The sequence below is a fragment of the Oreochromis aureus genome, linkage group 22, assembly GCF_013358895.1.
Source record: "Oreochromis aureus strain Israel breed Guangdong linkage group 22, ZZ_aureus, whole genome shotgun sequence".
Lineage (NCBI taxonomy): Eukaryota > Metazoa > Chordata > Actinopteri > Cichliformes > Cichlidae > Oreochromis > Oreochromis aureus.
Window position 1 is genome coordinate 38,764,328 of NC_052962.1, and position 59,588 is coordinate 38,823,915.

General features: G+C 39.0%; 2 protein-coding genes and 1 long non-coding RNA gene across 4 annotated transcripts; 2 read left to right on the plus strand and 1 right to left on the minus strand.

Annotated features, from left to right (window-relative positions):
- Positions 1–7,740: 7,740 nt before the first annotated feature.
- LOC120435787 lies at positions 7,741–11,405 on the minus strand. The gene is made up of 3 exons (XR_005609910.1): positions 11,276–11,405; positions 7,954–8,060; positions 7,741–7,766 (listed from the first exon to the last, which is right to left on the minus strand). It is a non-coding gene; the product is annotated as an uncharacterized LOC120435787 (long non-coding RNA).
- Positions 11,406–21,452: 10,047 nt separating this feature from the next.
- On the plus strand, positions 21,453–51,324 carry LOC116321231 (collagen alpha-1(XIV) chain-like). Its single transcript, XM_039605358.1, has 7 exons — positions 21,453–21,518; positions 22,253–22,288; positions 22,888–22,954; positions 23,043–23,231; positions 23,505–23,582; positions 24,227–24,382; positions 50,955–51,324. Exons 1-7 carry the CDS (start codon positions 21,453–21,455, stop codon positions 51,233–51,235), a joined length of 873 nt encoding a protein of 290 aa, XP_039461292.1. The 3' UTR covers positions 51,236–51,324.
- On the plus strand, positions 30,949–35,442 carry LOC120435772 (mucin-5AC-like). 2 transcript variants are annotated; one of them, XM_039605894.1, is made up of 7 exons: positions 30,949–31,609; positions 32,986–33,104; positions 33,193–33,315; positions 33,981–34,046; positions 34,168–34,256; positions 34,919–35,027; positions 35,225–35,442. In XM_039605894.1, the coding sequence occupies exons 1-7, from the start codon at positions 31,111–31,113 to the stop codon at positions 35,414–35,416; spliced, it is 1,197 nt and encodes a 398-aa protein (XP_039461828.1). In that variant the 5' UTR covers positions 30,949–31,110; the 3' UTR covers positions 35,417–35,442. The 2 variants fall into 2 exon arrangements, with proteins under 2 accessions (XP_039461828.1, XP_039461829.1); XM_039605895.1 differs by lacking the exons at positions 34,919–35,027; positions 35,225–35,442 and having other exon boundaries at positions 34,168–34,307.
- Positions 51,325–59,588: the final 8,264 nt, after the last annotated feature.

Below are 59,588 nucleotides of genomic sequence, written 5' to 3' on the forward strand. Positions count from 1 at the left end.
TCAACAGATCTTTTACTTGCTCACTTTTACTCATCTTCCTTCTGTGATTCTCTAATGTTATTTTTCATTGAGAAAATTCACAGAATACACCAAGACCTGGTTTCCAATGTTCCCTGTAGCTCTTCCTTTGTGATTCCTCTCCCATCACACTGTTTTCTGCTTTCCAGCTCCCCTCAGTTACTGATATTTCAGATCTCATCTGTAAGTCAAAACCTTCTACTTGTCAGTGAGACCCCATTCCTACAGTTTTGGTTAAGGCCTGTCTGCCCTCTTTGCTTCCCCTCATATCTGCTATCATCTATTCTTCATTTACCACTGGAACTGTTCTTGATACCCTCAAAATTGCTGCCATCACCCCAATATTGAAAAAAAAAATGGTCTAGATCCCAATAATTTTGATCAGTTCCATCCTATTTCCAATCTACCATTCCTTTCAAATATTCTTGAGAAGATAGTTGCCACACAACTCCACTCACATTTAACTAATAATAATCTGTATGAACAGTTCCAGTCTGGTTTTCGTCCCTCCCACAGCACTGAAACAGCACTTATAAAAATAACCAATGATCTTCTTATGGCAGCTGACTGCGGTTTACTTTCCATTCTTATTCTCCTCGATCTGAGCGCTGCTTTCGACACTATTTCTCACTCTGTTCTCCTCAGTAGGCTAGCCTCCATCAGTCTCTCCCATACTCCACTAGCCTGGTTTAAATCATACTTGTCTGATCACACTCAGTTTATTCAACTCAAATCCTTCCTCTGGTCACTGGCGTGCCCCATGGATCTGTCCTCGGGCCCCTTCTTTTCATTATCTACCTTGTTCTGCTTGGACACATTTTACATAAATATAATATTCAGTTTCACTGTTATGCTGATGACACCCAGCTTTATCTGTCCACTAAACCTGATTCTGCTCTCCCCCCATCCTCCCTCACCCTCTGCTTAGCTGAACTAAATTCATGGTTCTCTTCTACTTTTCTTAAACTCAACAATAACAAATCTGAGCTTCTCTTGGTCGGCACTAAATCAACATCATCCAGAACCAACAGTTTCTCTATTACGATCAATAACTTGCCGGTCTCCGTTTCTTCCTGTGTGAAAAGTTTGGGTGTCATCTTTGACAGTACTCTGTCTTTCATTTCACACATTAATAACGTCACTCGGTCTGCTTAATTTCAATTGTGCAACATTAATCGTCTCCGTCCTTTTCTCACCCCACATGCCACTGCCATTCTTGTTCACAGCCTTGTTACTTCTCGGATCGATTACTGTAATTCACTTCTTTTTGGTCTTACTCAAAAATCCATCAATAAGCTTCAACGTGTCCAGAACTCTGCTGCTCGTATTATCATCAGGACCCCTTCTATCCATCACATCATTCCTGTCCTGCAGCAGCTTCATTGGCTCCCGGTCAGATATCGCATCAGTGTCAAAATACTTTTGTACACATTTAAGGCTATTCATCATCTCTCTCTGAGGTGGTTCAGATCATCATCCCATCTCTGTGTCTTAGATCTTCTTCTTCTCTTTCTCTCTCTGTCTCCTCCCCCCCCGTCTTGCCACCATGGGGAGCAGGGCTTTCAGCTGCTCTGCTCCTCGACTCTGGACTTCCCGACCTCCTGATTTAAGAAATATCTCTTCCTTCTCTCTCTTTAAGTCTCACTTGTTCAAAATAGTTTATCCCACATAACCTCTCCACTCTGCTATGTTAAATTTGTTTTATGCCTTATGACTTTATGATTGTGTAAACTGCCTGCTTTTCTGCTGCTTTTATTATTCTGCTGTGTACAGTGTCCTTGAGTGTTCTTCAAATAAAATGTGGTAAATTTAAACTGATGATGGTGGTACTCTAATGTTTCCATTACTGCCACCATCAGGCCAAACTTCACTATGATTATAATTATTTAAAGTTGTAGTTATTCTGGGACCACTAATTTTTGTACATTTTGTTTGTACATTTACATATTTTACACTATTTAACCGTTTTTGTCTTTTAAAGAAAAGCAGAACGATGTGCAGCCAGAGTTTATTTCAATATTTAAATCAACACACTGAAGTTACAGGTTGCAGAGATGGTACAGAGAGAGTGGAGCTGCCTGTAGCTGTCTGTGGTGCTGAAGCTTTCAAACATTTCATACCAACACTGTGACCACAGGGGGGCAGCATGGAGCCAGAGAGTGTTAGTGTAGCTCAGGGGTCCCCAATCTCAGTCCATGAGGGCCGGTGTCCCTGCAGGTTTTAGATGTGTCCTTGATCCATCACAGCTGATTTAAATGGATAAATTACCTTCTCAACATGTCTTGAAGTTCTCCAGAGGCCTGGTAATGAGCTAATCATGTGATTCAGGTGTGTTGACCCAGGGTGAGATCTAAAACCTGCAGGGACACCGGCCCTCGTGGACTGAGATTGGGGACCCCTGGTGTACCTGTTCACCCCTATAGTAAGAAACAAGAAGACTGATGAGTAGTGATGGGATTTCCGGCTCTTTTTAGAGAACTGGCTCTTTCGGCTCGGCTCACTAAAAAGAGCCGGCTCTTTCAGCTCCCAACCGGCTCTTCAGGTTGTTTTGTTGCTTTAATTAATTTAGTGTTAACAACAATATAAAATTATGCGCAAAAAGGAATTACTAATGTAAAAACAAACAAACGTGGTTTTACTTATATATGTTTATATAAATGTATACGGTGGCCCCAAGAGACAAAGCACGTACAAACTCCAAAACACATTTCTAGCGTTAACTGACCTTCCAAAGCAGAGCTACCTAGATCACTTAAATTACACAATTGAAAGCATATGTGTATTGTTTGTCTATTTATACACAAGCACTCATATATATTCAAATAATTTAAAAAAAATGTTCATTTACCTGTTACTACCACACACCAAATCCGGTCGTTGATACTTCCTGGCTTGTGTAGCCACTAGGTAACAAAAGCCTAGCATCCTGGAGCACTTCTGTTGTGTATTGTACGAGTTTTGGATTTTTTACGTGCTTCAGGGTTTGTACGTGCTTTGTCTCTAGCAGTTACCGTAAATATACTTTTATTTATTCACTCCACATAAAATGTAATAAATAAATCATATAATACAAAAAACAACTATTCACAGTTCAACTTTTAAGTATTTAAATTTCCAGCTTTTTCCTTTTAAACAAATTTAAAGTGAAACAACACAAAACACTGCAAACCACAACACAATTAAATATAAATTAAAATATGAAAACAAAAAGATGCACATTCTCTGTCATGTTTGTACAGAAAGTACAATTATTTACAATGAACTGTACATGCAACACAGCAGTTTTATGAATATTCAACAAGAACAAGTTTCATTTGGCCCTGGTTTGACAACCACACTGAGGCACATATTCACCAAAACACAGCACACTTTAACAGTCTTATCAAGCAGTGTTGTGTCTTCACCCTCACATGATATGAGTAACTCCTGTCCACAGCCTCCATGACATGGTGATTTTATTGTTGGTCTTCTGTCAGATCTTCATCTATTAGTTTGTTGGGACTAACGCGTTATTAAGTAACGCGTTACAGTAACTACGTTATTATTGTGGTAACGAGCACGGTAACTAGTTATTATGCCAAAATCAGGAACGCGTTACTCGTTACTGGGATTTAGATAGGCTCGTTATTCGTTACTTCGTGTGGTGGATATCGCGGAGCTTCCACAGATTCAGTAACATTAGCAAGTGGTGGAGGCCAGCAGGTGGATGAAGGAAAGGGAGGCAAGAGGAGAGACCCGAAGCAGCCGCCGGTCCGCGTGTCAGGTGAACTGAACTTCAGGTAAGAAGTTATGACCTGCAGTCTATCTGGGTCAGATATAAACCAAGTTTAGGTGGAGTTTATTTTCGTTATGCTGACTTTTTCGTACTGCGTGCTAGCTAGCATGACGGAGTTTCTATACAGCTGGGTGGGTGCTATGTTACTGATGTTGAACTTTATTTTGTTCATACGGTTAATTATTAGAGTTGCCAACCGTCCCCTAAAAAACAGAATCGTCTCCAGAGAAAATATTACGCGTTTCGTACTGAGGTGAAAAGGAACACAGTTTTTCCCGGACTTCAGCTACAATGAAAAAGACACAAAGCTGAAGCTGCACAGCTGCCTCTTCTTCTCTCATTCTCTCCTCTCCTGTTTCTACTTCAATCATGAAACTGATCAATGATCAGCTGATCAGCTTTTCTCTCTTGTTTATTTATCGCCCACTTTGCGCCAGAAAGATGAAACCAGCGGATGTCACGTTAAACAACAGCAGCACGTTTAAGCTTGATCAGCTGTTGTTAGAATTTATTTAATATTAATTTCTAGTATCAGCTGAGGTTTGCTGGAGCCACAGCTGTAAAACCTGCTGGTCATGATGTCGGTTTGGTTATCTGGTGAGAGGGAAACATGCAGATGAAACCAGGAGATGTCCTTACTGAATCATCAGAGCTGAACAGGTGATGGAGAAACAGGTTTACCTTTTAGGTGACATGAATGAGTTGAAGGGAAGTTATGAACTGTTTCTGAGAGACAAATAACACCAGGATCCTTTTCTAAGTAGCTGACAGCTGGTAACTGTGCAGGGGCGGGTCTAGCAAAGTGTTGCCAGGGGGCCAGGTAGGGCATTAACAGGGAAAGGGGGGGACAAGGAAATACTTTTCTTTATTATTCTCATTTAAAATGTCTCGCTTTAAAAAAATAATTATCTGAGTCTTACAACAAACAGTTGATAGATTGATACATATATACCATCAGAACAGTGTACATCACTGTCACAACAGTGTTTGTTTTCATTCAAAGGCTTTATGATTTTTCCTATAATGGTGGGCCGGTCTCTAGTCAAAATCCCCGGGACGATTTTTTTGTCCCAGTCCAGCTCTGTATGCAGCTCATCTGCAGTCTGGTGTTACCTACATCTTCCTATTCAGAAGGCAGAATTTCTGAGTTCTGAGTACAATCAAAAGCACCACGACTGCAGTTTTTGTGTTGGATGTAAAAAGCAGGCTAGAATCATGGCGGCGGTCAACGATGGTCCAGGCGTGGGATTTCTCTCGTGGAAATGTGCACATTATTTTTTCCTTTCTATTGGTAGGTGGCACAGTGCACTTGTGGCAAGTAAGCTGTGTTGGGGAGTAACGGAATACATGTACCGCCGTTACGTATTCAGAATACAAAATATGAGTAACTGTATTCCGTTACAGTTACCGTTTAAAAAGGTGGTATTCAGAATACAGTTACTTGGTTGAAATAAATGGATTACACGGCGGTACTTTCCTGTTTCATATTGTCGCGGGTCAGAACTGTTTGGGTTTGTTTGACAGCTACGTAATGTTGTTCCAGGCGGCAGCGTTACGGTTGCCATGGTTACAGGGTGACGCGCTCTCTCTGCGTGTTTCCTGGGTGAGAGCGCTTTTTGTTGTTGTTGTTGTGCTAAGCTAAAAGGCAGAATGCTACAGGCATAGCTCTAAAGAATGTAGCCTGATGGGCAGTGTAGTCCGTGCCGCAGCGAGAATGGACTACCATACACGTTATGTGTCTGTGAGCGAGGGAGAGAGAGAAAGGAAAAGTCCGAGCTGTCACGGAGCAAAAACGGGAGCTGGAAGCATGTAAATATAATAATAACCACTGCAGCCAAGAAGAGTGCCTGACGAGCCCATTTGTAAGTAAGCTATTAAGACTCAACTGTACACTGTGTTCGTGTTTTCCTCCGGAAAAAATAAGTTCCGTTGGAGCAGCCTTTCAACGCCTCTCTCTGTCTCTGGCAAGCAAAGTTGACCCAGACAACAAAGTAAAGCTAGTTTTCGGCTACCAGCCCAACACGGAACCCGACGTATTAGCCAGAGGTCCCTTTACTACGGTTCGGAGCCGCGGACCTTCAGTAACAGTAATAAATCACAGCAATAGTACATTCAGGCAGTTGTAAACAGCACGATAATATATTAAGTAATCCAAAGTATTCAGAATACGTTACTCTCATTGAGTAACGTAACGGAATACGTTACAGAATACATTTTGGGGCATGTATTCAGTATTCTGTAATGGAATACATTTTAAAAGTAACCTTCCCAACACTGCAAGTAAGCAAGCTAGAAGACTGGCAAACTTGCTGGGTATCCAGTTACAGAAGCAACACATTAACAAGAGAATTCTGAGTAAAACCAAAGTTACTTTCCCTAGTAACTAGTTACTTTGAAAGTAACGAGTAACTTGAAGTAACTGAGTTACTTTTGATAGAAGTAACTAGTAATGTAACTAAGTTACTAATTTAAAGTAACTTACCCAACACTGTACGGGGCACACCTTCATAATGAAATGCATAATGAAAGCATGTAAGATAAAATTAGTGCATACACATAAGGCGTGGCCCCCCTCCCGTGACATCACGCTCCAAAGCCCTATACCTTTCTAATGTGAAGTTGTTGTCCCTGCCTCTCTTTCTCTCTCTCAGAGGGTGAGAGAAAGAAAAAAAAACCCACGGCTCGTGTCGTTCACTTCAAAGATGCGGCTCTAAGAGCCGTTTCGTTCGCGAACGACACATCACTACTGATGAAGGAAAAAAGCTTCTTCCACTGGTGTAACACACAGGTTTGTATGAAGTCACACTAACTAACCAGCAGTAACCCACATTTGATCAAAGCAGGGGCAGAACTTTAATAACAGGTTATAATGTGTCATCACAGTTGTTGTCAATCCAAACACACTTTCTGATTTTTGCTGTTTATTGTAAAAGAACAACACACTTGTGGTCTGACCTGATGCTGTAGTGCAAAAACAACTATACAAATGTGAGCTCAGTGCAGACTAGATGCTGACTCACTGTACCATCTTGTGGTACAAAGTGGTATTACATGAGGTTACAGGCTGACATTAGCTGCTTAGAGGATGCTAACTTCAGTTCATATATAAATGTGTTGAACATGACGTCAGAGATATTTTCTTCATATTCTGTTGATGTTTTTAGTTTTGAAATATTTTAAAGTGTTTCCAAGTTAAGTGATGAACCTTTAATAAAGCGACACTTAGAGCTCTGAAACTGTTTTCTTTCTTTTACAATTTAAACAATAAGTTACTGAAAAAGTTATTTTATGTGTAATTAAAGTCATCAACACTTAAAGCCTTATATGAAATATTTGTTTTTCAAATCAAAATACAACTTCCATATAAAATGCAAAACTAAATATATACATGACTCACATAACACAATTAACATTTAATGTCTTTCTGTCACTTTCACATATACAGAAGGTATAAAAATGTCCTTTTGATATTCCAGCTGATCAGAATCTTTAAAATTCTTATTAATCAAACATATTTTTTGCTGCACTTTTAGAAACAAGACATTTACTGTAGTTTTAGGACCAACAGACTGATGAAGAAACCAAGTAAACCAAAGTAAAGACAAGCTGCACTTTGACTTTTATTAGAACAATTTGCTGGAACTACAGAGTAATGAAGTACTTCAAGTTTTTGTGTGGATGACTTCCAACCTTACTGTACAGCACAGAGCACAGAGGGACAATATATGTAATCAATATATGATGCAGAATGAACAAGTAACAACTGTGAGCTGAGTCTGAGGCTCATGCAGGACATTTCATAGTGAGGTGTCTTTGGTTGGATTATTCAAACATTTACATCAAAGCACCAAACTCATTTCTCACAGATGAAGGTTTTTGATTCAGGATCATATGACTGTGTCCATCTCCCATCACTGTCACAACAAGCTCCATAGTGTTTAAACTGTCATTCTGCTGTCCAGGTGCCCAGAACCTGTCAGAGAGATCAAATATGATATTAAACTGGACTAAACTCATAAATATTTCTGCTTTTCTTTACATTCAGTTTGTGGGGCTGTTAAAAAACATCTCAACTCATGTATTGCTGATCTAACTTCTAAAGTATGGTTCTGATAACTTTAAGTAATAACTCTGACAGCATTGTAATATAAAAAGCTCACGTTTCTGTCAGCAGTGATCCATCCACCCATTTCCATTCATGTTTCTGAGAATAGCGTTCCAGACCAATCCAGGACTCTCCTCTCATGTTCAGTTCATTGATAAATTCCTGTTTGAGAAGAGACACAAATATTGTCTCCAGTCATAATTCAGCACTTCTGTTGTCGTAACATCATCGTGTGAATCTGTCTGAAGGAAGAATAAATGTGATGAAACTTTTCTTCCATTGTGCAGAAATCAGAAAGAGCCAAAGAATCAATGAAAACATAAACTCTCAATATGGAAACAAAGAATAAATAACCCAACAGAGAAATCCATCAGAGTGGAGACAGGAAGCAGGTCACAGACTGACAGCAGGTCAAAAACACAAGTAACAGATGACTGTCAGCTCCATCAAAGATCACACAGCAGGCCCGGCCCTAACCAATCTGGCGCCCTAGGCAAGATTTTAGGTGGCGCCCCCCTACATCGGCAGTGTAGTGTATGTACTCACAAGAAACCGAATAGCTTTGTCTTTGACCTTTTTTTTTTAAAGAAAGCAAATTCACAATCAGAATAATTAACGAGATAAAAAATATATGAATGAATAAATAAATGAATACAAAAATAAAAATGAATATATGAAATACAATAAATTTTACATACATAAACACAATAAAACGTGTCAACAAGTTGGATAAAATAAATTAAAAATACAATATAAATAAGGCACTGCACAAAACAAGATATTAAATAAACCAGTATGACTTTAACAACTATATTACAAAAAAGGGGATCCTACAGAGTTCTCTAGTTGTGCTTTTTAATACTGCATTAACTAGAATGACTTACAAATTACTGTACACCACCCCTCATCAACCTCACATCACCTGCTACAGCCTTACTCTCCTAGTCTTTCTTGCAGCAAAGTCATCTACAACATCATCATATGACAACTGATTTGAGACCACATGATTTATGCTTATGATGGAAAGTCCACTGAGACGTTCTTGCATCATAGTAGATCTCAGGTAGGTTTTAATGAGTTTGAGCTTAGAGAAGCTTCTTTCAGCAGCAGCCACTGTAACAGGAAGAGTGGCAAAGATTCTCAGAGCAACCCACATGTTGGGGTAAATTTCTGCCAGCTTCTTCTCATGCAGGAAGGTCAAGAGTTCCATGTTTGTCATGTTCTTTGATGGCAATGGTGGGAAATTCTGCATTTCCATTGCAAGTTCTGTGCCATTAATGTCCGGCTGGCTGTCATGGGTCAGAGTAGTACTCAGTGTTTGGCACTGCTGTAGCAGCTCTTCTTTTGTAAGTTGTGGAAATTGAGGAGTACTCCAAACTTGTTGTGCTGCTGAGGTGGAGGCAACAGGAACACCGCTTGATGCTGCTGCAAAACTGGTGGGTTGTGCTGCTGAAGTGGAGGCAACAGGAAGACCGCTTGATGCTGCTGCATCATGGCTGGGTTGTGCTGCTGATGCTGCATCACTGGTGGGTTGTGCTGCTGAAGTGGAGGCAGCAGCGGTAGATGTGGTAGATGGCCCAGGGTGGGATTTAGAAACTTCAACAGTGCATCTGAAGAGAGGAGTATGTGACACCACTGAGTATTAAAGTCTAATAATAAAACATATGATTCCAGGAATAAAATGAAATGATATAATATAAATGAAAACCAAAGAGATATATGTATGATGTTAACTGATATGCAAATTAGATTAGATTCAATTTATTGTCATCATTACAGTGAAATGCTGAATAGCAGAATGCAAAGTAACAGTATAATATCATATGAGGATGTTATGTTATGATTATCTTTGACCGAATCACAGCAGTGCTCATATTAAAAACAGCATTCCTCTCATGTGATATTGCTTAATTAACATTAATGATGTGCACTTTAACAACTAGGGTTACAACTATAATATATACAGGGGTGGAAAAGTGACTATTACCTGCAGGGTAAACGTTAGCTAACCAGAAGGCAATAACAATGTAAACAAAAACACCTGCTTAAAAGATGAATACAAATGAGGAATGGTGGGAAAGGTGGGAGTACTGTAATTACCTAACGTTACATTATTATTTTCCATAACAATTTAGCCCCTCCACAATATTAACTGACGTTAAAACAGTTAACTAGCTATTTATTGATTAGCAATTAGCGAATCATGTAACATTAGCTTAATGCTAAATATTTAGGTTACTATCACATTCAGACAAATAATTTCATGTAGGCTAACGTTACCTACCTCTGTCTTTTTTTCTCGTTTCTCCTCCTCTTCTTTTCTCTTTTTCTTCCCTGGGCAGCTGACAGTTTTGGCCGTTTTGACATCTTGTGTTGATTTTTTGATGTGGTGACGTCCAAAAGGAACCATGATACGGGAAGGAGGGGCGCACCGTGCGGGGAGGGGGGGCGTAATGTTGTAACAAATAATATTTCTATTAAATAAGCTTTACTTTGCATTTTAATTAACGTGGGATTATTTTTGTATTTACAAATAATTGTACCAACTTTTTTTTTTTTTTTTTTTTTCAACATTTGTGGCACTGGCGTGGCGCCCCTGATGGACGGCGCCCTTAGCATTTGCCTATACGGCCTATGCCACGGGCCGGCCCTGATATATGTAATCAATATATGATGCAGAATGAACAAGTAAAACTGTGAGCTGAGTCTGAGGCTCATGCAGGACATTTCATTTCATACTTGTTGTAACTGAACGTCATCACAGACTGCAGATGAAGAGAGTTCAAGCACAGCTGTTCATTCAAAGAAGGATTTCTGCTTTTCTTTACATTCAGTTTTGGGGCTGTTGGAAAATAGCTCAGCTCATGTATTGCTGATCTATCTTCCAAAACATCAATGTTTCACTTCTAAATAATAACTCTGGAATAGAAACAAACTAATGTCTCACGTTTCTGTCAGCGCTGATCCGTCCACCCATTCCCATTTATATCCTCCTGATGTCTGTTTGGCTCTCAGACCAATCCAAGACTCTCCTCTCATGTTCAGTTCATTGATAAATTCCTTTTGAGTAGAGATAAAATATTTGCTCCAGTCATAATTCAGCACTTCTGTTGTTGTAACATCATCTTGTGAATCTGTCTGAAGGAAGAATAAATGTGATGAAACTTTTCTTCCATTGTGCAGAAATCAGAAAGAGCCAAAGAATCAATGAAAACATAAACTCTCAATATGGAAACAAAGAATAAATAACCCAACAGAGAAATCCATCAGAGTGGAGACAGGAAGCAGGTCACAGACTGACAGCAGGTCAAAAACACAAGTAACAGATGACTGTCAGCTCCATCAAAGATCACACAGACATGAACAAACACACCCACCTGTTCCTCTTTGCTGTTTATCATCACCAGATCAGCTCCTTTATCCTGACAGTCTCTCCTGCTCTCAGACCAAGTTTTCCTCTCAGTGGATTTAAAGTAACAGCTGCTTCCAAATCTCCTCCATCGATCAGGACACTTCTCTTAAAGTCAAACACATGTTTTAAAGTCAGATGTAATTTCACTGAGTATCAAACTGAAAAGATCTGTAATGTCCATGTATTATTAATTATAGTTATATTCTCCTTTTCCCCCAATATTATTTAAATTCATTTGAACTCAGCACAAAACATTAATAATTAAAAATGATTCAGTCAGGTGATCAGTTTGTAAATCTGATGTTTATAACATTTGTTTAACATTTCTAACCTACTACTGTGTCCTTCAGATAACTTTCTTCATTATGTAGCTGTTTATATTTTTAGATAATAATCACATCATAACTGATCTGTAGCTGCTGCAACTGACTGTTGTCGGCCTCATACTGACAAACAATTGATGAAACAGTCAAAGAACTATGAAGATGGAATTTTGGTAAACATGTTTTTACTTATTTGTTTTTAAATATTTCTTACCTGAACAGTTGTTGTTTTGGTTCTGCAGCTGCTGTTTTATCGAAGTGACTAAAATATGTGTTTAGAAATTTAACAAGAAACAGAGTGAAAACATCAAATCTACAACCGTAAAACACAACATCATCACAACAATGACTGAAAATCACAATCACACTTTTGTATTCACTGTCTTTGTAATTTACATGTGGATGTTTCTCCTCTGGTGGAAACAGCTAAAAATAATAAACTCTTAAATGTCACTCAGGCAGGAAGTTTTAGTGCGATATCACATATTCATCAGCCAGTCGTTTAAACTCATCTGAAAATTCAAACATGCGATATTAGTTACATATATGCATCTGAGAACACAGCAGGAAACGAAAAAAGAAGACATAAAACTGTTTTCAGCATGAAATGATGTTGGTCTGACTGAAAACAGCTGAAATATTTAAACAGGAATCACAGCAACATCAGAAAATTAAGAAAAGCTCAGTAAGAGATGAAAACAGAAATAATCTTCTTCCTCTGCCTTGTCAAATATATCAATAAGAGTCAGAAACTTGTGCAGCCATTGTTCTTTAACATGTCCTGTGGGTGGAGCTGTTAGAACTACAGGAAGTCTGATGAGCTAAATACGTATCAACTGTGAACAAAAACCACTGACAAGATTCAGAATAATTGTTCTCAGTGTGGAGGAAGAAGGTGTTAGAAATGCAGTCAGAGATGTTATCTTTAGGTTTTTGAAAGAACAGACAAGCTGCCGTGGGAACCAACACTTCCTCATATCAAAGGTGTTTCCATGTGATCAGGTACTTCCTGTATTTGCTGTGGCAGAAGGACACGTTCTGGTTGTGAAGCTGCATGTTTGTTGGCTGCTGGGATTCAGTATCAGTCATACATTCATTTGCAGCCAAGATCCCATCTTTGTACCTCAGACTGCTGCAGACTCACACTGACTGACTGCAGCATCTCATACAGCACACACAGCATAAGTGTCTATGATACAGTAACAGACTGAACTTTGACCTGTTGTTATGACTGTCATCATATTTGTGTCATTTTGTGTAACTGCTGTGTTTTTCTGTCCTTCATGAAAAGCTCTGCATGCTGTGCCTCAGGTGTGACTGAATGAGAGGATGATAACGGGCATGTGCAGGTACTCTGCTGTGATTGGTGCACCAACATGCAGCCTAATGATTACATAAAGAGCCAAGATGGCCGCCGTCTGCAGAGGACTCATTCAGCTTTTCCTTGTTCTTACCTGCCACACCTGTGCAGCTCTCACTGTGTGTTTCCTATGAGGGGCCGTACAAGCCAAAATTCATTCTTTCACTCTCACACACATACATTCTTCTTTCACACACATATATTTTCACTCTCACATACATACATTTTCATTTATGCATTCCTACATTTTGCTCTCATTTACATGCATTCAATATGCATTTAATCTCACAAATAATATATGTATGTAAGCAGAGAATGCATACATGTCAGAAGAAAATATATGTATGTGAATGAAAGAGTATAGTGGAAACGGAAGGAGTTTAATGGAAACGGAAGGCTGGGTGTCTGTACCGCTGTGATTGGCTGAGAAGCACGCGTGGGTCACTTTCAAGTGTCTGACAGCATGGAGGGGGGAGAAGAAACTCGAGTTCTTCAGCAAGCTATCGGGGTGTTAAGAAATATTTTATCATCTCCTGAAACGGTCACATCGTTGTCCTCGTCACTTGATCGAGATGGGACGGGCTCAACTTTTTTTTTTACGTGCGCTCAAATTTTTTTTACGTGCGCTCAGAATAGTGGGACAAAAATAAGGCCATAGGTAACAGGCATCTCCGAAAATGTTAGAGCACTTATGGAAATATGTGATGTCTTGATGAATCAAGCAGATATTTGAAGTTTACACAGCACCATTCTCGCATGAAAATATCTTAAAAGTTTATTTTGTGACCTATGGCGTTATTTTTGTGCCACAAAACCAGCCAATCACAGACTTGGATGCAAAAATATCTGATTGGCTGTTCTGGTCTCCAATCAGCTCGAAATGACGAAATGCAATATCTCAAAATCCATTTCGTCCAAAACTCAAACGAGGCAGTGGCAGAGAAGCACAGAGTGGCGGAGTTTGAAATATTACTCTTTCTGGGTTACTGTGGCGTTATTTTTGTGCCACTATTCTGAGCGCACGTAAAAAAAAAGTTGAGCCCGTCCCATCTCGATCAAGTGACGAGGACAACGATGTGACCGTTTCAGGAGATGATAAAATATTTCTTAACACCCGATAGCTTGCTGAAGAACTCGAGTTTCTTCTCCCCCTCCATGCTGTCAGACACTTGAAAGTGACCCGCGTGCTTCTCAGCCAATCACAGCGGTACAGACACCCAGCCTTCCGTTTCCATTAAACTCCTTCCGTTTCCACTATACTCTTTCATTCACATACATATTTTTTTCTGACATGTATGCATTCTCTGCTTACATACATATATTATTGTGAGATTAAATGCATATTGAATGCATGTAAATGAGAGCAAAATGTAGGAATGCATAAATGAAAATGTATGTATGTGAGAGTGAAAATATATGTGTGAAAGAAGAATGTATGTGTGTGAGAGTGAAAATATATGTATGTGAGAGTGAAAATATATGTATGTGAGAGTGAAAATATATGTATGTGAGAGTGAAAATATATGTATGTGAGAGTGAAAATATATATGTGTGTGAAAGAAGAATGTATGTATGTGAGAGTGAAAATGTATGTGTGTGAGAGTGAAAATATATGTGTGTGAGAGTGAAAATATATGTATGTGAGAGTGAAAATATATGTATGTGAGAGTGAAAATATATGTATGTGAGAGTGAAAATATATGTGTGTGAGAGTGAAAATATATGTGTGTGAGAGTGAAAATGTATGTGTGTGAGAGTGAAAATATATGTGTGTGAGAGTGAAAATATATGTATGTGAGAGTGAAAATATATGTATGTGAGAGTGAAAATATATGTATGTGAGAGTGAAAATATATGTGTGTGAAAGAATAATGTATGTGTGTGAGAGTGAAAGAATGAAAATATATGTATGTGAGAGTGAAAATATATGTGTGTGAAAGAATAATGTATGTGTGTGAGAGTGAAAGAATGAAAATATATGTATGTGAGAGTGAAAATATATGTATGTGAGAGTGAAAATATATGTGTGTGAGAGTGAAAATATATGTATGTGAGAGTGAAAATATATGTGTGTGAGAGTGAAAATATATGTATGTGAGAGTGAAAATATATGTGTGTGAGAGTGAAAATATATGTATGTGAGAGTGAAAATATATGTGTGAGAGTGAAAATATATGTATGTGAGAGTGAAAATATATGTGTGAGAGTGAAAATATATGTATGTGAGAGTGAAAATATATGTGTGAGAGTGAAAATATATGTATGTGAGAGTGAAAAATATGTGTGTGAGAGTGAAAATATATGTATGTGAGAGTGAAAATATATGTGTGTGAGAGTGAAAATATATGTGTGTGAGAGTGAAAATATATGTATGTGAGAGTGAAAATATATGTGTGTGAGAGTGAAAATATATGTGTGTGAGAGAAGAATGTATGTGTGTGAGAGTGAAAGAATGAATTTTGGCTTGTACGGCCCCTCATAGTTTCCTGTTTCACTCTGAAGGAGTTTGTAGGGCTGAGCTGCCTTTGACTGTGAACAGTTTCTCCTGTTTATGTCAGTTTGGGAGGTCAGCTGCTGTCATTTGGTTTGTTTCTTTACTTTCAATTCATTTAAATAATATGTGAGTTGTTTCTTGACTCACTTAAATGTAACACCTGCATTTGAGCTGATCAATAAATACAACACATATTAACAACAACACCCAGCCAAGGGTGTCCCTCACACCAGTGTTATCCTAATGCCAGCAGCAAACAAGGATAGATGGGGAGGGTTGTGTCAGGAAGGGCATCTGGGGTAAAATGTCAAATCAAACATGTAGAAAATCAATAAGATTCCTACACTGATGCTGTTGGTCTGCAGTTTGTGGGTTTAAACTGTGATAGTGAAAGAGGGTGGAGGTGTTTTTGGAGTAAAGGCTAGAATGTGGAGGTGAGTGTAGGTACTTTATAGGGGTGTGGCTGATGTATCCAAGGATGAACAAGGCGGTGGTGAAAATATATTTCAAGGGGAGGATAAGATAAAGGTGACTTATAAGAGTGGATGAAGGTGCAGATATCTTATCTTACAGCATATGGAGAGGATGATGATGATGATCCCAGCTAACATCAGGAGGCACAGCACTCCTAGACCCAGTGTAGCACATCTGAAAGAGCCCTTCTGGACTGGAGGAGGACTCTTAGTCTGTGGTCCTGTTAGAAAACAGTGCAGATGTTGGTTTGTGGTCATTTCCTGTCACTCTGCCTTTAATAGACCTGTGGTTGTGGTTGGATGAGCTCAACTTCACAAAATACTAAAATATATCTGCATTGTGATTAACCCTCAATCAACCAAACTATTTATCCAAAACTTTAACTGACTACAGTGACAGTGGGGTTATTTATGACTTCATATTTTATAGAGGAATACATTTTAATGGTTTTGTGTTTATCATATACACACTGTTTTCTATGAAAGATGTTTTACATTTCATTACTTAATGCATAACATTAGTTTTTTCTTTGAAAAAAGAGCAATAAAGAAGAAACTGTGGCTTGTTAAAGAAGGTCTTGATGCATTCTCAATCATCCAGGTAAGTAAATCTCCAAAAGTTGATTCTGTTCATCTGGACGTAGCGTTTTCAGTGGGAGAAACGTTTCGTCGCTCATCCAAGTGACTTCTTCAGTCTTGAGACTGACTTAGATGAGCTACGTCCAGATGAACCAACTGAATCAACCTTTGGAGATTTGTTAAAGAAGACTTTTTTGTTTTGAAACCACGTTTGCCTGAGGACACAGCGCTCAGAAACAGGCAGATTTGAGTAACAGATCCAAACATTGTCCAAACATCCCTTAAAGCAGCAGTGTTGTCCAAAACCTTCCTCCCTTTGCTGGATTCTCATTAATTGAGCTGAATGTCCTTCAGAATATATTTTAATCTTCCTCTGAGTCTGTTAGCAGATCTTACGACATCAACACTCTGCTAAAGAAGGCCCAGCAGTGGCTGCACTGGGAGTTCTTAACCAGGACCAGAAGCTGCTGCTGGCCTTCCACCGCTCCTCAGTGGAGAGTGTGCTCGCCTCCTCCTGAGTTTTTGCCATCCAGGGTCCACAGCGGAGAACAGGAAGGCTGCTCAGAGGGTGATTGCCCTGCCCACAGGTGACCCCTTGCATGCTGCCCACCACCTGTTTGACCTGCTGCCATCTTGTCAGCACCTCAGGTCAGTCAGGTCCCACACCTCCAGACTCACTAACAGCTTCGTCCCCTGGGCCATTCGGATTGTTAACAATCACTACCCACCCCTGTCGACCAATCTGAGCCATGGTCTGAGTAACTGTGGACTCTATACTCCTCTGCAACCTATTCTCTATTGTACCTGTACAATGACAATGAAGAGCTATTTTATTCTATTTTATATTCTAAAGTGTCCAAATGTGTTTTCTATTCACTGCTATTGGTATAAAAAGTCAATATAAAGAAATTATGTTAAAAAAAGAAAATAAATCAGGTAAAAAGTTTGATTAGAAAAAAAAAACACTTGGAGATGTTTGATGGGCTGCAGTTCATTGGGATTAAAAGCTGACTGTAACAAACTGGAAGTAAACATGTTATTACAGATGACTTACCTCCTCCTTGTGTTTGAATTCCGGTGTAATCAAAGTCTGCACTCTCATAGATACACGTAGTATAGATATCCATCTCCTGACTGAGACGCTGAGCAGGAGTTTAAACTGTACTCTGACCGTTGTGCACTGCTAACTCTGGCAGATACAATGATATCCTGTCCTGACACTGATGTCACTTTTGGCCGGCCTTCTTCCTGCTTTCAGAACGGAAGAAACTTTTCAGAAGTAACAAAGAAACACAAACTCACAAACCCTCTGCTGTGCTGAGAGGAGCATTTCTTTTTCTTTATATTTGTAAAGCCTGAGAAAAACTATAAAAACACTTAAGAATAAATGCATTTTTCTCTTTTCAACAAAAAATGAGTTCTTGGAGATAAAAGTCTTCACAAACACATTCACACTTATTTATTTTGCATTTTAGAGAAACTGTTAAACTGTCATTGAGTGTCATAGAGATGATGATGTGATAATGTTTTCATTGCTGCCCCCATCAGGTCAAATATTTTAAAAAAAATGTTTTCTTCCTCTTTTGGTCATTCTGTGACCTTTGTTGAAAATAACATGCAGGAAAAAATCTATGGTTTAAGTTCAGTGCTCTGAAGGTTTTGAGAAAACAAAAACAGAAAACCAGAAATAAACACTGACTATATAAAAAAACGGATGTCCCACTGTGAAAAATAGAGCCAATGTGGAAGTGCCCCAGACCTGCAGCTTTTCTAATAGCCAGCAGGGGGCGATGCCTCAGGTTGCAAAAAGCTTCCCAGTTGTACAGCAGTCAACGAGGAAAACATTCATCTGACCTTTCTTTGTGGTTTTATGGACTCAATAATTAGTTTTACTACTTTTGTTAATTTTGAAGTTAATGTTGTCATGGTTACTCTGTGTGGCAGGCGGGATGTAGGACCCAAATGTAGGACTCGTACACAGAATGAAACTCAAAGCAGTAGCTTTTATTGCTGGGAAGACTTTCCATAAAAAATAAATGTCACAAAAAATAAACCAAAACCACAAACATGAAAACTAGAAACTCGACACTAGAAAATAAGAAACATAAAACAGGTACTGAATACTAGAATTTCATCAGGAACACAAAGGGAGAAACAGCACGGTGAGGGTATGACGCGACAACGCACAGAGGAAAACATCGGACTTAAATACACCAGGGAGTAACGAGGGAATGGGAAACAGGAAGCAGAGCTGAGACTAATCTGACATAATCATAATCTGACATATCTGACAAAGGAAATAAAGTGGAATACACTGAAATAGGACACAGACTGTCAAAGTAAAACAGGACGCAGAACATAGAGACGCGCACTTGACAAGGGGATACAACAGGGAAAAAAGAGCAAACATGGAACACAGAGACGAGCGACAAACTGTGACATGGAGGCACGACTGACTGGGAAGACACAAATGTAGAAAAGACAGCATAAGTGACTCAACGTGACTTGTGGAACTGTGGAGAAAGGAGATGTTATTTTTCCTGCCATTTTTTATCAGTTCATTTGACTATTTTCAGTTTTATTATTTGGTTATTGTTATCGCATCATAATCATATAACAAGCATTTGCATTGATGCATTTATTGATATTACCTTAAAGTTTGCATTCAGTTTAAGTTCACTTTTATTTACTTTATTTACTTTATGTACAGGTGCCAGTATAATCATATGATAATTTGTCATTGCAGGAGCACCTATGATTATTTTACACATTGCATTTGTGCCTTAAAGGAGTTGTGACTCAAGAAGTCGTCTCTTGAGGGTTATAAACTTTTGGTTAGCGTTAGGATTAGCCAATCTACTGTGAGGATGACCTGAGTTATTGAAGGATTGCACATGCTTACAATACATTTGTATTCTGTTCTTTTTATTATTTTTATTCATGTATACCTTTTTATTAAGTTTTAAGTAGTGGTATCAGATTGAGACATTTGTTTAATACCTTTTTATACATTTTACATATAAGCCAAGATCATCACACATAGGATGGCCTCAGCCTGGTTGCATAAGCAGAGAGGTCACATAGGGTGCAAGGCAAGGGTAACACATGCACAGACATACACACACCCACACGCACACAGATATACAAGTGAGTTTATTTAGGTGAAAGTTAAGCATGCTTGCTAGGGTTGCAGTTTTTCTGTGGGTGTATGTGATGGTTTGATAAGAGTACAGGATGTCTAACTGTCTTGTGGGGACTGTGGGTGCGGGGACTGCACCTAGAGGAGGATGGAAGCCGATGTTCTTTTAAAGGGGGTCAAAAGTTAACTGGGGTTTTGTGGGTTTGATTTGACGTATGCAAATATTGTATCTGCTTAAGACATGAAGGGGCGTTGTATTAACCTGCCCATATAAAACCTTTGTGTTGTTTATTGTTTGAGGGATCCACCTTTGATGTTCTGCAGGGTGTGTCTCCCACACGTGTGATTTTCATTAAAGTCATCGCTTGAATTCATCTTTTGGACCATTGTGGTTACTTGCATTCCTCCTGCGTTTTCTTCCCAATATTTTGAACCCAACAGAACACACAGGAGGCACAGTGCAAAACCTCCATCCATCCATCCATCCATCCATCCATCCATCCATCCATCCATCCATCCATCCATCTTCTTCTGCTTCTCCGGGGCGTGGGGGCAGGAGCCTAAGCAGACCTCCCTCCCTAGCCACCTCCTCCAGCTTATCCAGGGGAACACCAAGGCGTTCCCAGGCCAGCCGAGAGGTATAATCTCTCCAGTGTGTCCTGGGTCTGCCCCGGGACCTCCTCCCAGAACCCGGAACACCTCACCCAGTAGGTGCCCACGGGGCATCCTTGTCAGATGCCCGAACCACCTCAGCTGGCTACTTTCAATGTGGAGGAGCAGCGGCTCTACTCTGAGCCCCTCCCGAATGGCCAAACTTCTCACCCTATCTCTAAGGGAGAGGCCAGCCACCCTTTGGAGGAAGCTCATTTCTGCCGCTTGTATCCGAGATCTCGTTATTTCGTTTACTACCCACAGCTCGTGGCCATAGGTGAGGGTAGGGACGTAGATCAACCAGTAAATTGAGAGCTTTGCTTTTACACTCAGCTCTCTCTTCACCACAACAGACCGGTACAGCGTCCGCATCACTGCAGCCGCAGCACCAATCCGTCTGTCGATCTCTTACTTCCTTCTCCCATCACTCGTGAACAAGACCCCGAGATACTTAAATGCCTCCACTTGGGGCAGAGACTCGTCCCTGACCCGGAGTGGGCACTCCACCCTTTTCCGGCTGAGAACCATAGCCTCAGCCAGAAAAGGGTGACAAGGTGGGGCCAGGTTTCACAATGAGCTCACCCGAAACCCTGGCTGAATGGGACCCACACCCACTTTCACACCTTGGCTCAGGTGATTAGAGGATCATCAGGGGGTCCTTTTGTCCCTCTTTGGGGGGGAAACTCCCACTGGGTTTAAATCTGGGACTCTCGGCCATTTGACCTTAGAACTGAAGAGGTGAAACGTCTTCAAGCAACTTAAAGAAGTCCAGACGCTTTTCTTTGCAAACTCCTTTGACGGTTATTTCCATAAATACTACATTCTGGGTTGCATTTCTTAACGTTTTGTATACTTTCTAATCTCGATAAACATCATTCAGTGAATATTTTATATTAGAAAGAAGCACCGAGGTCACAGCAGCCTACGCTCCATCGATGTTGGTTTATTATGTGTTTATTCCTCTGTTCTACATTCTTACTGGATGTTTGTCTGTATCAGTATTATTATAAACACGACTTTAAGTGACAGTGCTGCACAGATATTCATATTCTCTGTTTTGTGTCGACACATTTGAAGCTTTTAACGATGTTTTATGTAGATTTGCCCCAGACTCTGAGAGTGAATGTTAAAGTCCCATCACGACAAACGTATCACCATCACAGTCCTGAAGGCCAGAGACCTCTCGCTGGTCTCGACACGTTCCTGAAATCAAATCCCCTCGATTTAAGATGTGTCTGTTTCCCTCTGAGAAATGTCAACACTGAAAAGTATAAACATTTGAAATTATGTTTTTAGTTATTATACATATAGATAATGGTTTCTAATGTTTTAAATTAATGACACAAACCAGCAGGCTGGAGTTTAATGAGGACAGCAAGATGACCAACCTGCTGTCCTGACGAGAGAATCACCTGCTTCTATCAGGGTTTCTGGGTCGTTGACCCAGTATTTTTAGTTCATGTTCACAGTTTATCTTCTGCCTGCTTCACTTCCTGTTTTATTGTGTTAGCCTTGGTCTGTGTGCATTATGTTCAGTCCTCTTCCCATGTACCATTAGTTCATTATGTTCAGCTGTGTACTCATCGGTTTCTAATCACTCATCTCTCAGCCTGTGTATTTATGTTCCTCAGTTCAACCAGTCCAGGGTCGTGTCATTGACGTTCTCGTGGTGTTATGTTGTCATTTCCGCCTGTGTTCAGTTCAGCCAGCCATTCAGTCTTTCAGTCAGTCAGTCCTTTCGTTCCTGCCCTGTTCATCCACGCTTCATAATAAACCATCTTCAGTTCTCCACTATCCACGAGTCCTGCGTTTGGGTCACTTCCTCGACTCCACACGACACAAAACCTGACAGCTTCATCTTGTGTTCGATGCTTCACAAGTTTGTTTTTTTCCTCGTTTTTCATGAATTCGTTTCTCTTGCAGGGACCTCCTGGAACTAAGGGAGAGAAAGGTGAACGGGTGAGCTCTCTGTCTTCATGTTGTTACTTTCACTCAGTCACAAACGTCCTGTCTGCTAACCTGCACATTGAGATATATTGTTGTGTTGCATCAGCAATGGGAAACTTCCTGAATTTAATAAACAGCAGACATCCATCAAAGTGTTAATGTATTTTTTTTATTAATATGCAGTGAACATTAGTCACTGTTTCCTTCTTTGATTACAATAATGAAATATCAGCATCATCCAATAAGTAAATATAATATGTGTAAAGCATAGAAATGTAAATTTTGCATATTGACTTTGAATTAATCTAAAAAAAAGCCCAAAATCTCATCGTTTTCATTCTTCATGCTGAAAGCTCATCACAGGCTTCATGTATTTGAGTTTCATAAAATAAATTTACTTTAAATTTGCTGTAACTTAATATTTGACACAAGCAGCTGCTGTAAAACTGCTGAAAAAGAAATGAAACAAATCTGCAGATTTATGTGTAAATTTCAGTGCTAATAATTATATTTGAGTCTGTAGCGCCTTCATAAAACACAGAATATGAATCATTTAAAAACACTCCCACATAACTGAATGTATTTTATATGAACATCGTGCGGTTTCTCAGGGAGATCTCCAGTCGACAGCATCAGTTCAGGCCATTGCCAGACAGGTCTGTGAGCAGCTGATCCAAAGTGAGTTTAAAAAAACCTTTGTTATTTGTTAATAATAATAATAATAATAATAATAATAATAATAATGTTTGAACTGAACTGGTTTCAGGCCACATGGCGCGCTACAACAGCATCCTGAACCACGTGCCGAGTCCTCCGGTGTCAATCCGCACAGTTCCCGGACCACCAGGAGAGCCTGGTCGAGAAGGACCCCCAGGACCACAGGGAGAACAGGGACCCCCAGGCAGACCAGCCTTCCCAGGACAGAATGGACAGAATGGGCAACCAGGAGAAAGAGGTAAGTTTAACCAAATAGTAAAACTCTGTTACTGTTTAAAACAGAGTGTGAGCTGAGGGGCTGCCACACGGCCCAGTGTAAAATAAATACAAAATGATTTTGAACTGCAAACGATGCAAAGCTGCAGTGGTTCAGTCTAACAGCAAATAAATACAAAGTCAGAAATGTGCAGGAAAGGTCGACCTTACAGACTTTCTCCATGTTACAGTGTATCTGTCAGAAATGACACTAAATAAAGAATGAAAACAGTTTTTCTTTCTGTTGTGTTTCCAGGACAACCAGGAGAGAAGGGTGATAAGGGATCTCCAGGTGTTGGTGTTCAAGGACCCAGAGGACCTCCAGGACCACCTGGTAATTTATTTTCCTACTAAGCCTTTCTGAACCATCCCAGTGATGCGGTGAAGAAAGTCCTGAACATGATCACCTGATTAGTAAAAGAAAAAAAGTTTCACATGTTTCACATGGATCATTAAGATGTTGTAAAATCCACAGAATTCAACAGAAAATATGAAATTTTTATTTAATGTCTTAAGATAAGTGACATGGTGAGCTAGATTATTATTTTTATTATTAGTAGTTGTTGTTGTTGTTGTTGTTTTTCTGAACTGAACCAAAAAAGTAAACAAATTGTGTCTCTAACTTTGAATAGTTGATATAATTTTTTTCTATAGTTTTAGTTGTTGAGATGTTATTAAGTTATTTCTGAGTGTCATTTAAAAATGTCTTAAACATTTATTACCTGGAAAAGTCTAGAAGTACTTTGGCTACATGACTCTGACCATAAAACCATTAAAAACATCACTTTGATAGTTGGCAAAGTATTTTTCTGTCCTCTGACAAAACGCAGGAGAAAAGTAAACACAAACACATGTTGTGATAACCTTGGGCTCACAGTCGGGTTCTTATGGCTGATGATGAGTTTGACCTCACAGAGTGAATCTGTAATTCTAACATTTGTGTTTTGTTTTCTAAACTCTTCATCCTCTTCCTCCCAGGTCCCCAGGGACAGGGCAGACCAGGTAGCTCTGGACCCTCAGGACGACCTGGAAATCCCGGAGTACCCGGTCGGCCCGGAGCCCCCGGTCCCATCGGCCCCCAGGGGCCTCCGGGTTACTGTGATCAGAACTCCTGTGTGGGCTACAATGTTGGAGGTACGTAGTCTCAGAAATATGAGGAAACTATGATCCACCAGTGTTATCAAGACTCTAATTGTTGAGGTTTTTAATTGTTATTATTATTAATTATTATTATTGTCAGCCACATGATTAAAGCAGCAGCCTCCACCGTGACTGTTGTGTAATTACAGCCACAGACTGAAGAGGCTGTAATGAGACTTACAGAAAACCTGCATGTTTGTTCAAATATATGAACAGAAGAAACTTTTTAACTGAGCATGAAAACATTTCACAGCTGATTGTATTTGGACTGAAGTCATGAAGAGAGATGTTCAGTTCTTGTGGTTCATTTTCACACTGAAAAGCTGCCACTGAGTTACACAGAGTGCATGTCACAGAAGTGGGCATGAAACACTACATGTATAAAGGTTCATTTACACTCTGGAGCCCTGCTTTCAAAAACTGACAGAAATTTAAAACCTCGTGAAGCTGAATTTAAGAAAAAAGTGACGTCCGGCCACAAGGTGGCGCTAAACATGTTCTAACAACTTTAGACACTTATTTCTTAATTCCACCTTAACAAACAGCGTTAAGTCTGTGCCAGTCTTTGAGAGCAGCCTTCATGGTGTAAATGAGCCTTTATACATTTAGTGCTTCATGTTCACATAAAGTCATCCACCCACACTCAGTGTGTCTGAAGGTGAAACACGTTCAGACACACTCACAGCTAAGATGCAGGATTCAGTTTCACAAACAGCAGTCGGTGTGTTGAAGTTAAAAACACAGAAATTCATCTTCAGTGTGTGATTTTTACATTCTGTACAATTTCAAATATCATGCAGCGCACTGGGATTTCTTTTGGACGTGATTTTAAACATCCAAAGACTCGATGGAACGACAGAGACAGAGATGATGTCTTTAACAATTTAGCCTCAAAGTGGCCTTTAAAGGCTCATTTCACCCAAAATAATCAACTCTAAGCAGAATTTGTTGAGACAGTTTCTTTCTGAACATTTGAGACAAAACAGCTGAGTTTTTAAAGGTTATTTATTCTGCTGCTTCTTATTTTTAAAATCATACACAGACTTTTACAGTGGTAGATTTTTCAGTTGATATAAAGATGATCAAAATGAGGTTCATGTATGTAAAAGCAATCACTGAGTAAATAACTGTGACCTGAGATTTTAGACTTTTTTTCTTATGAGCAGTGTTGGGACTAACGCGTTATTAAGTAACGCGTTACAGTAACTACGTTATTATTGTGGTAACGAGCACGGTAACTAGTTATTATGCCAAAATCAGGAACGCGTTACTCGTTACTGGGATTTAGATAGGCTCGTTATTCGTTACTTCGTGTGGTGGATATCGCGGAGCTTCCACAGATTCAATAACATTAGCAAGTGGTGGAGGCCAGCAGGTGGATGAAGGAAAAGGGAGGCAAGAGGAGAGACCCGAAGCGGCCGCCGGTGTTGTGCCAAAGTAGTTACCCCCGTCAAAAATTGTTTCCCCATCCACGAGAGCGCGCAAAGTAGGAGGAGCCACTTGCCCAGCTCCGTTCTGTACGCTACTTGTCACTGATCTGCAGTCGACGCAATAAAGAGTAAAAGCTGGAAAACGGCAGGCTCGATTAATTTAATATTAGTTTCGTGACATTGTAATGTGCCGTGTGGAAGACAATTTACATTAAACTGTACACTGAAATAACCTGCTGGGAATACTTTGTCTAGAAAAATACTTTGATACTATAATACTGTAAAACCAGACGCGATCATGGAAACACGTCGCTCTCCGGTGAATTTACACTCGGTTTACATTTTGTAGCGAAGCTATCACGAAGGAGTTTATTTGCGAAATCAATCACAGTATAACCAATAACTACAGTAACGTTGGAGAGGATTTCTCCTTCACAGCAAAAGTTATGGAGGGATACAGATTTTATCAGGCTGTGTGGCATCGGCTGCCAAAATGTGTGCCCCCCCCATCTGTAATCCATATTGGCTTTGCTATCACAAAGGGTATATTTGCAAAATAAGTCACAGTATAACCAATAAGTACAGTAACTTTGGAGAGGATTTCTCCTTCACAGCAAAAGTTATAGAGGGATACAAAATTTATCAGGCTGTGTGGCATCGGCTGCCAAAATGTGTGCCCCCCCTATCTTTAATCCATATTGGCTTTGCTATCACAAAGGGTATATTTGCAAAATAAGTCACAGTATAACCAATAAGTACAGTAACTTTGGAGAGGATTTCTTCTTCACAGCAAAAGTTATGGAGGGGTACAAAATTTATCAGGCTGTGTGGCCTCGGCTGCCAAAATGTGTGCCCCCCCTATCTTTAATCCATATTGGCTTTGCTATCACAAAGGGTATATTTGCAAAATAAGTCACAGTATAACCAATAAGTACAGTAACTTTGGAGAGGATTTCTCCTTCACAGCAAAAGTTATAGAGGGATACAAAATTTATCAGGCTGCGTGGCATCGGCTGCCAAAATGTGTGCCCCCTATCTTTAATCCATATTGGCTTTGCTATCACAAAGGGTATATTTGCAAAATAAGTCACAGTATAACCAATAAGTACAGTAACTTTGGAGAGGATTTCTTCTTCACAGCAAAAGTTATGGAGGGTACAAAATTTATCAGGCTGTGTGGCCTCGGCTGCCAAAATGTGTGCCCCCTATCTTAAATCCATATTTGCTTTGCTATCACAAAGGGTATATTTGCAAAATAAGTCACAGTATAACCAATAAGTACAGTAACTTTGGAGAGGATTTCTCCTTCACAGCAAAAGTTATAGAGGGATACAAAATTTATCAGGCTGCGTGGCATCGGCTGCCAAAATGTGTGCCCCCCCTATCTTTAATCCATATTGGCTTTGCTATCACAAAGGGTATATTTGCAAAATAAGTCACAGTATAACCAATAAGTACAGTAACTTTGGAGAGGATTTCTTCTTCACAGCAAAAGTTATGGAGGGGTACAAAATTTATCAGGCTGTGTGGCCTCGGCTGCCAAAATGTGTGCCCCCCCTATCTTAAATCCATATTTGCTTTGCTATCACAAAGGGTATATTTGCAAAATAAGTCACAGTATAACCAATAAGTACAGTAACTTTGGAGAGGATTTCTTCTTCACAGCAAAAGTTATGGAGGGGTACAAAATTTATCAGGCTGTGTGGCCTCGGCTGCCAAAATGTGTGCCCCCCCTATCTTTAATCCATATTGGCTTTGCTATCACAAAGGGTATATTTGCAAAATAAGTCACAGTATAACCAATAAGTACAGTAACTTTGGAGAGGATTTCTTCTTCACAGCAAAAGTTATGGAGGGATACAAAATTTATCAGGCTGTGTGGCCTCGGCTGCCAAAATGTGTGCCCCCCCCATCAATAATGCACATTGGCAGAGTTTTTCTTTGTAAATAAATAAAATTTAAAACAACATTTAAATATATATATATCGTCTTTGTAAGTCACAGGGCTTTTCAAAATTTTGCAAGTTAGTTTTGGCCAACCTTTCGTAGGCCTACTTGACTCCGACATTGTCAAATTTTTCCAAAATCTCTGGTCACGTGGGTTTTCCTCATCAATTATGCAAATTAGCTCACGTTGTGCGCACGAACCGAAAAACAGAGTGGCTCTGAACTAACTAGAAGATTACTTTACAATTTGTTTTCGAAAATAACAAACACCACAAGAGAATGGAACCAGGCAGTACAAGATTTTGGTTGCATATAAACTGAAAGGCGAGTATCCAGCGCTTTTCACGAAGAAAGAGAAGTTTCTTCTCCGAAGAAAAGCTGCTATTTACGACATTGAAGGTAATAACAGCAACTTCGTAGCGTTTATAAATGTCATCAATACATATATATTAACACATATACAAAGGCATAATGTGTAGTCTTAATTTGCACTAACCGATTTAATTAGCTTGACCTTTCTTTGACCTAGTTAACCCCGGTTAATAGGCACATGGGCGTTTATTAAAGTAAAAGTTTTAAGGTTTGCTATTAAGAAGACAGCGTTAACTAAGAACTGTTTTTGTCCTTTTATAGCTTAACTACAATATATTACGTCGTAATTACTTTTGGAGTGGTATGTGCCACACCCCCTTTACGCAGGTGTACCCACTGTTATGTCTTTATGTCTTTAAATTACATATGTGGAAAATTACGGACAGCAGGAAATTTGGAATTAAACTACTTTGAATTGATATTTGTACAAAAGATAACTCCATGATATCTGAAGGCCATTAGTTATAATGACTTTACACATCCATCACTTTGTTTAGTATCACTAATACAGTCTTGTGAGTGGCATAATCTTTTGGCTTCTGAAGTAGTCATACTGTCATAACTATAGAGAACCAGTCCAATAGTCACCCCAAATTATATCACATACATAATTGATTCATTACATTGAAGATGTATTGTCATGACTTTTACCACATATAGACCTGTGGTTTAAACAGCTATAATAAACTTTTCTATTTTCTTGTTTATGTTTAGGGGAGCAGCTGTTTTACTGGCGCTACAAAGGCACAGACAAAACCATAAAGACAACGGTAGTCTGTGGGGCTGATGAGGCAAACACAATTTTTTCAGATTTTCATGCCAGTCCTACTGGGGCCCATTTGGGCAAACAAAACAAGAGAAGCCATTTCAAAGCGGTTCTACTGGCCAGGGATGTCAGTGGACATCAATAATTGGGTGGGTACTCCAAAACAAACTCTATGTAATTCGACTACAGCTAATTTATTTTAAGAGGAACACAGCAATGTTTCTGTATCTCTCATAATAAGTTATGTAAACCTTGATCATCAACTCTTGTGTTTCTTATTGAATTGCTTTTATTTTTGATTAGGTTTCCCAATGTGCACTTTGCCAGGCAAGTGCTGCAACAATTAAAAACCAGCGGAATACATTCCGATAAAGGTTAGTCATCGACCACAGCAAATAATCACATTTAATCACACAATGTTTTCATTGCTTAGAAACCTACTGATTATATACTTGAAAAATTATAACAGTAGACTAGCATTCTGTGTAATTTCAGTATTATTAACTTAACTATGATTTTGTTTTTAAGGTCTCTCAGCCATTTGAACTGGTTGGGATGGACCTTATTGGAAAACTTACTGAAACCAACAATGGACATCAATACATATGTGTTTTTATTGATTATTTTACAAAATGGCCACAAGCATACCCTTTAAAGTCAAAATCAGCCGGGAAGTGACAAACTGTCTCATAAAATTTGTCCACCAGTTCGAAGCCCCAAAAGGATTCTTACTGACCAAGGCAAAGAATTTGTCAATTCTGTAAGTACTTTAGTCTTTGGCAAAATATGTGAACTCATATTTGAATAATTTTTTGAAAATGGTTAATTTTCTGGTCTTTATAAATCTGTTTTTGAGATATTAGTATGACAGCTGTTTATTTAAATTCTTATTGTAATGTGCTTATAGTCAGTGTATATAACTTTCTTTTGCAGCTCAACAAAAGGGTTTGCGGATTGTTAAAATTAAAAGAAGCCTCTGCTCCCCTATCACCCACAAACAAATGGGCTGGTGGAGAAAATGAATGGCACCATCCAGAGGTAAATTCTTGGAGTACATGTTATACATTTATGGGGTTCCTTCAACCAAAACATGAATGCATGACATTAAACTATTAAAAATGTAAATGATCTTTCATATGAATGTCTTCTATGTGCTTTCATTGTCAGAGCCCTGTGTAAAGTCGTTGGCGACCAACCAGAAATGTGGGATGAGTATCTGGATGCTGTAATGTTTGGACTCAGAACTAAAAAACAAGTGACCACCAAATACTCACCTTATTACCTAATGTTTGGCAGAGAGGCTCGCTATCCTTCCGAAATCCCAGAAGAGTTCATGGTATGTCTTTCTGTCTGTGACAAACTACACGGAAATCCCACACAACGAAACTTTTTTAGTTTTTGAGGCACAGGCAGATCAGTTTCAATGGATGCTATGTCACCGCCATAAAAGCACTACACCACTGAATATTTTTATGGATTGTTCAAACCCTCAATAACAGTTTTCTTCATGTCCAATCAATCCCAAGATACACTGAAGCTTTGCCAGAAATACATTGTGTCTTAAAACCTTACCAAAGACACTTAATGTAAATTTTCACTGTATTTCTCAGTTCTTTTATGTATTATCTGTGTATCTTACACAAATTATAGTAATGATAGACATGTCTTTTGATTCAAAGGTTGATGAGAGTGTGGAAGACATTGTGGGGCAGGAGGAGCTGTCGGAAGACATTCAAAAGCATCAAAAGCTGTTGGAACTGGTGAAGGACAATGTGGTCAAAGCTCAGGAAAAAACAAAGGGCAAAATAAAAATGATGACGAGAGATGTCGTCTTCAAAGTTGGTGACAAAGTTTTAAGAGCTAACATAAGAAGTCAGCAGAGGAAAGGGGAAAACTTGAAGCAAACTTTTAGGCCCTTACATTATTACAGCAATCCAAGGTAAAAGTGCAGATCTTCAGGATTCCAATGGGACAATCATTCCAAAAGTAAATATTGACCAACTAAAGTTAAGCAAAGACAGCATGCCAAGAGTGCCACACGGGGTTCAAAGAAAACAGCAGCCACATTACCAACAGCACAACCAGGTCCAGCAGCACCACAAGCTGCAGCAGCACCAGCATCTGCTCTAGCTTCACAGGCTACAGCAGCACCAGTGGCGGTAGCACCACCACCACCTCCTCCTAGAGCTACACAGCCTACAGCACCAATGGCATCACTTACATCACTATCGGTTCAAACACAACATCCATCTCCAGTTCCACAAGGTATAGCAATAACGGTATCAGATCCAGAGTCAGGAGCAACAGCACAGAAAGAGAACGAACCAGCCACAAGTGCTACAGCACCAGAATATGCTACAGCTGTACAAACCGAATCCCAAACAGCAGCAGACCCAGCCTCAAAGACCATAACAGCAGACCAGGCCTCACAAACCACAACAGCAGACCCAGCCTCACAAACCACAACAGCAGACCAGGCCTCACAAACCACAACGGCAGCAGACCCATCCTCACAGACCACAGCTCCAAATGCTACAACCACACAAGCCTCAGCTCCACAGATTACAGCCCAGCAATCTACAGCACAAACCATGGAAGCAACAGTTCCACTTGTGACACCAGCCCCAGCAACAGCCACACAAGCTAGCCCTGCACCACCTCCAGCATCACCCTCTCAGAGATACACTGAACCTGTTGCAGAGAAATGTAAATAAATATAATATTTTTTATTTTTTAAAAAGGACTTTTGTTCCTATGACAGTGTTTGTTTCAGTACTCTGTAGATCATGGCATAGCAAATTTTACACCTTTAAAAAGATTTTTTAGGTATATTTCCTAACAGAATATTTAAATTTAACAATATGTTAATGCTTTAAAAAAAAAAAAACCTTCATGGGGCAAAACATTATAGAAAACTTGTAAAGGATGTAAGCCACATGTGTAAAATTACACAAATGAAAAAGTGAGTCCTTCAAAACTGTGAATCTTTCTTTTGTTGTTGTGGAACCCAGAATGTTAATGATTGATATTGTACATCTGATGTACACTAAGAGTGAAAAGTTTGGACACACCTTCATTTTAATGTTGCTTCTTAATTTCCTTGTCTATTTTGTAGATTCATTGTTGATTAGAACTCGAGGCATCAAAACTATGAATGGACACATATGGAGCACTAACCCTAACACAAATGATGTAGTAAACCAAAAAATATGAAAGAACCAAAAATATTTTTTATATCTTAGATTCTTCAAATTAGCCACCCTTTGCTTTGATCACTGCTTTGCACACTCTAGGCCTTCTGTCAGTGAGCTTCATGGGGTAGTCACATAAGATGATTGTCACTGCATGAAAAGCATGAACACACAGAAAAACACTGAATGGGAAGGTGTGTCCCTAATTTTGACTAGTAGTGTATGTTCTTCATTTTCTTCTTTTCTGAAATTGCTGTCATATATGCTGTTAGTGACATAGAATGCCCACTACAAGCAGTATATTAATGTTGTGATGATGACTGCCTGCCAGCAATAGTTCGAAAGATCAAATACTCTTTAAGAAGCTGCTTTTAACAGCCCAGAAATTGACACTCTATTTTAAAGACAATAAAACTAGTTTTGGAGGAGAAAAATAACATTTTTCCAGAAATGGTTATGTAATAGTAAAGGCCACAGGTGCAAGCCTTGAGCCTGAGTATTTTAAAACATATTCATGTAGCTTCAACTAAACATAATTTTAAAAATTGTTGTAATAGGTGTTTCTGCTGGAAAAAAAAAAAATTTGATAGGGGCAAGAGCATTTCTATTGCTATGTATTTAAATTCCTTTTCTTTTATTAATATGAATTTATTTAAATTTCTTTAGAGGACATTGTAAGTGTAACTTTACCCCCAAATAAAAGCAAATTTAAGTGCTCTTTTTTTTCTACAAAATACAATGTTAAACCATGTGCCCATTTTATCAGCGTCTTAAAAGTATTTACCCTGAAACACGCCTTTTGTCAGAAAACTACATAAGAAATTATGCATTTTAAATTTTGATTTACATTTAGTCCTGATGACTTGTCTCTTTTCTCATTACTTTTTGTAGATATAATGGATGCCTGGGCTGGAAAGAGTCCTCACGTTCTACTCTCCAAAATTGGTGCTTACAAATTATTCTACTGGGATATCCAACAAATTGGTCCGGACATGGAGTTGGAAAGTGAGGTACAGTGATCTTTACTGACAACAATGCAACTATCAGTGTTTTATTGCTTGACAACAGTTAAAAAATGTTTACATTTTGTATTCGCAGTCTATTAATGCATATCTTGCGATCATGGTGAGACAATGCAATCGCCATAATTCAGCCAAAGCAGCATTCATTGATTCATTTTCAATGACTGCCATTTGGAAGAGAAAAGCTCCAAGACTCAAGGTAGGTATCTCTAGAAAGAATCTTGTGTGTATTGTTTAAGTACCTCAGATCATATCCACATCCAGATTTAGATTGGATAACAGCTTATGGAGAAAGAACGAATTGAGACTGGGGTTAGTAGATGTGGATAGTTTATTAGACTTGCCAGTTCTCTTTTGTTCTCTGTTTGTCTGGTTTCCTCCTTTTTTGTACACACTCCAATCAATGCTTGATTTGAGATTTGCAAACATTTGGGCTAATATCTCTTTTGAAATCATCAACACTGCTTCATCTCTTTAATAGGTACCTTTTTATTCTCAAGTGATTCATACGTCACTGTTAAAGAGGCTTAATAAAGCATTACACATTATTTTGCAGATGGCACAATGATCGCATTGAAAATGAGTGAAAATGAACTCCATGTCCAAAGAAAATCCTTAGAAAGAGCTTTATTAGTCTTGGAGGAAGTAATGTGCAAAACCACTTATAAAAAATATAAGATAGTCCAGCTTCTTGCACAGTTTAAAGAAATGAGGATGAATCATGGCTGTCACAGAGTACTTTATAAGTGGATGATATATAATATATCATAAATTGCTTTAATAAAAAGGACTCTAAACAACATGTTATTGCATTTCTTTTTTATGTCTGAAGTTAATATTTTTATTCTTTTGTTTCAATTTAAGATCAAACCCATGGAGCATGAAGTGATTCTGGGAATTGTAAATGAACATCATCACTGGACATTAGTGGTAAACAAAATAATTGCATTTACAATATTCATCAAATCAGTTTTATAAGAAAATGCATGGCATGCAGATAATCTTAAGTCTTGAATTATTACATGTAATTCTCCACATAATTTTACTGTAGGTCATTTACCCACAAGAAAAGAAGTCGCTGTATCTTGATCCACTCGGAGAAACTAAACAAGGTATCCAAAATTGTTTGGAATCAACAAGGTAAGGATAACTGCTCAAATTTATTTCGACCCTTTATTAAACTCTTTGTTGCTTTTGTTGTTTTTTGTGTTTATTATGACAATTACAAGTATGATGTCAATCAAAAATAAATGGTACTCAGAATTAAAAACTAGCAGCAACAGGTTTAAATTTTTGTGTTCGTCTTCTGATATTGTGGTGTTATGGGTTAATTTTGCCTTTAAAGAGAAGTCTCCCATGTTTCAATGTTTATTTGAGGACCTGATGTCTGTATGAGATGATGTTTTACATTAGAAAATATAGCACGGGGATAATAATGTTTAGTAGTTGCATAAAGTGTTGCGGAGGTTTAGCACTAAAACATCAGACAAATGTCTAAAATAATTCCACATAGGTTATACATGTGTGAATTTCATCTTTGCTTCTCCTCCACATCTCTTCAAAGTGTACTGTGTAAGTGATTGATTTCTATATCATGGGAGGAAACAGGAAAATAAAAGCACAAGTAATTGTCCACGAAAATGCGTTGTAGACTTTTAAAAAGTAATGATTTTAACAAAACAGTGTGGTCAGTGTTCTTAACTTGATGTTCAACAGACACTTAAGCTCTCCATACTGTTCATCTTTTTGTGTCACCAAAATTTTAAAACATGTTATTTGTTTTTATTGTACTTGTCTTTCAGGGCATTCATGCGAAAAAAAAAAGGATGCAACGTCTCAAGATGGACTTGTGACACAGTCAAACACCCAAAACAATTGGACGCTACCTCATGTGGAGTCTTTGCATTGAAAGTCTGAGTCTTAACCGTAATACATACATATATACAACAATATTGGAAATGTTGTGTTGTAATAAATGTTAATGACAGGAAAAGGAATATAAGATAATTACACAAAAAAAGAAAGAAATTGATTCACAGCAAACAAATTTCTATAAAATAACATTTACGATATTAGCCTATTTAGTCATCTTAGAATCTCTTTTTCAGTTTGCTGAAAAGATCTTGCAAAAAGAGTCAATAGACTTTCCGTCTACAAAAAAGGCCATAAACACACACAGGCTGCAAATTGCCACCACTCTCCTCCTAGAGACAGGTAACTCATTTTCCACAATTCAGTGTTCTGAAATCATGAATATTTTCATCATGATAGCTGTAGAAACAAACCATATAGTTGTTTGAATGAAGTAATAAGTGCAGTAGGTAGTATACTCTGTGCTATTTTTCACTTTTTAAAACAGATGACTTGACAAACATCTGTCTTTTCTCATGCGAAGAAGAGCATGAAACTGACAACAAATGGGTAATGTCATCATGAAAGACTGCTAAATGTTATGATCAATTCCGTAAATGAAATTTTAACATTGGGATTTATAATTATTTATTTTTTTACAGATTCAGTGTGAGATGTGTTTGCGGTGGTGGTTCCACCAGCTCTGCGTGAAAAGCCCACCACCAGAAGACGTGTTTATTTGTTTCGCTTGTACATAGTTGACACTAAAGGTGCACAGCTAGTGTTCTTATGGCACACATTGTTGAGAACACACATATCGACATATATATATATGTAGATGTTAAATTAAGAAGTCTAAAAAAAGAAAATGGTCTCCAAAGTTACTGTAGTTATTAGTTATACTGTGATTTATTTTGCAAATAAACTCTTTCGTGATAGCAACGCCAATGTGCATTATTGATGGGGGGGGGGCACACATTTTGGCAGCCGATGCCACACAGCCTGATAAATTTTGTATCCCTCCATAACTTTTGCTTTGAAGGAGAAATCCTCTCCAAAGTTACTGTACTTATTGGTTATACTGTGACTTATTTTGCAAATAAACCCTTTGTGATAGCAAAGCCAATATGGATTACAGATAGGGGGGGCACACATTTTGGCAGCCGATGCCACGCAGCCTGATAAATTTTGTATCCCTCTATAACTTTTGCTGTGAAGGAGAAATCCTCTCCAAAGTTACTGTACTTATTGGTTATACTGTGACTTATTTTGCAAATATACCCTTTGTGATAGCAAAGCCAATATGGATTAAAGATAGGGGGCACACATTTTGGCAGCCGATGCCACACAGCCTGATAAATTTTGTATCCCTCTATAACTTTTGCTGTGAAGGAGAAATCCTCTCCAAAGTTACTGTACTTATTGGTTATACTGTGACTTATTTTGCAAATATACCCTTTGTGATAGCAAAGCCAATATGGATTAAAGATAGGGGGCACACATTTTGGCAGCCGATGCCACACAGCCTGATAAATTTTGTATCCCTCTATAACTTTTGCTGTGAAGGAGAAATCCTCTCCAAAGTTACTGTACTTATTGGTTATACTGTGACTTATTTTGCAAATATACCCTTTGTGATAGCAAAGCCAATATGGATTAAAGATAGGGGGCACACATTTTGGCAGCCGATGCCACACAGCCTGATAAATTTTGTATCCCTCTATAACTTTTGCTGTGAAGGAGAAATCCTCTCCAAAGTTACTGTACTTATTGGTTATACTGTGACTTATTTTGCAAATATACCCTTTGTGATAGCAAAGCCAATATGGATTACAGATGGGGGGGGCACACATTTTGGCAGCCGATGCCACACAGCCTGATAAAATCTGTATCCCTCCATAACTTTTGCTGTGAAGAAACCCTCTCCAACGTTACTGTAGTTATTGGTTATACTGTGATTGATTTCGCAAATAAACTCCTTCGTGATAGCTTCGCTACAAAATGTAAACCGAGTGTAAATTCACCGGAGAGCGACGTGTTTCCATGATCGCGTCTGGTTTTACAGTATTATAGTATCAAAGTATTTTTCTAGACAAAGTATTCCCAGCAGGTTATTTCAGTGTACAGTTTAATGTAAATTGTCTTCCACACGGCACATTACAATGTCACGAAACTAATATTAAATTAATCGAGCCTGCCGTTTTCCAGCTTTTACTCTTTATTGCGTCGACTGCAGATCAGTGACAAGTAGCGTACAGAACGGAGCTGGGCAAGTGGCTCCTCCTACTTTGCGCGCTCTCGTGGATGGGGAAACAATTTTTGACGGGGGTAACTACTTTGGCACAACACCGGTCCGCGTGTCAGGTGAACTGAACTTCAGGTAAGAAGTTATGACCTGCAGTCTATCTGAGTCAGATATAAACCAAGTTTAGGTGGAGTTTATTTTCGGTATGCTGACATTTTCGTACTGCGTGCTAGCTAGCATGACGGAGTTTCTATACAGCTGGGTGGGTGCTATGTTACTGATGTTGAACTTTATTTTGTTCATACGGTTAATTATTAGAGTTGCCAACCGTCCCCTAAAAAACAGAATCGTCTGGTATTCAGAGAAAATATTTCGCGTTTCGTACTGAGGTGAAAAGGAACACAGTTTTTCCCGGACTTCAGCTACAATGAAAAAGACACAAAGCTGAAGCTGCACAGCTGCCTCTTCTTCTCTCATTCTCTCCTGTTTCTACTTCAATCACGAAACTGATCAATGATCAGCTGATCGGCTTTTCTCTCTTGTTTGTTTATCGCCCACTTTGCGCCAGAAAGAGGAAACCAGCGGATGTCGCGTTAAACAACAGCAGCACGTTTAAGCTTGATCAGCTGTTGTTAGAATTTATTTAATATTAATTTCTAGTATCAGCTGATGTTTGCTGGAGCCACAGCTGTAAAGCTGCTGGTCATGATATCGGTTTGGTTATCTGGTGAGAGGGAAACATGCAGATGAAACCAGGAGATGTCCTTACTGAATCATCAGAGCTGAACAGGTGATGGAGAAACAGGTTTACCTTTTAGGTGACATGAATGAGTTGAAGGGAAGTTATGAGCTGTTTCTGAGAGACAAATAACACCAGGATCCTTTTCTAAGTAGCTGACAGCTGGTAACTGTGCAGGGGCGGATCTAGCAAAGTGTTGCCAGGGGGCCAGGTAGGGCATTAACAGGGAAAGGGGGGGACATGGAAATACTTTTCTTTATTATTCTCATTTAAAATGTCTCGCTTTTAAAAAAATAATTATCTGAGTCTTACAACAAACAATTGATAGATTGATACATATATACCATCAGAACAGTGTACATCACTGTCACAACAGTGTTTATTTTCATTCAAAGGCTTTATGATTTTTCCTATAATGGTGGGCCGGTCTCTAGTCAAAATGCCCGGGACGATTGTTTTGTCCCAGTCCAGCTCTGTATGCAGCTCATCTGCAGTCTGGTGTTACCTACATCTTCCTATTCGGAAGGCAGAATTTCTGAGTTCTGAGTACAATCGAAAGCACCACGACTGCAGTTTTTGTGTTGGATGTAAAAAGTGCACATGACACTGTGACGTAGGCTAGAATCATGGCGGTGGTCAACGACGGTCCAGGCGTGGGATTTCTCTCATGGAAATGTGCACATTATTTTTTCCTTTCTATTGGTAGGTGGCACAGTGCACTTGTGGCAAGTAAGCAAGCTAGAAGACTGGCAGTGTGGCTGCCCAGATAGCAAGACGACATTGAATCTATGTTGATTTTTCATCCAAACCGTCGTATATGGTCGGGGTTGAAATGCCAATGTTGTAACAACATTGAAATACTGTGGTAAACCGACGGTCTTACTATAGAGACGTTGTAACGATGTTGATTCACCATTGTTTTTTGTCATTGATATTTGATCTATTTATAGTCGACCAGGTGACAACAACAACGTCGAGAAAACGTCTATTTATAGTTGACGATCATTCGCCCGGTCACCATCAAAAACCATCGATTTGTAGTTGAGCATTAAATTGCATTGCAACTGATCGGGTATAAAGTACCAGAGAAAGTAGATTTATTGTTCATTTGTTATCAATGACTTGGTCTAGTTCACCAGCTTTAAAAATCGTGTCTCACGTGCAATTTATGTATAGTTGACTGAAATTAAAGCAGCGATCACTTGGACTATTCCGCAGCACCCCTCTCACATTGGTACATCCCCCCGGTATTCATTGTCTTCTACAGTAGAGCGGGACATTCAATTTACTCTCAGCGGAATTGACCGGAGGAGGCATCAGGTCATGCACTGCACTGGCCTGCACCACGATTAGTATAAGGTAAGAATGAATGATTTTTTTCCTACTCGTTATTTCCATGTTTGCATTTGAATAACAGTAAAAAACTCGTTAATGTTGTACATTAACGAGTTTTTACTATTATTACTGAGCCGGAAATTGTGTCTACTTCTTACAATCCGCAACAAATAAACTGCACTGCGAACAAAGTATATCAACAAAGAAAACATTTTTGTTTCATAATTTCTTCGTTATATTCCCTTACAAAGCTAGCTTTAACGCTTCGAGGTTTCCTTTGTTCTTGCCGTCGCCTCGGCGCGCTGACCCAGACTTTCGCTCTGTAGTTGCTTAGTACTACAAAAATTCTAAATCTGTGATATATGATTGATAAACGTAAAGTTAACTGTATAAACGTGTTCAATGACTTTGTTACTTTTGATGATTGGAGAGCACCGCTTCCATTCGCAAACGAAAACTTTAGACTCAGTTTGAATGCTCACGCCGCGGCATGCCCACGTGACTGTACGCTGCACGGTCACCTAACTTTACGTTGCACGCGTACATGACTTTCTGTTTGTGCCTTGAATAATGAATAAGGCTACGCCCACACGTACCAGCGTATTTTTGAAACCGCTGGTTTTTCTATGCGTTTGCACCTTTTGTCCCACACGTAATGTATGTCTGGCCGTACATTGTGTTTGTATTTCAGGCACATTTCACGAAGCAAAACGCAGTCGTCAGAGATATCCACGTGAACGCTGTGATACGTCTGACCTTCAGTCGAAAAAAGAAAACCCGGACCAGTCTTAAAAGAAAGCACAAGTAAAACCTTTTATTCACAAACATATCTTTGATTGTTAAGAATTTATGATCTTGTCTTTTTATACATATCTGTGGTGCTTGCATACTGCAATATCACCACATAATATAGTCCAAAAAGTGGAAGTTTGTAAACTTTTTAAAATGCAAAGCCGTGTACACTTGTGCACTTCAAAAATTCATTGTATACTGTACCTTCTTGCACGTCTCTGTTTCCTGTGTGTGTTGTTAGAAATCAAACTAACTTTAGGAAACAATATGCCAAAAGCATATTTACAATTACTTAAGACCGTTTTTAATTTCTTTTCTTTAGACCAAATCCCCTGTACACATATACGGACTCAGAGGATGAGCAGCCTACAAAAAAACGGTTTCCCCAGGCCCCTCGAGTGAAAATACCAGGTAATAAAATACTGTCTAGTGTCTGTGTACATATCTGTGTCTGACACGAGGAAACTTTTTGACAAGTTGTCTGTATTCTTAAATACTTAAAAAATTATCTTTTTCTAAACAGCCCTCATCACTCCAGTCTGCCCCCCAGCCCACTGATAGCAACCATCATAATGCCCCACCCAGCTTCCGGCACCTTTCGCCACTCCGGCACAAGCCGACACAGCTTTGCGATCTCGCCAGCATGCAGAGTCTGATGTCTTCCCTATAGATGGTATGCTTTTAAAAAAGCTTTAAAGCTGCATCACAATGTCATTGTACTCTTATCTAAAAAAAAAAACAAAACCCAATTTATACTCCTGGATGTCATCTTGTTGTGATTTTTTTCCTGTAGATTCCAGAGACTCTGTGAGGCCACTATTACAAGGCAAGTTTGAAAATCTTGGAATTTCACAGTTTACATGATATGACAAATATATGTGACAGGCAAAAACTAGTAAACACTTTTAGCAGTTACAAGAACTAACAAATGAATATCCAACAAAAGGGAATAGAAATACATTGTACTGCCAATACTTTGGTTTATTCTTTGTATGACTTGAAAATCAGGCTTTAGGGAAAACTAAATGACATGTTTCTATCATCAATTACATGAAGTAAACACACAAGCACTTGCATACACATTTAAGACATGAGACACGCTAATTCCATCTCATAAAATGTGTCTATAGGTGAGACGCTTTGCGTTGATTGGTGCTGCTGGACCACACTGGAGGTGCGAGTCCGCCGTGTAATGGTTTATGCCATTACAAAGGAGCTGGCCTCTGTACTCAACTGGGCAGGGGAAAAACCAAGGACCAGACAAAGCAAAAAGGGCATTTAAAGATACAGCGCTGTGCAGATGCATATTTGGTAAGTTTTAACATTTATTGTACTTTTATGAGCCTAAAGTGAACAATAAAGGGATCAATTGATGTGCTGGGTGCGTTTCACATTTCCTATGTTTTTTTTTTGCTATATTACCTTGTCTTTCTTAATAACAAGACTTTCATGTCCAGTTAATCTGGAGATGGAGTCTTTGGTCTCGAACTTGTTTTGTCCTCGGGTTGTACACTTTGTACAGCCCGAGGACCCCATGTTTTTTTTTTTTTTTTTTTTAAAGGATACACGGCACACCATGCTAAGACATATCACATTTTCAGCTTATAGCTCTTTGGGAATCAAATGCGGCAGTTTGCTGATTTCCGCCTGGTGACTTTCATGTTTATCAGCCTAGGAGTTTACATACTTTCTCCCTGCTGAAGACAATTAACAAGAGCTTATTCATGTGCTCTAATTCCCTTTTTTTGTTTTTTTTTTGTGTGTGTGTCTATTTTTGACCTAGATGGCCTGGCGCAGCAGGTAGGGGCGAACTCTATGTCTGAGTTGGTCTTTGCTCAAGCAGTCCAGAAATGGCTCAGATATGCTCCAGATCGACGGGTGGTGGCGCGCAGGACGCACATCATCCATCCCCATCCCGGAGTAAATAATAAAAGTGACGTGAAACATAGAAATGTAAATAGGAAACTTTGTCTTTTAATAAAGTATTTTGCAAATGATACATGTCTTTTGACCTTTTTTGTTTTTTTGTTTTTTTTCAATAAAAAGCAACTGTGCGAAAGAGGTGGAAAATCAATACCATAGCTCAACAGTGTTTCAATATCAGAATCTGACATTGTTTCAATGTCAACAGTGTTAGAAAATATAACGTAGAATCAATGTCAGGTTTCAACATTGATTCAACATCAAAACCTGACGTTGTTTCAACGTTAAAAATGGGTGCAAGAGTGATGTTGGGTCAACGTCACACTTCAACGTTGCTTCAATGACGTCGCCTGATATTGACTCAACATTGTTTCAATGTTTCCTTGCTATCTGGGTGGGTATCCAGTTATGGAAGCAACACATTAACAAGAGAATTCTGAGTAAAACCAAAGTTACTTTCCCTAGTAACTAGTTACTTTGAAAGTAAGGAGTAACTTGAAGTAACTGAGTTACTTTTTTAGAGAAGTAACTAGTAATGTAACTAAGTTACTAATTTAAAGTAACTTACCCAACACTGCTTATGAGGATGAAAAAAGTTCAAACTTCTCAAAATTTCTTCAGTCAACCAAAAAACACAACTTTGATTTTGCAGCAGTTTCTTGAACTGAGACCAGATGTTGAGTAAAGATGCTGATTATTTAACTTCAAAGTGAAAAATAAAAGAAATGAATATTTTATTGGGATTAAAACTCATTTAAATCTGACAGATCTTTGAACATCAGCTCTGGAACGACTCCTATTGTGTTAAAGTAGAAGGAAACAAACCTCAATTACATGTTTTCAAAAACAACATGTTTTATTCCACACGTGGTCATAAACTCTGCATCTTAACGTCTCAGTTGGTGCTGAATCACTCTGTGCAGTGAGTGTGGGTTTAATCTGTCACTGGAAAGATGCTCCATGCAGGGTTTTCTTATGCATGCATTAGTTATTAAATATGTCACCATACAAACATTCAGCAAATGACAAAATCCAGATGAAAGTTGCAGGTGATGAAGCAGCACTGCAGGCAGATGTTACCTTCCAGCATCCACACTCAGTCTGTTTTCTCACCGGCTGCAGGCAAAGACCCAGGAGGCATTTATATCTGAGCAGCTTCACAGCTGATCCCTCACATGCATCCTGATCACTGTTAGTTTGCACCAATCACAAGTCAGCAAACATGTTTTTGAGAGGCTAAAGAAAACCCTGCAGGAGTCGTCTTCAGCATGTTCTGTGCATGTTGGTGCTACATCACTGATGTGTTTGAGGTTAAAGGTCACACAGTGGCCTAAACGGAGCTGTGCAGCTTGCAGTCTGCAGGGTGGTCATGTGAGTAATGTCTGCATGTTGTAATCACTCTTCTGTCTCTGTGTTTGTGTCTCCACATCTCTGTCTTCACCTTCTTTTATCCCCCATAATAACTGTCAGGAGTTTTCCTGAATTGCAACCCAGGTCGGAATAAAAAGGCTCAGACAGGTTTACGTGTACACGGTCGAGGGAGACTCGCACCGCTGCAGTAAAAAGGAAGAGTCTTTATTCAGAGAGCACATACAGGAAGAGAGAAAATAGGACTGCAGGCTTCCTGTGTAACTTCCCCATTTAGGAGTCTGCACAGAGTTGCAGAGGTTAAGCTGAATAAGAAAGAGCAAACACATTTAGATAATGAAATGTACTTTTAAGCATAACATAATAAAAATCCTAAAATCCTAAGAAATCCCTTAACATTCCCTCCTGTTGTTTGATCTTTCCTTCTATATATGTACATAGCAACCACTAACAGTGCATCAGTCTATGGCCACCTGCAGACATCTTTAGCCAAGACATCATAAAATAGTGGGTTCTGTGAGTATGTTATATCCAAGTGTCTGTCTCATCATCTTCATCATTCTGTGATAGGGTGATGTAAGCATGAATTGAAGCAGTTACCATTTTTGATACCATGTTCTTCAAACAAGGTATGACACATGAAGTGAAAAGACACAATAACAGTATTATAACACCAACAAAACAAGTCCTTTAATCAGCAGGGACTTCCAAGAGCCACGTAAGCCAGTCTTGTTGTTGTGCATCCTGAAGTTGTCTGAGTATTTTCAGAGCATCAGTCATGTTCGGTGAGTGCACATTATCTGGAATGTATGTGCAACATGTGTTGTTAAAGAGGACACCTTTCTCCTTTCTCGGCGAGAATTATGTCCAATGCTACCCTATGTTGCATTACTGCAATGCACAGAGCGTCAATCTCTTGATCCCGTTCGTCGTTGAATTTACATGAAGCATTCTGAACCTTTTGTCTTTCAGTCCAAAGTTTAAATTCCTCCGGGACATCGGAACCCCATATGGAATCATGCTGCTTGAGGTCTGGGGTGCTTCATCTTTTCCTTGTTGTTGACATTGATGTTGACGTGGCGTCCATGGTTATCTTGAAAGTGTGGTCAGATATGAAAATGGGAGCGCACTGACCTGTCCAATTCCCAGGAAGGATAAAATAGGCCTGTTGGCCACAGATCCAGGCCATCCCTTGCACCCAGAAGGTGCCATTTGAGATGTTGTTGCTTTTCACGGGCCCTCCAGGAGCGTGTGTCTGCACTGCTTTGCAGTTGGTGGTGTTTCCCATTAGCGTGGATCCGTTCTCTTGGCGGTAGCATAGGCTGTGGCTCAAATTCCCATTGTTTCCAAGAAAGACTGTGAATGATTTAGCCTCACTTCTGTGCTTCACTCTCAGGTCAACCCAGAACCATTCGTCACATGTGCCGTTTCGTTGTCCTATCTGGAGAGGTTCCTCATGGTTGACCTCGATTCCCTGGAATTGATGCCCACGGCTGGCGTAGCTTGCGGCACACTTTGCTTGAATTATGTCCATTCCCTTCGCATACAAGGTGGCGTACTGTGTCGTTGGGGGCATATAGGAGCAAACATAGCAGTCTTTTCTGGGTGTGCTGTCATGTATATATCGATACCAGGCGTTGTTCATCCATGGGTGAATGTGGTCTTGTGTCATGTCACGAAGATGTGAGTTGTCATGTGTCCATCTTCTTTCTTTCGGGTGAGTGTTAATAAACTCACCAGGAGTGCAATACTAGCCACTAGGAGGACGAGCGTCTTCATGATGACCAGACGCACCAAGTCCTATAGGTGAGTAGACTAGGGGCGAGAAGAACAGGGCGGGATTCTACCCAAACAGCCCTCTCTCCACCTTCCTAGATCACCTACAGGCAGGGGCGTCGGCGTCTCTTAGTCTATGTTGTCACTCACTTTTTTGCAGTGGCTTTGATGGATCCAAGATGGTCTTTCTGCTATTTTGCGAGCAGTAGGTGTGGTGAGTAGCACTTGATAAGGACCTTCCCACTTTGGTGAACTCCAATTTTTCCTTTGGAGTACCTTGATCAGGATCCAATCACCTGGTTTCAACCTGCAAGACACTGGAGAGTTGTTTAGAACAATCTCTTTATTTCAAAGTAATTTAGTCATCCATTCGGCTAGTGTAGTTTTTCTTATTGACTTATCTATAGGCTCACTTGTGATTGGTAGTGGAAATAGTCTACCGTGAATGATTTCAAAAGGTGTGAGTTTCTGAGAACTGTGTGTCAGTCTCATCCACATTTTTACCAGGCCTATACACTCAGGCCATGGTCTCCCTGTTTCTTCCATGCATTTTCTCAGTCTCTGTTTTATTTCCTAGTGCTTCAGAGACCTTACTGATTACTTCATTAACAAAATGTGTCCCATTGTCTGATCTTATCAGAGTGGGGATGCCATATATTGAAATAAAATGGTTGCACAAACATTTTGCTACTGAGATGGCGTCTGCTTTTTTTACTGGATAGATTTCTATTTTATTTTGAGATCACGTCTATGATCACTAGAGCGTATTCTGAGCCTTGGCATTCATTTAGCTCAATAAATCCCATGTGGATTGTATGAAAAGGAGGAGGTGGTGTGCATTATGTGCATTATGTTTTTGGCAAATCATGCATGTTCCGACAAATTTCCGAAATTTTATCTACCACTCCTACCCCCCCTCCTGTTGACAATAATGCTTTTGATATGCGTAGGGACTTTGGTAGTATTGGTTTGCTATTACAAGTCATCAAACCACTTTCTGGCTGTGCTCCACCTTTTAACCATTTCCTTTGTTCTGTAGTTGGTGCAGCTCTCTGTTCGTTGATAAGCACATCAAGTGGTATTTGCATTGGGGAGTCAGACATTAATATGTCTATAGTTTGTTGTGCCGCTGCTTTTGCGGCTTTGATCTGCAAGTTATTGCCTTCAGTGACCTCTGAACTGTTTTGGCAGTTTTGACAGTGTCTTTAGAAGATCTCAAAGTGTTGAAAAAACATACTGTCTGTCAGTGTATATATTTATATCTTGGCCTGCGTGTGTGAGGATGTCAACGGTTTCGCTTCTACAACTCTATCTGCTGTGGTTACTGCATAGCCTACACAGTTTCGTCCTAGGCTATTCTTAAGTTACTGAATGCTTCTTCCGCTTTCTGCAACACTACATTTTGACTTAAGGCATTTTAGGCAATTCCTATTTCTCAAAGAATTCATACATCTTACATATTTCAAACTTTTAAGTTAGGAAAAACTTTGCATTGCTTATAGCTCATAGCTCACAGCTCTAAAACTCGTCATTGTTAAATCATATGCCTAATCATGATATGTCACTGTGATCCACAAGTATGATCACAAATTTGTTCTCCAAACTTACTAAGCAAACAAACAAAAACAAAACAAATTGCCTATGGCATCAAGGCTTTGCGTTCATATTAATTGAGTGTAAGCTGCTTTCTTCATTGCAAGTGTTTGAGTGTGTGTTGTCTATTCATTCATAGAGTCTATTCATAGAGTTCTGTTTCTCTCTGTGAGCTCACATATATATTTATATACATATTTCCTGTTTCTGCAGACTAATCGAACTCTTTTGTTTCTCTTTGTGTTCATAGTCTATAAACCCTCTTTAATTCTGCTAAATCCTGATCTAAAACCGACACCTTTATGTCACGCTCACACTCCTGAATGGAGCCCTTTCAGACATCAGGTATCATCACACACACTGCCTTTTCACTATGAACCTTTGTAGTGTTATTATTACTTATGTTTTATTATTTTTGTACAAATCACTCAATCACTCAAACCCTACTACTCACAGCATTTACACAGTTAGAATCACTCAAAATATGCTTTCATACGAGTACTTCAGACATGCTTTTCAAGATATATATAGAGGTCACTCACTGTACATCCACAGTTATGAATTCAAACTCTAACTACAATTGTAGTGAGCAAAACCAGCATCTCCATGCACGTCACCGCTCCTCATTAGCTTGGTAGTGTCCACATATTTAATTCAGCTTCTCATTAGTTGTTAGTATAGGTCTTCATCTTAACAAAGTCTCATCTAAGATGACAGGTTTATGAGCAGGTCGAGTGTCTCTATGCACCTGATTAGTGTAGTTATTTCCTTATTGTCTTCATCTCATATACCATTGTACTGAGTTTGAGCAAACCTTAAGCTTGAATCAGACTACTTTTAACAATCTTCCACCTCACATCATAACTGACTGAGGTGCCCCTTCTTATTAATAGTATGTCATTATTAATGTTATCATTGTATTGTTTTTCCTTTTTTATAACAGCAATAGTATATTTCAATACACTACTTCACTACTAATATACAATAGTATATTAGTTTATATTGTATTATGTATCCATCACGGGTCTGTGTGAATCTGCAGCTTCACACCTTCCCAAGCTGGAGACATTTGCTTTTCCTTGGCTAAACAATGACACAGCCTTAATATACCTTATGCATCTCTCTTTTTATTTGATATATTTTCGTGTGAATTATCTGGTTTCATGCATTCTATTCATTCTAGGCACGGTCGTCATGCCAACTATGTTTCATTGTTAATACCAGTTTACGGGTTGTTAACCTTCCTATTATCTCCTATTATCATGCTTATCACTAGATAAGCTCTGCTTTAATTTAAGTTAACCTTAATTTAACCTTTTGTTTATTCCACTTCATTCCACTTTCCATGCTTTAAAATATTACAACTCTTGTGTACTCTTTGTTTTCTTTTTAGCTTCCTTTTCAGTATTTATTTCTGCTTGGAGGGTTTCTTATAATTTAGTCAATGCATTTTCCCTCCCACGTGGGACATTTAGGTTTTCTTTGGATTTCTCCATCTATATGCACTAATTTGTCCGGCACCTGGACATTTCTTTTCTGACCACTGCTCGTCAGCAGTGAGTTTTGAAGCTTCATTACCCATTTTAATCCTTTTAATTTGAATACTTTACAACTACACAACTGCGGCACCTTCTCTGGCACGAGAATCGAGAGAGGTAGTTGACACGGCCTTCTACTTTCAAGCTATTCTTGAAAGCGGTGTCAACACAACCTGTTTCTCTCTTTTCACCAGTACTTGGGTGGCCAACAGCAAACAAAATAGTGGAATAGTTCAGCCTCCTTATTGTGCTGTAAAATCAACTTATTCCACCAACAAAAATAAAACAACACAAAACAAAACACGGACACCGTGTGTCTACTCACGCGCGCTACTTTTACCCACTACGGGGGAGCTACCAGTCCCTGACGAGCTCTATCTTTATTTTAAAACGCTACCAGCCCCTCTGGCCGAGCCTACTTTACCCACTATGGGGGAGCTACCAGTCCCTGACGAGCTCTATTTTATTTTAAAACGTTTTACGCGAGGTGTCTGAGTGTTAATATTCACCTGGTTGCTGCCGGTCTCTCAGGTCTACCTCACCGACCCCCACTGCCGTGGACCACTTATAAGAACGCTGGCCAGAACCCGAACGTTACGTCTCTGGACTTTATATCCTCTACCTAGAGAGGAGCTGTCGACAGACTTCAGCGTGGGCTTCTCACGGCGTCAGGACTCGGTGAGGCTTTCCTGTGGGATCTCACAAAAATGCTGTATCCCATCCGGCTCGAAGGACCAAGAAATGTCAGGAGTTTTCCTGAATTGCAACCCAGGTCGGAATAAAAAGGCTCAGACAGGTTTACGTGTACACGGTCGAGGGAGACTCGCACCGCTGCAGTAAAAAGGAAGAGTCTTTATTCAGAGAGCACATACAGGAAGAGAGAAAATAGGACTGCAGGCTTCCTGTGTAACTTCCCCATTTAGGAGTCTGCACAGAGTTGCAGAGGTTAAGCTGAATAAGAAAGAGCAAACACATTTAGATAATGAAATGTACTTTTAAGCATAACATAATAAAAATCCTAAGAAATCCCTTAACAATAACCCACAACAGAATATTACTGAGACGTTCACTTATAATCAAACAGGGCTGTGCAATTCATGTGTTTTGTCTCGTGCTATAAATCCAATGCACCCTTTTTCCTTCCCAGTGCCCACTTTCACCCCCCTCTAAAACCTTAAACTTTCATCCCTGACAGTCATGGCAGGTTTAATGTAGCACGATCAGAATTATTGCTATGATCCAAACAACTCCACATGTTAGACCACATGTGACGGGAGCTTCAACCGTGATGTGGTTTCAGTTAAGTTTGCATAGACTCATGATGGGTGTGAATGTCGTAGTAATTTGGAGCTTTTTAGGATTTCTGTGAACTGTTCTTTTTCCAGGCTGGAATGATTGTAAAGCTTAAATCTTTAATGACTTTTGAATTTGGGTCAAAAGTATGCAAACACCCAAACTAATATTTGGTTAAATATACCTTCAGGCAAGCTGCACCTCGACCAGATGCTTTTGTTACCCATGAACAAGTTTCTGGCATATTTCTGACCTGATGATGGACCAATCATCCAGGAAGAAATGGGAGAGATCATTTAAATTTGTTGGTTTCCAGGCAGACATTCCTGATCTGTCTGTGGTGATCGACTCAGAGGCCGTTGACCATAATCATAACATTTTGTAAGAGATATATTGCTCCCAGTATTACACAGATATGAATTACTTGGAGAACAACATGCAATTATATACCATCATCTGATCTGATCATCAGCAGATGTAATCTTAATCTTAATCTCATTATTATTATTATTATTACTTCCTATAGTTGTAGATCCCTAAAAGTCATACGTAGATTTGGTCCAAATAAATCCAGAGTGGCTCACTGAGGTGCCGTATACAAACAGCACTACTTTCTGTGATGCATTTGTTGCTTGTTTTCATTTTTTGTTGTATTTTTTAGGAGCAAGAAAAATATTGAATTATCAGCAGGATGAAAACGACATACTGTGAACTTACATTGACACAGTCGTCCTCTCCTTACCTTTTCTTCTAGATTATGATCATCCAATTCCTCTTTTTTAATTCCCAGACTCCACTGACTTAATACAAACTCCTGTAACTCGTCCTAAACACTCATCTGCACGACAACTGTGAATATTTTTGCACGCTAAGTATCCAGATGCTTATCATTTTAAAGAAAATATTTGAACACATTCAGTTACTTAAAATATGACAGTTTGAATGTCAGCTAATACAATACTTAGACATTTGTCCAAAATGTCTCACAAAACGTAAACATCAAAGCTCAATCTGACTTATTTAAAGCTTTTTATCCTAACGACCCTCAACATTGTCAAATGACTTTATAACCCTGACTCACAAATCCTGACTGGGTAACTCTAACTTCAAAATCCTCACTTTGTTAACTGACTCATAATCCTGACTTGGTAACCTTGACAACATAACCTTTGACCTGGTAACCTTTGGTAACCCTAATCTCTGTGTCTCTTGCTCCTTCCTTCTTACCCACCCCCTTTTTTCTTGCTAACCCAATCAAAACCCTACAAATTGCTCCAAAACACTGCTTCCTGTGGTGGCGGGGTCGGCCATCTTTGTTTTGGGCTTTTCACTGCCTATCTGCCGGGCTGCTGGTTGGCTCATTGCCTGGTTGGCCGGCATCACAGAAGGCGAGGATGTCACTGACGGCGGCGCTGTCCCCGCAGTCCAACTACCACCCAGCGTCTTCCAGAACTACGGCGAGGTCGAGGAAGACGATCCGTACCGCTACTACCAGCCCAACTACCCGGCCCCTCGACCAGTGGCGCCCGATGATCCCGCACTGGCCCTGGGTGACATTGAGCTGAGGTCTCCTGGCGTCTACCGCACCTCTCGGAGTGTGAAGGAGGAGGAAGAGAAAGTCGGGTCGAAGAGGCGACTAAAGAGAGGCGCCGCGTGGACTAACTGAGAGGAGTTGATTCTGATTGGGCGGCTCGGAGCTGCTATGGACTAATCAACAAGTGCCTGATGTAAAGGATTTCTTATGGACATTGTAGAGGGACGGAAGGGATACCAGTCGGGACTATTGTAACTCATCTATGCTACGTTAAGAAAACTGTTTCAAAACAATTTACATTTTGTTTGTTTTTCATTTGTCAACAATATTGTTTGGAAATCGTCGGATCTCAAAGAGGGTTCATGTTTCACAGGTGAACTGTTCTCACAGACGGTATAACAAAGGTTCATGTAGCCACCAATGATGTTCCCCGCTGGTTTCTAACGTTTCATTTGGAATCCTGTTTGGTTTCCTGATACTGTTTAAAGAAGCAATGGTTCAGTCTGAGAAACCAATGGAAATGGTCAAGGGGTCGTGACCTCTCAGTTCATAGACAGCAACACATTAAAGTACAGTGCTGAGTCAAAACTGGGCAAAAATACAGCCGTCCATTATTTTTAACTGCTTCAATAAGGATCATGGGGAGGAACAGAGTCTCTGCTAGTTAACACACAGTGAGTGGTTTATCACAGGGCTGTCGGCTGTTTGCTTCAACCAGTGGAATATTTAATCATATCCACAAGAAGGGAAATCAATACAACAAGAGTCATAACCACTTGTATAGATCCACATGTAGATATGACAAAAAAGATTAAATTGTAAAATGAACACTAGGAACACTGATGAACTTCTCATTATTCAGTCATTAACAGTTATGGTTTAACATGTACTGACCAAGATGTAAACGATCTAAACGGGCCTCAGAATGTAAATCTCTTTGAAGCAGAGTTTGATAGAGAATCTCTGCAGTCATCAGCACACAGCTGCTGGATTATCCCAGGCTTAACTTCACTGCTTTGAATTAAACACATCAAGAAATCTACGACTCCAGATACTCCATCTACCTTAATATCTGCAACATTAAACTCTGTTATTACAAAGTAAACACAGCTTGAAACAGACTGTTGAACAAAATAAATAAAAACCTGACAAATATCTAAATGTACCACTGCTTACCTTCAGTCCCTCTGATGATAAATGGTCGCTCAGCTTTACTGATTACAGTTTGCTAAATCATACACTGCTCGCTCCCTCAGTCCTCACAACAGCAGCTGAACTGCTCTGAACTCTGCATCTACACACAGATGATCTAAACAAATGGAGCCTTAAATCACGTCCCACTTTATCATTTTTATTCTTTGTTGGTCAGTTGATTAAATAAAAAATCCAGTAGTTTTAAATAAGACTTGAAACGACTGATTTTAACCCTAAAAGTTTAAACTTTAACTGTTTACTGAGGTCACAGATCGACTGAGGCAGTTTCCCCACAGACGTCTGTTTGTCAAACGCTGCCACCTTCTGGTCATCAGAGAGAATTTAGGGTTCAAGGCTAATCAGACGTAGAAGCTACATCCTTCTTTTATATACAGTCTGTAACTGTCCCTGTGGTCGTTAATCAGAGACTCGTCTGTCATTTATATTTTTAACCTGCTTGGTTAAGTGCCTCCAAACGGTCCAGCAACAACTTATTTTCAAACTGTCTCCTTCATTATTATTTCTTTAAAGCCTGTTAGTCTTAAAAGATTTTATTTTACTCTGTTGCTTCTCTGACAGAAAAATAAAATAAAAATATCTAAAAGGTTTTGATTTAAATTGCAAAGTATTTGATGAAAATGATGTAATCTGTCAGTGTGTTGGTCCTGTCCTGCATCAGTCTGATTATTACCTCCAGTGTCTTTGTTTTAAAGCCTCTCAAACTTTGCCGCCAGTTTCCAACTTCAGAACTAATATTTATGTAAAGTTTTGCATGTTTTTGTTTATTTCAGTCACCGTGCAGTGTATCAGTTTCTAATCATAGAGCCATACAAACATTTTATTGTTACATATTCATATTATTTTGTAGTGTTTGAGTGCAGGTATTGTCACAGTATTAAGCTCAAACTGGTCTCTGTGTTTGGGGAGGCTGATGAAAATATAAGTTGTAAAAACCGAGATTATTTCTGTGTAAATGTATTTTGGTTCAGTCTGTCAACCCACAGTTTTACTCAGAGAAGCAAATTTAACAAAACTGTTATTTTTCACAACGCTCTCTGTTTCTTACTTGGTGTTTTTATTTAGTTATCACTTCATTTCTTTTCTTGTCTTTATATTCAGACTTTAATCCCTTTAGTCTCATTGTCTGAAAAAAATCCCAGTTATGTGGAGGACTGTGCTTTTATTCAACCTTGTGTTTGATGTGAGTTTGGCCAGAATTTGAACTTTGAACTTTCCTTCTGACTTTAGTGTTTTGAAGCCTTCAGGTCTGTGAGGAGAGCAGTTCCCTCTACACCTCTGACCAGAATGTTTAAAAGAATAAAATCAAGGAATTAATTTATTTTTCACTGGTATTGATTTCTGAGAACAATAAAACTGAAGTCCAACCATCAGTGCTGCCTGTGTGTGTGTGTTGGTTGTAAATGTGTTGCTGGTCTTGTGACTGAACTGTGAAGTCTAATTAAACTTGAAGTGAGCAGGAAGCCTGTTGGAGCTGCAGCAGCAGGAGGCTGACTGGAAACTTTCAGGTGAGGTGAAGCTTAAAATGACACTTCTGACTTCAGCTCTCATAAAACTTCATCAATGCACACAAATGCAGTAAAACTGTACCAACAAAAGTGCTGTATTTACCATTCATAGCCAACTATTCCTTGAATGCTGGTTGAGAAAGAAGAAACAAGCTTTATTGGTCACGTACACAATCATACAGAGTACAATTTGCAGTCAAATGTGTTGTGTCCAAGCTGCGGACAGGCTGCAGACGTAGCCGTGCCATCACTGTAAAACCCAACAGTGCATCTTACTAAAAGAAGTAAGTTGTTCTTACTCAGTTCTGAAAAATAGTTAAAGTAACTTTCATGAAGTGTGTTAGGTAGACCCAAAAGTATACATATGATATAATAACTTTATTGTAATAAGTACACATGATGTTTTTGTAACGTTTTAAGTACTGTTGCTTTAAACTGTTTAAGTTGTGCTAATTCATTTGTATTAGTCATCATCCACAGCCCCGCCCCCAGTGCTTTGCCTGGACTTGTCGGCCATGAGATACAGCCTCATCAAGAGAAATTTTGCAAGAGTGGAAAGTACAAGATAAACGTGATTTTTATGTTTTTTTTGTTAATGCTTACTTCTAGCATACAAAACGTACATTTATCAGACAGCTTTGTTTTAGTTGTACTTTGTTGTAATTTATCAGACTACTTTGTTGTAGTAGCTATATACAAAAACGTAACTTAGCTTGCTAGCACACAATTCCCGCCTAGCGCTGTATGAAGTCTGCCTTCACAATTTAAAAAATTAGCGGTCGGTGGCTTGTTTCAATCAAATAGTTGGTAATTTTTGCAAACTGCATGGCACAAAACTTTTGGTAAAATCAGTGTTTAGGCTTTTCTGACTCTGAACTTTATCAATTTCAAATGTAGCCTACTTTTGACAGTGCGTGTGAAAATAGTAGATTTATTTAGTGTTAATTTTAAGAGTTTAGTGGACAAGTTCGCCTTCACAAATTTTAAATATGATGGTTAGCGGCATTTTAGTCGTGAAATAATTTACCTTTTCAAAGCTGCACTGCACCAAACCTAAACGTTTCTGACTCTGTACTTTCCAAGGGTTAGCCTATTGTGTACTTCACTTTTGTAAAATTGCTTTATTATTTTATAATGTATAGAGTAGTCAACCAACCTGAATTGAAAATGAGCTGTAGTGCAAGAATAAATCTTACTGTTTTCAAAGCTTGTGTTATCCAGGTTGACTGTTTTTAAGTGAAGTAAAAGTCTAAAAGTAAAAACTGTTCTGCTAGCTTTCTGTTCTCATGGCTTTTGTGTTATTACAGTCAGACGATTGAAGGAGCAGTAGCATGCCGAGAGATCATCCAGCACTGCACTAAAGACAGCCAGTAAAGGTGATTTTAAAACGATTTGGCATCAAAATGTGGAATTGCAAGTTGTGTAGTTTTTCTACTGCCATAAAAGTCATGTTGTTGAAGCATTATCAGCTCAACCATGGTCAGTACTCCACAATTTCACCCTTACCCTGTCTCTACAACACCTGCATGTGTACATTTAGTACATTTAATTCATTAAAGATACACATGTCAAGAAGAAGTTCAAAGAGATTCTTAATGTACTGCTCATCAGAAACAACATTTATTTTCTCTTGAAAGACTATGACACTTATTACGTTGAGCACTTGCGTTCATATGAAGTAGCAGAGAATCAACAGAGGGGTCTCTGTCACAGTGTAAAGTCTCTGTGCCAACTGTCTGACCACATGCCGCATTTTGCTTACAAGTTAGCAAATGAACTCATTCTAACAACAAACCATTTCATTCCAGTGTCTGACTAAAGAAACAGAACTGAGACATCAGCTGATTCCACCAATTTGTGAACCAATGTAAAAGTAATTCATCTATTCAGTTTTTTTGTATTCACATAAATGTTTTTATACTTTTGCACAATTAATATTTTGTAAATAACTGTAAACACAAACATGCATTAAAATGCCACTATAATATGTGAAACCTGTCTGTTACAGAAATAAAAAATTCAGATGGAGGCAACAGGAATATTGAAGCTGAGGGTCATCCTTGATAAAGATAACGCTGAAAAACTTATTTTGCCATCTCGTCCAAACAGTGTGCAAGCCCTCATAGATGAGATCAAATCTAGGCTAAATTTTACCTTTGACTTTCGGCTTCAGTTTCATGACCCAGATTTTGATAATGCCTTGTGTAATTTGGTTAAAATAAAAGACCTGTCAGCTATAGCATCTGTTAAAGTTGTCAGGTTAGTTGAGCTGGACCGGATTTCAACGAGCACTGATGACACAATCCTTCAGACTGATAGCACTGATACCATAGATTCACCAGAGCGTATTAGTAGATGGCCAGAGGCTTTTATTGTTCCGCCATTTTCTTATGAAGTGGAACATGTATTAAGAGAGGGTAATGCAGCATTTGATAAAGATGGGAAAGTAATTACACTGACACGAGATCAAAAACACAACATACTTGAGACAATGGGGGAAGAAATCTACAAACTAAAAGCATACCCTAGTACAACACAAATTGGCAAGGCTGCAGAAGCTTTAGTTAGAAAACATCCCTGTCTGAAAGAGAGGAATTCTGACACTGGGTGGGAAGGGTGGAAGAATAGACTGAGACATAAAATGGGAAACCAAAGAAAGAAGTTGGCTAAAGCTGGCATCATGGATGTTGCTGTGAATGCTGGAAAGCACAGCAGAACAAACCCAGATGGAGCTTCACCAAGGGCCAATATTAAAAGACCTAGGAGAGGTGAGGTCAACTTCCTTCCTTCTTATCCTTCTGGAGAAACAAGGGAGTCTCTGGAAACCAGAAGACTTGAGATGGTAGAGGAGTTCAAGAAGACCTCAGCAGAAAGAGACATCCCTCTCATTCATCAGCATATGATGTGCACTTTTGCACTCCGGCGTGAAGAGATTGTCACAACTTCTCCTCCTGTATCAGAGCTCAAGGACAGATGGCCAGCACTCTTTCATGAGACACAGGTAAGTACAACTACGTATATAACATTTACTGCTCATATAGTATGCTGTGTTTTGCTTATAATATTTTTGGAATTCTCCTCAGCTCTACTTTGAATTTCATCGGATCACCAATCAGAATCTGCCACATGTGTTTTATGCTGCACTGGATGATTATGCTCCTCAGCTGATTGGACTATACAAAAAGAGGAAAACTGGACGGGTCGGTGAAAGGATGGAGCAGCTTTTGTTGGCATATGGAAAACAGGTATTTAAAAATACTAATTATTATTCTGCTTGCTTGGCAGTTGCCATTGTTATGTTTATATATATATACATTTATTTATTTATTTATTTATTTATATATTTTTTTAAATATTTTTTTTAGGACAAAAGCGACATCTATGCAACTAGAACAGCAGCTCTGGCCGGCCTACCAATGTACCTCAAGGAGGATTCTTCAGAGATTTTCAAAACATGCAAGGTACTTGGGTATTACAATAATTTGCACATTGGAATTTAAAAAAGGTTGAAAGGAGTTTATAAGTCATCTGGACTTGGGTTGAAAGCTGAAGACGTGAAGTTGAATGACTTATAAACTTCTTTCATCCTTGATTTGACTACCTGGATGAATGAAAAATGAACCTTCACTGTCAACTTAAAACATGTTATGATATATAGAATTTGAAAAACTGAAGAAAGGTGCCTGACCATTTGTATTTATGCTTTTAACAGAGATATTACAGATGAATAATTGTGCACTCTGTATTATATCTTAGGATGAAATTGAGTTCTATGAAGCCACAATTGCTCTGGTTGCTGATGTCGATGAAGAGGAGGTGCCTGGAGGAGTTCCTTTCTCACCACGCCAAGTGTTCATAGTACTTGAAGATCAGGTTGTTATGACTCATCACTCATGGACTGATGCACTGGTGTGTTTGTTTGGGCTAATCTATGCTCTGCATCTGAGCTATCCTGAGAAGTGTACTGGCTTTTTTGAGTTCATTCAAGTAGTGTTGCTGAAGCTAGACGATGAGAGAAAGCAACTAAAACCAAAATTGCAGACACTAAAAAATGAGCTTGTGTAGATGATGTTTGTTTTCACTGGTCAGTATATTTGTGCTTTTTCAGTTATCTGTGAATGGCTTCAATAGTTTTATTTGTTCAGGGTAATTAGCTTTCTAAAAGGCAATGTGGAGAAAGCTAAGAATAAGGAGACAATCCATATTTGACGTTTTGTTTGTGATTGAAAAAAATCTTCACATAGTGTGTAATCTTAAGCTTATTTCTAAGAATATATTTTAGTTACATGGAAATCTTTGGCTCCTTGTGTTTTGGCTTTAGCAGTCATAGTTTATGACTGAAAGTATGGTTGTATTCATTCTGTATTTTCTCTGCAGTTAAAGTTAATAAAAACTGAATGGAAAGAACAATAGCTTGGTTTTGTGTTAATAGTACTTGAACCATTTGGTGCAATCGGTTTCCCCAATTGGATTAAGTTGTTTAAATACAACTATTTAAGTTAATTTAACTTAATTTGAATATGAGCATGTAACACTTTAAATAAGTTTGAATAAATACAGCATCTTAGTACAACAAATTTAATGGTTTAAGTTAAAACATACTAAATACAATGAGTAAATAAACATAATGCATTTGAGTTACATTATCATATTTGCTTTGGGTTCTCGGGACTCTAATAAAGTACTTAAATAACCCAAAACTGTTTAAGTTATAAAACTTGAATCAATTGGTGCAATCGGTTTCCCCAAATCATTTGAGTTAACTTAACTTGTCAGGTTTTACAGTGATTCCAGGGCTTGGTGTTCAGCATGGGGGGGCTAGCCAGGACCCTTACTGGATACTGAGAGGGAATCAAACTTGTGATCTCTGCTGCAAAGTCGACAAAGTTCTCAGTGATATGTTTTAAATGACACGACAAAGTCCACATTTAAAACTCATCACTGAGCCATTAGCTATTTTATATCTTGTAATTTGTTACACAGCAGATCATATTTATTATATTTATGGAACATTTTACAATAAATGAAATAAAAACCTGTGATGATCATGATGTTACCTGACAAATGTTCATTTAGGACCCGTAAATGTCCATAACACCAATTCTGGGATCCAGTGATCAGACTCCACCCTTCCCCACCTCTGACTCCTCCCTCTTCAACAATGCACCACTCAGGTTGTAGCGCCTCCTACTGGCAGAGGGCCCACAGTCCTGTTAACACAAAGCTCAAGGTGGGATCCTGACGTCACATTCATGGGTGAGGTGAGTCTTGTTTTCCTCTTCATGGAGGTCACACTTGTTCACACTCATCCTTCCTTTATATGTTTATGTTAAATCTACACTGACCTGTGACCTGCTGTGACCTACATGGCAGCCTGTGACCAGAGATGTAGCAACACGTTACACAACGATGTTAAAATGCACAAAATTCAATTCAATTTTATTTATATAGCGCCAAATCACAACAAAAGTCGCCTCAAGGCGCTTTATATTGTACAGTAGATCGCACAATAATAAATACAGAGAAAAACCCAACAATCATATGACCCCCTGTGAGCAAGCACTTTAGCGACAGTGGGAAGGAAAAACTCCCTTTTAACAGGAAGAAACCTCCGGCAGAACCAGGCTCAGGGAGGGGCGGGGCCATCTGCTGCGACCGGTTGGGGTGAGAGAAGGAAAACAGGATAAAGACATGCTGTGGAAGAGAGACAGAGATTAACTAGAAAAATTTGCATTTCCTGCGAAAATGCAGTGTGGATGCTGGAA

Excerpts from the sequence above, each read along its gene's own strand:
- LOC116321231 (XM_039605358.1), top strand. The coding sequence starts at position 21,453 with ATGTTAAAGTCCCATCACGACAAACGTATCACCATCACAGTCCTGAAG. Across the intron at positions 22,289-22,887 it reads AGGGAGAGAAAGGTGAACGG|GGAGATCTCCAGTCGACAGC; the intron begins GTGAGCTCTCTG and ends GCGGTTTCTCAG. Across the intron at positions 23,583-24,226 it reads AGGACCTCCAGGACCACCTG|GTCCCCAGGGACAGGGCAGA; the intron begins GTAATTTATTTT and ends TCTTCCTCCCAG.
- LOC120435772 (XM_039605894.1), top strand. The coding sequence starts at position 31,111 with ATGGCATCACTTACATCACTATCGGTTCAAACACAACATCCATCTCCA. Across the intron at positions 31,610-32,985 it reads TGAACCTGTTGCAGAGAAAT|ATATAATGGATGCCTGGGCT; the intron begins GTAAATAAATAT and ends TACTTTTTGTAG. Across the intron at positions 34,047-34,167 it reads ATCATCACTGGACATTAGTG|GTCATTTACCCACAAGAAAA; the intron begins GTAAACAAAATA and ends ATTTTACTGTAG.